Here is a 66,693-nt window from a genome sequence, read left to right on the forward strand (position 1 = left end):
CAAGCACAAGAGCTACTGCAAAGGGTTGAATCATCTGTTGGAAAAGTTGGCCTCAAAATGAATGCTTCAAAAACAAAGTTCATGTCTTTCAACCATAGTCAAGAGATATCTATGCAGACAAACAATGGCACCAAACTAGATGAGGTGAGCGACTTCAAGTATCTGGGTGCATGGATGGCTAGCACGGAAAAAGACGTAAAAACACGCAAAGCAGCTGCATGGAGAGCATGTAACAGCCTCTACAAAATCTGGAGGTCAACTCTCCCAAGGAAATTCAAGACTCGTTTATTTTCTGCTACCGTCGAATCTGTACTAACCTATGGATGTGAAGCATGGACCATGTCTCCCAAATTATGTAAAGAACTTGATGGTTGCTACACAAGAATGCTTAGAGCAGTTTACAACATCAATTGGAAGCAGCACATCACAAACAAAGAGCTGTATGGGGACCTACCAAAACTTTCACAGAAGATCAGAGAGAGGAGGACACGTTTCGCTGGGCATGCATACAGAAGCAAAAATGAGCCTGTAGCCAAGCTGATCCATTGGACACCAAAACATGGAAACAGAAAATCTGGCAGACCCCCTCTAACATACGTGGATGTATTGAAACAGGACACTGGACTGGATGTTATGGATTTGGGAACGGCCATGCAGGACAGAAGGGTTTGGCGTGCTGTTGTAGTTCGAGGACACCACTCATCTTAAGCAAGTAAGCAAGTACCAGTAACTTAATATGAACGAGTTACATCAACTTACATGTTGAGTTACAATAACTCAACTAATTGGTTCTTTGAACCTTGTTTATTTTCTAAGTTCCCTGAACTTGAATTCAGAAGTTGGCATTACTTAAAAAGTTGACGCAACGACTTACATTAACTTTTTAAGTAATGCCAACAAAGTTGATTAGTTGACGGAACTTTTTGAGCTTTTTCAGCATTTTTTAAGTTCGGATAACTAAAATGAATTTTGTTTTGGCAACTTTTACACTATTTTTGAGTTGTCCAAACTTACTCCTTTTGAATTGCGCCAACAAGGCGAACAAGTCATTTATACGAGTGTACGCTTATTCGAGCTTCACTCAAACATGAAATCGAGGTTTGGTGCAAGAAAGGAATATCTGCAATAGCTGCCCTATAGAAAACTTTTCTATATGACACCTAGCAGCTATTGCAGAGAGACCTTTCTTGCTCTAACTAAATCCCTGAAATGTACAACATTCAGTATTTAAATTATCTGTGAATAATTTGAACTTATTAGGCGCACAACTGGAGCTCTTTAATTATGCAAATCATGTAGACCTAGATCTACATTGCGCTTCTTTTTGAAGCATTATAATGTTAGCATTAAAAGTGCATGCATGTACAGGGTGTCCCAAAAAAGAGAACCCTTATTGCGCCCTCTTTTTCTCCTATTTCATTTCATTTCATTTTATTAGAAAAAGCATCGTGGCCCTAAGGCCAAATTGAGCAATTTTTACAATCATTAAAAGACATCAAAATATTACAAAATTACAAATACAAAATATATAAACAACAAATTTAAATTCAAATAATGCAAGATAAGAGATGAAAAATATTGCACAGTATATAAATGGATATTGCTACATATTAAAACATCAGCATGCAGGTGTGAGTCGGTTCCGGGAGACGGTGTGGGTGGAAAAAGGGTACACAGGTGAAGGGTGCATGAGCGCACGCATGCAGATGCACGAACAGTGGCATGCCAGCACTCATGGTCCCTTCATCTCTGAACACATACAACACCCAACCACCACAGAAAAACAGCCACTCACACCTGCACACCCCTACTCACACACACGCCACCACACACCCTAATTCACACCACAGCCACACCACACATATCACTGGACTCAAACAAACTCCAAAAACACCTGGTACTCCTCGTGCTCCCACTCACACATACAACTAAAGAGATCATATATAAATTATATAAATAATGACACCTGCATACATGTAATACATCAAAACTGTTTAAAATCACTAAAAATGGCAAGTGCAAAAGGATAACTACTGATTCAATAAATTAATAAAATATGGTACTGGACTATTAGCAAACCTGGATGTTCTGACTGGAATTTTTGATATTGCACTTGAATTGCGGAGATTTCTACCATGGGCTTCAAACCTAGTGGGGGGAATGAGATGACTAGTACGAGCATTGGTTGATAGCCCTTCAGCAAATGAATGACAGAGTAATTCTCTTCTGTTAGTTAAAAATCAAGATTGCACGAAGTAATTGCATCATCATAAGATGTATAGTTCCAACCAAGTATTGTCCTACATGCCCGTTTTTGGATTCTTTCAATATCAGCAGATTGTTTTGATGTAATACTTGAGTGCCAAACCACAGCAGCATATTCGAGAACTGGTCTAAGGTAACTTTTAAGAACAATGGTGAGCTCATCTTGAGAGAAGCCAAATTTTTTTAAAGTGCGAAGCATAAAAAGACGCCTATTGGCTCTGGTTAGCATGTCATTAACCTGGGCGTCCCATTTTAGGTCATTTTGTAACCAGAGACCGAGCACTTTCGCTTTGTCAACATAAGGAAGAGGCTCATTACCAATTCTCAAATCTGTGTGTAGTGGCTCTGATCTACCAAAATTAACAAGTAGAGCCTGGCATTTGGATGGGTTTAATTTAAGGCAATTGTTTTTGGCCCACTCAGTAAAATCATTCAAATCATCTTGAAGACAGCCTTTAACATTACGATGACGGTTCTCACCAAAGGTCATGTCATCAACGTATTTCCAGTATTGTGATTTGGCATCTGTGGCAGCATCATTAATAACAATTTGGAATTTAATAGGACCCAGTTTTGTGCCTTGAGGAACCCCCCTTTGACCGTAACATACTCAGATAAAGAATCATTGAATTTCACACACTGCTGCCTGTTGTGCAAAAAATCACAAATCCATGGCACAATGGTTCTTCTCACACCAACTTCGATCATTTTCTCAATTAACAAGGTGTGATTGATAAGATCGAACGCTTTTGAGAAATCTGTCAGAACCACTGTGCCAACGTTGTGATTTTTTTCCGCACCCTGGTGGAGAAAATGCATGAGATTAACTAAATAATGGCTGGTAGAAACTCCAGAAACATTGCCAAACTGTTTGATGTCAATAAAATTCTCAATGTCTTCCAAAATCCACTTACAAATAAACCCCTCAGCAATTTTGGAGAAAATTGAAGTGAGAGACACAGGCCTAAGTTTTTCAACATTAGGAGGGCTGGTCTTTGGAACTGGCACAATTATTGCTTTTTTCCATTGGGTGGGCACAATTCCCTCCTTATAGGAGGAATTTAAAATATCTGTAAGTGGAATACTGAGTTCATAAGCAAATTCACGCACCAATTGAGGTTTAAAACCATCGGGGCCACCAGCTTTAGATGGATTCACTTTCTTCAGTTCAGAGTAAACATCCCATGGGTAGAGATGAGGGACTGGATTTTTTGCAGGTAAATAAGCAGGAAGCTTAGCCAGGACAAGAGGCTCAATGTGGGCTGACACACTAGCGAACATGTTGTTAATAGTGTTAGCCTTACCTGTAGAGTCATCATCAGCTACTCCTGGGACACTCACTCTGAGCTCAGATTTGTTGTTATTTGTGACAATTTTTATCTGCTGGTGCCACTTACGGGGCTCGGTTTTTTGAAGAGATCTAATTCTCTGAGCATGATAAGTTAACTTAGCTTTAGTAATCTCTCTTTGAACCTTGTTACGTAATTTACGCCACTCAACAGGGTTAACCTCAAAAGCCATTTGTCGTTTCTTTATCAACTTCTTAACATATGGCGTGATCCATGGTTTATCATTATTGTGAATCTTTTTCTTTTTAATTGGGAAACACTCTTCAGAAGCAGAATCAAGCATGGCATAAAACTGATCAACTTTGCTCTGAGAACCCTCGCATTCAAGGATTTCATGCCAGTCTTGTTTCTGAATCCATGTACCAAAGCGATTAATTCCATCCTCAGTGATGGGACGACCAACATGTATTTTAACAGAGTTATTTCTATTTGAAATCACTTTCGGATTCCATAAGACACCCTTGTGATCACTGCTCCCTTTTGGAGAAATAGCAAAAGGATCACTGTACTGTTCAATGAGTTTACTGTTCGTAATCACAAGATCTAAAATTGCATTTTCACGAGTATTGAAGTTTACAATTTGAAACAAATCATTTCCCCTCATGATGGGGTAAACTTTCATGCGATTAAAGTCACCTGTTATTATAATACCAATCTCAGGATATTTTGAACGTAAAAAGTCCACACTTTGTAGTAGGTGATCAGACAGTAGTTCTTGATGCGGCGAGTCAGTTGTAATATACACAGCACACACAGCGATGGCAGAAATACCACGAGGCAGTCGTTTAGGACGCATCAATACCCATGTACATTCCAGTTGGAATTCCGGTTTCTTTTAAATTAAGAAAGGATCTTGATCTAGCTCAACATGACTCTACTGTTAATGTTATTGATCATTCTGAGTCTATTTTTATTGAAATCATGAATTCCAAGTGTAAGAATATTATTATTGGTAATGTTTATCGTGCTCATAGAACTGATGTTGATTTATTTAACTCTGATTTAAGTCATTGTCTTGATGTTATTTCGAATGAAAACAAACATTGTTATATTTCGGGTGATTTTAATTTAGACCTTTTACAGCACGAAGCTGATTCCAAAATTCAGAATTTCCTTACAAACTTTTTTCGATCATAATATGTTTCCGCTTATAGATCGCCCCACCAGGATCACGTCACATTCTGCTACAATTCTTGATAATATCTTCACTAATGTCTTTGATAAGAAAATTAAGTCTGGTATATGTGTCTCTGATATCACGGATCATTACCCTATTTTTCAATTTACTGATTCCATTTCATTGAAATATAATTTTGTTGGATCCAAACATGGTCGTTCATTTACTCAACGTAATATTCATTATTTTACAAATCACCTTGAATTAACAAATTGGAATCATGTTCTAAATGAGGAATCTGTTAGCCAAGCGTATAAGTTATTTATTGATAAACTGACTGTTTTATATAATCGTTGTTTTCCCATTAAGGCAAAACGTGTGAATCAAAGTTCTAATCGTATTCCTCATAAACCATGGATCACAACTGCTATTTTAACATCTATTAGTCGTAAGGATAAGTTATATCGTAAATTCAAATCTTGTCCAACTGATGCCAATAAGCGTTTACTTGTAAATTATAGAAATACTCTTACCAGTCTAATTCGTAATTCTAAGAAAATGTATTATTGTAATTTACTCAGTGAACAAAAGCACAATCTCAAACAAACCTGGAAGATCCTTAATGATCTTTTAGGAAGGAATCGTAAACAACCATTTCCTGATTGTTTTGATATAAACAACTCTCCAACTACCGATCCTAAAATAATTGCTGATGGGTTTAATGATTTTTTTTTTTTTTTTGGTCCTAAGTTAGCTAAAAATATTCCATCTGCACACATTCCTTTTGATCACTTTTTGAATAATGTTTCTTCGCCCCAAAATTCACTTTTTCTTACACCAACGGACACAAATGAAGTTATAAAAATCTGTGCTTCTCTTAGATCTAGTGCTAGTCCTGGCCATGATGAAATTAGACCTGATATTGTAAAATCTGTCGAACACCTGATTGCTGCTCCGGTGGTTCACATATTTAATTTGTCTATTTCAAATGGAATTTTTCCAGATGAGCTAAAGCACGCCAAAGTTGTTCCTATTTTTAAAGCTGGAGACTCCAATTTATGTAATAATTATCGCCCAATTTCTATCCTACTTGTGTTTTTAAAAAAATTTGAGCGTATAATTCATAAGAGACTTTATAATTTTCTTACATATCATTCATTACTTCATCAAAGTCAATTTGGTTTCAGAACAAATTTTTCATCCTACATGGCTGTTTTAGAGGCATACAATAAGATCGTTTCTCATCTTGATAAAGGCCACCATACATTGGGTATTTTCCTGGACCTCTCCAAGGCTTTCGATACGATCAATCACGATATTCTCATTGAGAAGCTTCACCATTATGGAGTCCGTGGAAAGGCCTTGGAGTGGTTCAGGAGCTACCTTTCAAACAGAAAACAATATGTTGTGTTCAATAATTGTAAATCTTATCAAAGTACTGTTCAATGCGGTGTTCCTCAAGGTTCGGTATTGGGTCCCCTTCTTTTTATTATTTTCTTAATGATATTGTGTATTCTTCAAAAGATTTGTCTTTTTTTTTTTATGCAGATGATACCAATGCTATTTTGTCCAATTCGGACCTCGATGAACTTATTAGTTCTGTTAACAATGAATTAATTAATATTTCTGTTTGGTTCAAAGCTAATAGGTTGTCCCTTAATGTTAAAAAACAAATTATATCATTTTTAAAACCGCCATAGTAATCGCACTTATCACAATACACGCATTTTTATTGATGGCATTGAACTTGTTAAAGTAACTCATACAAAATTTTTGGGTGTTATTCTTGATGAATCTCTTACATGGTATGCTCATAATTCTTATGTTACCAATATTGTTTCAAGGTATAGTGGAATTCTGTATCGTCTTAAGCATATTCTTTCGTGTAATACGTTATTTACCTTGTACAATACACTTGTTCTACCCCATTTATACTACTGTAATATAATTTGGGCAGATCCCAACAATTGTAATTTGAATTCTATTTTTGTTAAACAAAAGAGGATTATCAGGTTATGTACTAATTCAACATGGTTGGCCCACACATCGCCTTTATTTTCTCAGCTAAATACTTTGAATATTTTTGACATTCATAAACTCATCAAAGCTTTATTTATGTATAATTTCAGTATTAACAACATGCCGTCTAATTTTTCAAATTACTTCGTTAAAAATATGGCCATCCATAGTTATTCCACTCGTTCATCCCATTGTTTTCGTCCTGCAATATTCAAATATGATTTGGCTAGAAACACTATTAGGAGGCAGGGTCCATTGCTTTGGAATTCTATCCCCGACGTAATCAAATTGGCTTTGTCTCCTAATTCTTTTAAACGCAACTATAAAGATTACTTAATTTCTTCATACTCATAGATATATTGTATTCAGAATTGTATCATAATATTGTAAGTTGTACTTAAGTTAACATAATATACATAATTCTATCCTCTCCATTTTCCTTAAATGCCATTGCCAACGTCTTTGTCTGTCTGCACTAGTACTGTCAGTCTGCCGTTTTTCACCCCGTCTTTGTCTGTTGTTTGTAGGCGTCTTTTCGTTTTTGCACTGAGGGCAATCACGTCTTTCGAGCTTTGCTCTTGTGATTGTCCTACCATCCTTTTCTCTATATTTTGTTACCTATATGATATGATGATGGTGAAATAAACTTGAACTTGAACTTGATAATACCAATCTCAGGATATTTTGAACGTAAAAAGTCCACACTTTGTAGTAGGTGATCAGACAGTAGTTCTTGATGCGGCGAGTCAGTTGTAATATACACAGCACACACAGCGATGGCAGAAATACCACGAGGCAGTCGTTTAGGACGCATCAATACCCATGTACATTCCAGTTGGACAGGGACCACAATGTCAGCAATATAAGAAGTTGGAATGTCTTGTCTGACGTAGATAGCTACACCCCCACCGCGTTTGTGTTCGCGACTCTTGGAAAATAGGGTGTAACCTCCCAAGTCCACTTGATGATCAGGGATGGTACTCTTAAACCATGATTCACTAACCACTGCAATGTCAACATTATTAAGTTCAAAAATCACTGATGCCTCATCAAGTTTGTTAACGAGAGACCGGGCATTTGTCATGAATAAAGTTGGCAACATGGTACCACATGAATTATTATGGTGGGTGGTATTGCAAGGATCAAGAGAAATGTTGGTGAGAGTTCTTGGGCGGAAGTCGCAAGAATCGGCATTAATATCATGGTTATCATTATCACTACGGTTGGTTACCACAACGGGAATTTTTCTCCTTCTGTTTCTACCTCCTCGGTGTCCACGCTGGCGTTGTAAAATACCAAGGGATGTAATGTTATCAACAGTTTGTTTTGGAAGTCTGCTTTTCTTTCTAAGTGCAAGTAACTCCTCACGGGTGTAAGAAATTACAAAGTCAGAACTGTTAACAGGGGCTATAATATCATAGTTTGAATCAGTATTATTCTTAAGCTGAGTGTTGTGAAGGCTACCTATATCATTCTGATGCCAGTGTTCACCGATGTCATTGTGTAAGCTTAACTGATGTGAGCCTACATGTAATCTGTTGCAAGGCTGCAGAATTTTGCACCGTAATTGATGAGTATCATGTCGAGTTTCAGCTTCAAAAGCTGGAAGATTTTTGATATATTGCACAGTCAGGTACTCACATAGTTTATTATACAGATCAACTTGATTGATGTAAACAAGGCTGGTAAACAAGACAAACGAAAATAAACGAGGAAAAACGGAGAACAAAATCATGTTGCTGGCATCAGCTGAGGTGCGCCATCTATTTCAGAAACGTATTGTATTTATTATTGTGAGCAAAAAAGAGAAGCCTCATTGCGCCCTCTTTTTCTCCAATTTTTAGTTGATCAATATATTTTTGTATGTAAAGAAACCTTTAGTCGTTAGCTTTAATAGGGGCCTAAACCGAAAAAAATTTCAATTGGCTCACAACTTTTGACGATATGCTCTTTTTAAGAAATGTACCCGTTTTTCACTCTGTCCACGGAGGAGGTTTGGCTACTTCAAAATTGAAATGGAGTCATTGATAACTTTATAGAATAACTTTATTGAGGGAATGGGCTTTACCGGTGAGCTTATGGGCTATGGATTTGTTAAAGTGTCATTACTTTGTGGGTAAAATGGATGTGGGATTGGACTTATACTTGCAATTACTTTTTTCTTTTTTGTTTTATTTATTATGTTTCTTACTTTGTTGTTTCTTGCTTTCTTTTTATTTACAACAGAAGTCGTTTCTCTTCTTGGGATAAAAAGTAGCCCTGAAAGCGCTGTTTGGTTTGTCTTTCATTCTTCTGAATTGAGTTTACTGTGCTGCTCTGCCCTCTACCTTGGCGAATACAGCAGCCCTGGTCCTCATTGCATCAATTGCGCTGCGTACCATCCTTGTGCGCCGGATACAGTAGTAATACGTTTGCGAAGATTTTGGAGGCAAGCTGGTGGTCCTCGCTCATGGATTTAGATTTTGCCTCAAAGAAAGAAATCAAGTGGTGTGAGGTCTGGTGATTTAGCAGGCCACTCCACAGCATGACCCATTTCAACAACTTGTGGTTTATTAAAGCTAAATGATTAAAGGTTTCTTAACATATCAAAATATATTTGATCGACTTTTCAACAAAATTGGAGAAAAAGAGGGCGCAATGAGGGTTCTCTCTTTTGGGGGGACATCCTGTACATCAGCATGCTTACAATTCTAATTCTCTCTTAACTATCTAACATTCTGTAGTTCTGACTATAGTAGAAGAGGGCGCAATTAGGGTTCTCTCTTTTGGGGGGACATCCTGTACATCAGCATGCTTACAATTCTAATTCTCTCTTAACTATCTAACATTCTGTAGTTCTGACTATAGTAGACCCAAAATCATTTACAGCTAAATGTTCCGAAGATGACATCAAGTACATCGTAGGGTATAGACTAAGGGAGGGATCACTATTTACTCTAGCGGAACGGATAATTTTATAGAGGGACGCGGATTTTTTTTTTTTTTTGACTTGAGGGGGGACATGAAATTTTGACCTTAACATTACTTAGAGGGAGACGTGAAATTATATACCAGATATGGATGATTCAAGGGGACGTGAAATTTTTCATTCGATATGAGGGGGGATGCAAAATTTTTTTGTGGGAAAATATATGAAAATCCTCCGTTCCCCCTGGCGTAAATACCGTAGTGATCCTCCCTTTTTGAAGGAATGAATGAGACAAAAAATTCATGTTCGCAATAATCAAAAGGTAATAATATCACCATAGGCAGCATCTCAAATCACATCTATGCTCACCAAAACATACCGATTTTAACCACTTTAACATTCACACCATGATCAAAACATGACAATATGATATAGTTCCGTGAAAAGACATTATACAGTTCATTTCCCAGTTTAGAATAATTAGCCGATTCACACAGCTTTGCATCAATGTATAATGCTGCCAGAGACACATAAGTCGATTTCCCACCTATTTAAGATGATTGCATGCGTGTTCTGAGCATACATCCGTCTGGTTCCAATAACTCACCACTGCTCGTATGGTCATACGATGTTGTCCCTGCCTCCCCAGGCACAAAAATTATGGCATGAGCCATGCCCATGAACATGTACATTCCTTGCCAAGAACATAACAAGAACATGCCCTATTTTTGCAAGAACGGGCATGAATTTTCATGATTTTTTGTAGGAACACAAGAATATTCATGCCTTTGCATACTTTTTTGTGTCATGAGTTCGGTCAGAGCCTTGACATCTTCTTGATGGGTAGCTACTGCTAATGGGCATGAATCGCGGTCAATGTAAATTCTCTCTACTTCCATGCCCATAAATTCCTTATTCATGGGTAACTCATGGGCATGAACCGTGGTCAATGTCGAACTCTCTCTACTTCCATGCCCATGAATTCCTTATTCAAGGGCGGGAATTACACTTTCTTGTTCAAAATTCACCCCCTAATTTCATGCCTATGAATCCTCGATAGAGGATTTTATGGCATGTTCATGCCACATACAAAACAAATGATGTCTTGCCATGTTCTTGACTTGAACATGCTATGTTCATGGCAAGATTTGCATAGCAACCAGTAGCGAATTTTGGAAATACCCCTGGTATTTTTTTGACTGATCATTATATCATACCCTGGTTTATACAGTGGATTTTCCTGCCACCACTCCATCATTGCTGCAGCTCTATCTCGTGTTGTATATTTTCAACACTTAATTTTCGTCAAATTTATTCATTATTTCTTTGTTCTCTCGTTATTTTTATATTCATATTATTTGGCAATGATGACAAAATCAATATTAATTTGTTTTTGACCGAAATCGTACGTATTGATTGAAATCTTACAAGATATTTCATTTAGCTTTAATTTTTTTTTTATTTGTTCGGGTTTTGACAACCCTGGATAACCCAAGAAAGCCTCTATTGAAGCTTATTTCCATTGGGGTCCATTTGAACACCGGGACGGGTTGGGAACAGTCAGGGGGGTTAACACCCTACTCTTTTCGAAACTGGCTGCGAGATATATGTACAGGTATGACTCTCTGCACACGGGACCGACGGCTTAACGTCCCCTCCGAAGGAAGGAGTACTTTCATGATTCATTTACCCAATTCTAAATAATCCATGGGAGAGCGGAAGTCTGAATTTAATCTACAGAGGTTGCCAATTAATTTCAGACTTTTTTTTCCAAATCAATTCCCCAGCAAATTGCCACCGTCGGGAATTGAACCCGGGACCTCATGCACTAAAGGCAAGTAATCTAACCACTGCGCCACGCTCTCCCTTTAACAAACACAGATTGTCTCTCTGTGTCAGGTGGCGCTGTGTAGCGCTGCAGTGGTCTTCACAAGAGTACGCCATCTCACTCGATCTGATGCCAAGTGCGTTGCATTCCCTGGTTAGAAACCAGCTTCACGTCATTAGTCCAAGATGTTGGTGGACGTCCTCTTCCTCGTTTGCCTTCCATAGCCCCTTGCAAAATCTGTTTTTCTACACCTCCATGTTTCCTGACAATATGGCCAAAGTACTTCAGCTTTCTCTCCATTATGCCGCTTCTGATGGTTAGACTTGTACCAATCTTGTCGAGGATCCAGGAATTTGTTCTCCTGTGTTTCCATGTCACTCGTAGAAGCCTCCTGTAACACCACATCTCAAAAGCATCTACTCTTTTCCTATCATTCTTGGTCATAGCCCAAGACTCGCATCCATAAGTGGCAATGGAAAACACAGTTGCACGAAGTAGGCGTACCTTGAGGTCAATGGATAGGCCTCTGCTTTTCCATATGCTTGACATGCCCTGCACAGTTGTCCTTGCAATAGCCAGTCTTCTCTTAATTTCAGTTGTGCTGTCACCACTGTTGTTAATCATTGAACCCAGATATTCAAATTGCTTCACCTCTTCAATCTGCTGTCCATCTATCACAAACTCATCACTTTTTCGTTTTCTGTCTACAACCATTATTTTTGTCTTCTTTGTGTTCAGGAGAAGGTGTTTTTCTTCGCTGGCCTCTTTGATGCGCTTCAAAAGATCAATCAGCTCTACTCTGCTGCTACAAATAAGAGTAGTATCATCGGGGTACCTCAGGTTAGTAATTCTTGTACCGCCAAACTTCACTCCACCTTCAAACCCCTCCAAAGCTGTTCTCATTATGTCTTCAGAGTAGATGTTAAATAGGTTTGGTGATAGCACACAGCCCAGTCGTAGGCCTCTTCCAATCTTGAACCAATCTGTGTCTCCACTTCTTGTTCTGACTGCCGATTCTTGGTCTTCATATAAGCAGCTGATCAGATCCACAAGATGACTTGGGAAACCCATCTTTTCATAGTTTCCCACATCTGAGGGTGGCTAACACAGTCAAAAGCTTTACTGTAATCTATGAAGCACATGTAAGGAGGAAGTCTATGCTCTCTGCATTTCTCAATCACATTCCTGATATTGACAATTTGGTCCCTAGTACCCCTTCCTTCACGAAATCCTGCCTGCTCATCAGATATTTCTTGCTCCATTTTGTTCTTCATTCTCTTGATGATGATCTTCAGAAGCACTTTACTTGCATGACAAATCAGGCTGATGGTCCGGTGATTGGCACACTCTTTCAAATTTCCCTTCTTTGGCAGTGGAATAAATACTGCCCTGCACCAGTCTCTCGGCCATTTCTTCTTTTTCCAGATGATACTACATAGACGCCACATTAGGTCTACCCCTTCTTTCCCAGTTGCCTTCCACAACTCAGAAGCTACATTATCAATGCCAGGTGACTTAGCATTTTTCATTTGTTCCATGGCAAGCTCTTCCTCACTCGTTTCACACTGTACATACACCTTGTCATCTTGTGCCTCAAACAGCTGGGAACTATACTGAACCCATCGCCTTTTGATGTCTACACTTTCGGTAAGAGTGTTACCTTTCTCATCATTTATAACATCCATCCTGGGGGTCCACTTCTTGGTATGTTCTTTGGCAATACCAAAAGTTATTTTTGAGTCACCCTTACATCTTTCCATTTCCACACACTTCCTTTCGATGTAGTTTCTTTTGTCCTCCTTAACACTTTTGGAGACCTCTTTGTTTAAGCGTGCCCATTCTTCCTTTCCTCCATCTGCCTTTGCTCTCTTCCTGTCATCAGCTAGGTTTAAGGTCTGCTGAGAGATCCACAGGCTGTTTCCGTTTCATCTTTCTAGGGATGTACTTCTTTGCTGTGCTCTGGACTGCTTCTTTCATGTCTTCCCACAATTCATTTGGGGTCTGCTCCTCTTCATTAACTTTCAGTAACTCGTCAAACCTGTTCTTCATATCTACTGAATATTGAGTGGGAATGTTGTCAACATCATACCTGGTAGGTGATGCATTGCCTCTCTTAGCTCTGAGTTTTAGTTTTACTTTTGCTACAAGTAGCTGATGGTCACTACCACAGTCAGCGCCTGGTCGTGTCCTGACATTTTGGAGTGATGTTCTCCACCTCTTCCTGACCATGATGTAATCGATCTGGTTTCTTGTTCTCCTGGGCTCATCCAAGTCCACAGTCTCCGCGGATGATGCTGAAATAACGTGTTCTCAATGACTAGGTTATTAGCTTCACAAAATTCCTCCAGTCTGTCTCCACGTTCATTTCTGATCCCAAGTCCATATTGGCCTATACACCCAGTTTTCTCCTTCATTCTGCCAATCTTAGCATTCCAATCCCCCAGTACGATGAGTAAGTCTCTTCTAGGTATACTATCCATAACTCCTTGTACCATCTCATAGAGGTCTGTCATCTCGCTCTCTGATGCATCTGATGTTGGTGCATACACTTGTATGACAGATATATTTAAAGGATGTCCTTGCAGTCTTACAGTCATCACTCTTTCATTTACTGGATTATATCCCAAAACACACTTGGCTGTGGTTCTTTCTATTATGAAACCCACACCTCCTCGTTTCCTTCCAATATCTTTTCCAGAATAGATAAACATACTTCCATCATCTGTAGTGAACCTCCCTTGACCAAGCCACCACAACTCTGTTACTCCTAGGATCTTAATATTGTTTGCAACCATCTCCTTCTCCACAACTTCAATCTTTCCTCCTGACATACTGCGTACATTCCATGTAGCAATATTTATTAGCTTCCTTCAAGGGGCGCTGTTCCTTTCCTTCCTGGGACCGTCAAGAACAGGACTTCCTGTAGTAGGCTTTAATCCTGATCTGTCATCACCAACAGGTGTACTCTGAGCAGCATCTCTCTCTTCCCCAGTAGCCATTGACGTATCTTCCGGCCTGTGGGTCGCACCTTCCGATACCATCGTTTTCTTTTGACTTTGTACTCTCATGCTTACATTCAAGGCCAAATAGTACGGTGGGTGGCCAGGTCCTTCCGTACCAACAGTAGAGGGCCATTCCTGAGTTCTTACAGTACTAGCCTCCTCTTGACACAAACCATCTCCCTGGATGCCAGATGTGAGCTTTGTGTAATTGTGTTTTGTCGTTGACCATACGGGTGATTCCTCCGGCGCAACACATACATCAATGCTGTTGACCATTGACGACTATTTAAACCATAGCTAGTATTCGCTATTTACCCATAGCTGGGTTACAGAAGGTTCAACCTACAAAAGTGTCCCTTCCTTCTACCTACTCATACCACACTGGGGAGGTAACATGGTAGAGACTGGATGAGCTCCGAGTTGGAAGAGAGGAGTTCTTGAAGTCAGCTCTTGCTGTTATACTGACAGGGAGTCTCAGCGCCCCCTGAGAATCCACATCCTACACAAAGCACTATGATTGGGACAGCAAGAAAGAAAGATGAAGAGAAGAAGTAAAAGTCACAACACAAGCTGGCACCCACACTAGCTTTTATCCGACAAAAGGAAATGGATGATGTTGTCCGTCTGTGGACAACCTTTTAGTCCACAGTCCGGATTTAATTTTGACAGTATCGCCCATTTCCTGATGCCCGTGTGGGGTTGCGCCAAGCCAACTAAATTGGCTCACCTTTCCTAACCAGCTGTGTTGCGAAAGGAAGTTTTAAGGTAGAGAAGGCATAGAAAGAGTTGGCACAAGTGCCAAAATGCTGGCAAAAGGTAGTTTTAAGCTCCTCGACACTAGGATAAGGTGTCTCCCTTTAAATACAGATTATACATAACCCATATTTTTCTAACAATTATATATTTCTGTTATTATTTCACAGTTGATACCGACTACTATTTCGAAAACCTCTGTACTCTCACCCAGACAATAGGAAATAAGTCTGCTGTCATACAATCAGGTACCAATTCATTGGACATAAATTATGGAAACAATCTGAATTGTACGGTCACACTTAGCACTACTCCCGGTAGAAAAATCCTTCTTACGTGGCTCTTTTATGATGTTGAAGCAGGTGCCGATGGAGCATGTGATGATACACTTCAGATATATGACGGAGCTTCAGCTTCAGGAACAACACTTAATACTGAGTATTGTGGTTATTACCCAGTAGGGTCTCGGTACGAAACCATTGCATCGATAAGTAACAAAATTACACTTCTTCTCAATAGCGATCATAGTAATTACAACTCTGGCGGCAATTTCCATTTCATCGCAACTTCGTTCAGCACTGCAGGTAACTCTAATCAGTAAGAAACCATGCATAAAATATGTAAAATTTCAATTCATGACAATGCTATTAAGGACCAGACGTGTCAATTTATGGCTTATTAATGTCCATTAATACGGGTTCCATCGTGGGTCTGGGGTGTGTGCACATGTGATTTGCTCTGAACGGACACACACACACACACATATGAAACAGTGAATCCTACTTCAAAAATAATTAGCACTGACTATGCTGACTATATTAATCATGGCAATGTATAGAATGTGTGTCAATTTCCAATTGTCCCTGGTTATGCATGCAAAATCTGACACATGTTCGTTATAGTCCAGGACAGTGTCCCCAAGGTGGCGTGCAGGTGTGTGGGGGAGTTGTGTGGAGGTGTTCTGTGTAATGTTTTGTAGGCGTGTTTTGGAAGGGGTATGTGTCTTCTGTCTGTAGGTTGGGTGTAGCCCTACTAGTAGAGGGCCTTTTGACCGTGGTGATCCAAAACCAGGCTATATCATAAAACCTGGCTATATCCGAGAACTGCTAAACACACATACTGCTTAAAAAAATGGGTGGAGCGGTTGGTGGGTTTTAGCGGTTCTCGGATATAGTGATGTGTTTTAAAGGCCCTATAGTAGGGCTAGTTGGGTGAGCGGATGTGTGTCAACTGAGAGCGAGTCTCTGACCAAGAGAAATATTATTATAATTGAAGACTGAATTAAAAAGACTAGATTGCGTATGACGTCCTGTCAACCAGACCAAAAATGCCGTACTGCGCAGGGCTGCAATCAATCAGGCCGCGCCTTTGCACTGACGTCAGACGCAAACTAGTCTTTTTAATTCGGTCTACAATTATAATCAGTTGAATTTTATTTGTACGATATTGATCATATTGATAAAACATTGATATTCAAAGCTATTAGAGAATTAACTCGGTGGAAGACGTGAATGGCAATTGAATACTAAAATTTGTACACTCACTTTTAATATTTTTTGATATTTCAACAGCTACCTGTGCTAGTGACGAATTTCGATGTAACAACAGTCGCTGCATCTCTGAAACTTTGACTTCCAAAAAAGGTCGGGATTGTAAGGATAATTGTGGTGATGATAGTGACAGTGAAGGTGAGCATCTGGATATTCTTAATCGTGTAAAACTAAATGAATCGCTCAACCTTGCCCCTTCATTAAAATGGACACCTTTATCGAAGTATTTTGCTAGAAATATGAGATCGACTGGTAACGCATTGATTGAAGTGTAGCTTCAAAGATGAATGTCCCATCCCATAGAGTATCGGCTTGCTTTAAATTTGTGTCTGTCTGCTGTTTATAAGGCCTAATTTAAGACTTCCGCTCTCATGGTATACTTTTATTTTGGAACTGGGCAATGAACCATGAGAGGGCAGTGCGGGTCTTTGGACGGGTAGCTAAGGGGGCAGGCGGGGTCACTCAAAGTGAGAAATTTTAGACATTGCTTTGTATTATATCTTTAAAAGTAATGATGATAAATACATAAAAGTATACATTTTCACAAAGAAAATGATGCAAGGAATCCAACTAGCACGGCAGATATATATGCAAAATAATTTAGTTTTTCGGTCCACTGTAACAACTAACCCTAAATATCGAAATTGATGAAAATTGCGTATTTGTGAAAATATGGGTCAAAAAGGATCAAAATTGCCTCTTTTTTTTTCAATTTGGACCAAAATGTTGGACATTTTAGGGTATATTAATTTTTAAAACGAAAAAAACAAAACGTGTGTAGAGAAATAGGAGTCAGTTCCAAATGTAACATAGCCTGCAAGTATTAAACAATATGTGGGTCAATATAAAAAACATCTCAAAAAAAGTAACTAACCCCCTTAAATAATGACCATTATTCAAAATTCATTCATTCATTATTCAAATCTGTATTTATTTCTGCACATTTTGATACCTCATTTGTAGCAATTGACTAAATATTGACGTCACAGCGTACATTTAAATCAATGTAACCCAACATTTGAAAGTTGCAGTAAATTCTATTGATTTTGTATTCAGTGTAATGGAAGGAAATCTGTGTAATAATATCTGAGTGTTTTTGTATTGTAAAAATTTGTATGTAAGTGCAACTTACTCAACAAATCTGGACCTAACTACATTAAATTGACCGGTGTTTTATTGTTTTCTAGGCTATCGTATCAAATGAGATGTCAAAATGCGTAGAAATAAATTCTGCTTCCAACGCATTGTACAGATTTGTAATACAATAGCCACTTTTTGAATAATAGCCATTATTTAAGGGGGGGTTAGTTACTTTTTGTGAGATGTTTACATTAAAAAACTCATTAACCCTTGTATTTTTCAGGAACCTATACCGAATTCATAGGAGGTATCGCTCCGGGAATCATAGCTGCTATTGTTATCGGTTGTATCGTGGGCGGTATCCTCATTTGTGTAGGGTGTGGGTGCTTGTGTTACCATTTGTGTTGTAAGAAGTCGCAAATAGTGTAGTTAAGAACTCGTTTTTCCACCATGATCGTGCTCTTCTGCATAAAGGCACGAAATTTCTTTGGGTATATAAAATGATTTCTGAAGGGGTGTACCAAAGCATTACAACACTACAATTTTGATTTTTACACACTATAAAGAGGGGGTGATACCTATGTCATTAACGTGGTCGAATTTTCGGGCTCTTTTTCTGATTACCCATAGGGAAAGTCCATACCGAAGTTGGGGCTTTTACCCAGAAGTGCACGGTCATTTGGGTTTAATGAAACACGCTTAAATGGTTATAGCGCTGTTCAAATAGAAATGCAAAGGGCCTGTGTAAGAAAGAAGTATTTGCGGCTACACCTGTTCTATCCAAGGTCAATATTGTTTTGGCCCTTGACAACGATCTGAAATTCCAGCAACAGTCAGCCTTGGTCAACCTGAAGAACCAGTATTAGAAAACGTCTGCTCCATGGGCGCACCATTAGATATCAAATCAAGGAGGGGGGTGGGTAGTTTTTTGTCGCGTCATCTGAGCAACAAAAAAAAAGATTTGGTGTCAAGGGTGAAAAAAATTGTCACGGATAGTAAGGAAAAATTAAACTTATATTTGACTTTTCTAGCTTTAAAATTGCAAACTTTCTCGTGCTTCGCGCGAATTTATTTCATTTTTGTCATAATTAATATTTTAACTACGAACTGGTAGTATTTTGTGCGCATTTGTTCGCAAAAGGTTATTCGAAAATATTTGATCTATTCTACTTCTCTATCACATTAGTGTCACCATAATACAGTCTATGGTCTCACTAAACATGCTAAAAGTGGTCACAATAAAAGGTTACCTATAATTATTGTAATATTGTTCTATTGTTGAACTATATTAGAGAGAAGCTCCACTGAAACCACGCTATTATGCAGCTCCAAAACATGATGTCATCTCTCAGACTAACATTTCTTAAGGGACCGTTCAATATTACTACCGGATGGGTGGCAGGGAGAAAACAGGGGCGGTCATATGATCAGGCAAATAACTGACAGGTCGCATGACACTCAAACTTGGTGGGTAGGTGCGACTTGCGAGCCAAAGCAAGTTTGCATTTATTAGGTCATCCAAGGTTAATAGTTATTTAAAGTTGCTCCGATGCATTCCTGTGAGGGCAGGTGCTTCTCCACCACCACTTCAATTATAAGACCCCGATCTTCTGCATCCTAAATACGTGTTGCGTCAGTAAAAGAACCAATCATATAGGTGTTCTTCGCAGGTGTGACTACGCAATTGCTCCTGGTTAGATGATTGTTGAAGCGATGTCACTTCATGTTATCTAGCCCCTGACTCAGGCTGATGAACCACTTGGGCAGCCACCAGTCTAGCCTCTTGATTACACACATCGGCATAGCTGATCCTGGTGGTCTTTCCTCTAGGCACTGCAGAGGGTGTCACCTTCTTAGGACCAATATGCAGAAGTGAAATTGCTCTGTTATTGCTCACAGACTTCGACTGACTGGTTATGAGGCGAGGGCTTCTGAAAGTACTGATACCAGGCTGACGATCAGTTGGGTGCATCTGAAATTCTGTTGCCATTGTTGCCATCTTGGATACCTGACCTTTAACAACTGATCGTGACCTTGAATTGAGAAAAACATCAGAAATGGATTCAAAACATCCGAAAACCCCTTGATGGTGTTATACGTCATTTTGGAGTAAGAAGCAAGATGTTCGATACCTTAATTTTCTAGATTAAGTGAAATAACATCAGAAATGGATTCTAGGCACCCTAAAACACCTAAAGTCTAAACCGGTATTATACATCATCCTGGGGTAAGTGGTTCAAAAGTTGTCAAGATGGTGTCTGGTTGCCATCTTGGATACTTGGCATTTAGCACCTGACCTTGACCTTGAAATTAAAAACTTAAAGTGGTATTATACATCATTGTTGGTTTTCAAGATGGCGTCCGGCGCCCATTTTAGATTTATGCTGTAAATTACCATAGTTGCCCGAACTTGCAACTTTGGTAACCAAGCTAAAATTCTTCTAGGACCCCGTGGGATTATAAATCAGCAAAAAGAACATCTAGAAAAGAACATTTTCTAGATTCAGAAAATGACAAATGGACTTGATATACATTTTCTAATTTTCACCCAAATTCGCTCATTTTTTACCCATTTTGCATCAGAAATGAGACGTATCACGAGACATCACGAATGAGACGTAAATTACACAAATTGTATTCTGAGTTATAGTGTAAAATGTGCTTGAAGGTCGTATTCATAGGTACCTAAAGTTGGTGCTACATGTATCTCATTTTGATAGCGCCAGTCAAACAACTTTTAAACCAATCAATAATCCTATTGTTGAAGAGAATAATAAGCTTCTACCTATGTCTATAGAATTCTTAAATAGCTCTAGTCTTTGTTTGCTTTGGATAAATCCTGTTCAAGTGGGGGTTACAAAACATTGTATTTTATCTAGGTATATATAACCAACAATTAACAATGAGAGGACATTCCTGAATCTCGTTGACTTGGGGATGATTTGAAATGACCGTCAATTATGACTGTTTGATATTTATTACCAGCAATGTGGAAAAAGAGACACATGTAGAACCGAAAAAAGGAACCAAAGTTCAACAAACAATAACCCCGCTTCTGGATATCGTTTAAGTCAAATGATATACCATTTTAAAGCTTATATGATATATATTTTCTAAACACGAAATAAAACTAAATTGACCGGGCCAACTTTACGGCTCATTCGTGGTGTACGGTCACATATTGTAAGTTGTAAATAGGTTTAGTTCGCAAAAACTTGTTTTTCTCTAAATGGCATTTCTGAGTTAAGGCCTTCAGGTTCTCAATTTAATATAATATATTTAGTGTCTTAGATTAATATTCGATTATGCGTATTGACTCGCATATTTAAGATGCAAAATATTAGTCATTATAGATTATTACAAATATTAGTAAAGTATTGTGACGTACAGTATAGGTGGTATATAAAACGACAAATAAAATACTGTCATCATGTAGTCAGGTCAAAGGTTCATTATAACCCGTATGTTTATCTAAATTCATTAATATTTAAGAGCAATATTTTTACCCATTTAATATACACAAGTGGGTTCCTGCTATTTTATTTCATTTTATTTTTATTTTTATTTTTTAAGCAGAAGCTACCAAACAAGCGCAGTGATTTATAGTGCGCTACGCACAGGCACAACGTCTAAACGTTGATCCACAAGCTTCAGCACACTTTGCAGGTGCAAGTACCAGAGACTGTCAGTGACTACACTTGACTTCCTGGTGACGTCACAGGCTCGACATACACTATAGCTTTAACCCATACGTTGCCTCTAAGCCTATGTCGAAGGCGTATATTCCTGTTCCAGTTCCTTTTCATAGGAAGTTTAAGTAGAACGTGTTCTGGTATTGGATTTCCTGTTGGATGCTCCTTATCAATTGCAATATATACGCTGTAATTGTGAAGCATGTGGATATGTTTACAGGACATGAATTCAGTGTTGGTAATAAGGCGGGCCATAGGGCCAATGCCAATGCCGATGCACCGTCCTATACTGCTTCAACCGTCCCAGGTACAAACCAAATCTGTGGCACCGGGGGGTCGATGCTTTGCGTCACACGCAAAAAACGCGACGCATAAAGAGCGTGTTGCCAAATCGCGCAGTAGTTGGCGCGCCAAAGAAGAATTTATACACGCATTGCACTGAAATAAATATTCTCATACCTCCAGTTTCCGAGGTCTATTTACTTTGTACTTCTGAGTTGACGGACTATACAACCGCGTGGCCTTTTAAAATTAAAACTTTCGCTCTAATTATGGCAATACGATTTGGCCCGTGAACATTTCGGCTTATTTCCAATGATGTACATCATTAAGGGTGAGGGGGTTGAACTCTCATGTTTAAAGTATGATATTATACAGGTTGGCGTATAATCATTAAGTAAAGGGGTATTCTTCATACAGAAGCCAAAGGGGTTCAGAATTTGCCCAGATTATTAATCAATTATTTGAATATGATACAATGAGTTGGTTCGAATGTTTGACTTATAAATAGTCGCAGACAAGGATAAATCAAAAGTATTTTATTTATGTTCAACAAAATGATGCGCTGCTAGTGTACGATGTGAACATTTCCCTCAAACATTACGTACCCCCTCAATGCTGAATGTTTTCTTACGCTAATCCTATATCATTTCACCTTTCACGTTTTATAGCCATTTTATTGGTCATGCTTGCTACTTTGTATGACACGGGGGTACTCGAATTATTTTGCAACGGAGGGTGTGCGGCCTGGGCGATCTAACTGCCGAACCCTTGCCCATATAGATGATAATTTTACCCAAAATACGGGTACATTATGTTAAAGGACTTTTGGTCAACCAACTTGCACGTTTGATAGCCATTTTATTGGCCATGCTTACTACTTTGTCTGACGCGGGGGTGCTCGAATTATTTTTCGATTGGGGGTGTGCGGTCTGAGCTGCCGCACTCTTGCCCATGTCTTAGGGTACATTTATATATATTTGTACCGATTTTACATTAGTACCACCTAAATGCGCGGAGCGGCCGCAAAAACCGGATTTTAGGTTACAAAATTAGTGGATTTACCTGACTTTGTGGGCGTAGCAAGGAAGTTTGTTCAAAAGAAACACACCCATGTCTAAGGATACAAGTTCTCTAAAACAATAATACGCTCATATACCTCATTACGTGAGTATCTACCTCGGTTCCGGATGTGTGACCAGTTGGTGTGCGACTGAATTGGCGAACTTTTATTTTAATCATTCAATTATTGGCTAGCCACGAGTCAGGAGCAAAGTCAGGAGATGCGCCAAATTGCTAAGGAACTCTTTTAATTCTATAACACGCGGGTTAAGTACAAAATAACTAATTTGATAACTACGATATTGTCGGATTAGATACGAGAATTATCACGAAGTCATCATGTATTGGACCGGAGCAGTTTACTTTTTACTTTTGTTGGCTTCAGTAAGTGCAGGTAATTATACATGTTTGTATTTATTATATGGTCGCTTATAAGTTATAGGGAATAAAAACAAACTTTGTTTGAAACTACTTTTTACTCTAGGTCGGTAAACTGGCCCGGGAAATATGCTAAACTCTGGCATATGAAAGGTCAAAACCTTCAATTGATCGTCGGCTTTTCCTCCCAGCTACATACACTTTAAGAATATATCATTAGATTTATAAAATTTACTTCGAGGACTGTTATATATCAAAACTGTGAAAAATATCAACTTTTAATAATTTGTCATAAAATTTGTATTATATCATGAATTTCAAAAATGAAAATTATTTGATATCAGAAAGACATTCTTCGTATTCAGAATGCAATTCGATATGTCTGATGTGCTCTCATGTCCCACAAAAATACTGTCGAAACGCTCAAAACGTTCAATCCAGATCCCTTAAAGCCATATTATAACATTTGCTGAGGAGAACGCCCTCAAAAAAAATTTAAATTCTGGTTTTTACACGATTGTAATGTACTTTGACAGTTGGTACTGTAGTTTTGTCAAAATCCGCGATTTTGAATAAAACGATGGAACCGTCGTTTTATTATTACGATGGAAATATTAGTCGAACACGTATGCGATAACAGAGTACGTACACGGCGTGCGGGACTCACATACACACACACACATCAGATGGTCGTACCGTATTACAACCGCTGGAGTAACATGCATTGGCGCTAGTAGTAGGTATATCACCTCAAAAATAAGCGCAGCAGAAAAACGTTATTTAATGTTTCTACATGAATGAGCTTTATTAAAGCATCAAAAATAAAAAAAACGGAATTGAAATCGGTCAATGCATTGTGATGTAGTGTCAATTTTAAGATGCTCGTAAATGGAATTAAAACCTGCCACAAATGGCTATAATGACAAAATTGGCACATTTCTAGATTTTGAAGGTTTATTTGGACGCTTGCTTGAAAAAGCAGAGTTAATTTAAGTATCACAGGTTAAATGCCTATCTTTCCTAACTTCGTTAAAGAAAACAAAATTAAAAAATCTATCATTGAATAATTATAATAAATTAACCAAATATACTATTTTAGCAAATTCAGCCAATCTGCAGACAAATTAAAGGTGAAAAAATGACTAAGTTCAGCTAATTAATATGCAAAATTGATGCCAATAGAAAACCGTACATGATATCAGGGTGCGGTTTTTTTGCACACATATGTATACAAAGTTATTTCAATTGACAACAAAAAATACACAAAAAGTAATTAATTATGCAAATTAGCTAATTACAGGTAATTATGTATTCATGGTATTTTTATGTAAATTAGGCATGAGTAATTTTGGTGGTTTTTTTTTCAATATTTAATGAAAGTCTATTCATTCACCATAAATATGTCAAGTATGAACCTGTTATGATGTTGAATAAAGAAACTGCAGTTAATTACTTAAATTTAATACAAAACATACAAAGTTTGACATTTTGACGATGTCAGGAATAAAATTTTCATTTTTTTCTGTAAACATGGTATGTGTCACCATTGCTCAAAGCCAAATCCGAAAAGTAAAAATCATAATTCATTTGCAATGAGACTTTAAATGAACATTTTGTTATCTGGATTAACATGGGATGACAAATGGTAAACGGAAAAGCCATTCCCACTGTAACGCGTATACAAAAATAGTATGGCCTTGGACACACACAATGGCTTAGAGCTATTGAGGTTTGGAAAATTACTCCCTAGAAATATCTTTGATATAATGTTTTGTTTCAACTAGTTTTCTCGCATTCGTTGTCGACGGAAATAATTTACATGCTAAGACAGATTAGTATTTCAGCTAAATGGTGGTAGGTCCCTTTATTTCAATAGGCCTATATTTACTGATTTATGAGCGATCTTCAAAAATCCATAAAACCAGGCAGTAGGTCTTATTAAAGCATCAAAAATAAAAAAACGGAATTGAAATCGGTCAATGCATTGTGATGTAGTGTCAATTTTAAGATGCTCGTAAATGGAATTAAAACCTGCCACAAATGGCTATAATGACAAAATTGGCACATTTCTAGATTTTGAAGGTTTATTTGGACGCTTGCTTGAAAAAGCAGAGTTAATTTAAGTATCACAGGTTAAATGCCTATCTTTCCTAACTTCGTTAAAGAAAACAAAATTAAAAAATCTATCATTGAATAATTATAATAAATTAACCAAATATACTATTTTAGCAAATTCAGCCAATCTGCAGACAAATTAAAGGTGAAAAAATGACTAAGTTCAGCTAATTAATATGCAAAATTGATGCCAATAGAAAACCGTACATGATATCAGGGTGCGGTTTTTTGCACACATATGTATACAAAGTTATTTCAATTGACAACAAAAAATACACAAAAAGTAATTAATTATGCAAATTAGCTAATTACAGGTAATTATGTATTCATGGTATTTTTATGTAAATTAGGCATGAGTAATTTTGGTGGTTTTTTTTCAATATTTAATGAAAGTCTATTCATTCACCATAAATATGTCAAGTATGAACCTGTTATGATGTTGAATAAAGAAACTGCAGTTAATTACTTAAATTTAATACAAAACATACAAAGTTTGACATTTTGACGATGTCAGGAATAAAATTTTCATTTTTTTCTGTAAACATGGTATGTGTCACCATTGCTCAAAGCCAAATCCGAAAAGTAAAAATCATAATTCATTTGCAATGAGACTTTAAATGAACATTTTGTTATCTGGATTAACATGGGATGACAAATGGTAAACGGAAAAGCCATTCCCACTGTAACGCGTATACAAAAATAGTATGGCCTTGGACACACACAATGGCTTAGAGCTATTGAGGTTTGGAAAATTACTCCCTAGAAATATCTTTGATATAATGTTTTGTTTCAACTAGTTTTCTCGCATTCGTTGTCGACGGAAATAATTTACATGCTAAGACAGATTAGTATTTCAGCTAAATGGTGGTAGGTCCCTTTATTTCAATAGGCCTATATTTACTGATTTATGAGCGATCTTCAAAAATCCATAAAACCAGGCAGTAGTTCTTAAACAAAACAATTTTTAATTTTGGGGGACCCGATGGTAGCCTCGGGAAGGCTTCACACAAGCGCGCGCTTTTCAATTCACTGTTATGCTTGCATGCACAGTGTAGCAGAATTATTGTGCAGCCACTGTGATATACCTACTAGTAGTAAATTCCAATTTTCTTTGCTTTACCTCACTTGTTCGGCTCGAAATGAAAAGGGACATATCTGACAGTAAAAGCTAAGATTTTATGGAAAATAAATACTAATCTATTTTTACAGAAATGTCATAATATGGCTTTAAGTGAATGATTTAAATCTTGCAAGATAGTTCATTTACCTTTAAGGGCTGGGGTAGAAACGTCTGCACAGTATTTTTTGTGGGACATGAGAGCACATCAGACGTATCGAATTGATTCAGAATGCGAGGAATGTCCATCTGATATCAAATAATTTTGATTTTTTTTTTAATTCGCGATATAATACAAATTTTATGGCAAATTATTAAAAATTGATAATTTTGACAAGTAAAATTTATAAATCTAATGATATTTACTTACAGTATAAGTAGCTGGGAGGAAAAGCCGACGATCATTTGAAAAATTTGACCTTTCGTGTTGAAGATATAGAATTTTTTCCCAAAAATGTAGGTCTTTTTGGGAAAAAATGTGTATAAATTAACATATATCAATTTTTAATAATTTTCCATAAAATTTGTATCGCCAAAAAAAATCAAAATTATTTGATATCAGAAGGACATTCCTCGTATTCAGAATAAAATTCGATATGCCTGATGTGCTCTCATGTCCCACAAAAAATACTGTGCAAACGTTGCTACCAGTGCCCTTAAAACAATACAGATTGTACATAATCCACATTTTTCTAATAATTATATATTTCTGTTAATATTTCACAGCTTTTACCGACTACTATTTCGAAAACCTCTGTAATCTGACGCAGACAATAGGTAATGAGGCTGCTGTAATACAATCAGGTACCAGTTCTTCGGACAGATATTATGGAAACAATCTGAATTGTCCTGTCACGCTTAGTACTACTGCCGGTAGAAAAATCCTTCTTACGTGGCTCTATTATGATGTTAATACAGACGTTGCTGGGGCATGTGCTGATACACTTAAGATATATAACGGAGCTTCAGCTTCAGGAACAACACTTAATACTAAGTATTGCGGCTTTTACCCATCCCTTTTAATCGGTCACGGTATGAAACCATTGCATCGACAAGTAACAAAATTACACTGCTCCTCAATACCGATAATGACTTCTTTCTCAACGACTTCCAATTCATCGCAACTTCGTTCAGTACTGCAGGTAATTTCTCTAATTAGTAAGAAACCATGCATAAAATATGTAAAATTTCAATTCATGACTATGATATTAAGGACAAGGTGTGAATTTGCAGCTACTTTTATTAAACTAAAAATTTGATTTAAATGTATGGCATATTATAGTACTTTCATGTTAATATAAATGTCCTTTTACGCACGCATGTTCCCTCGTGGGTCTGGGGGTGTGCGCGCATATACTTTGCTGCGATCGGGCACACAAACATGAAACCTCACACTCCAACTGGCATTGACTGGGAATATAAGTACCCAACGTAATCAGGTAATGTGTGTCAATTTCCAAATGTCCCTGGTTTGCAGGCAAAATTTAACACAAGTTCATTTGTATAGTCCAGGACAGTGTCCTCAGGTTGGGGGCGATGGGGGTGAGGTGTTTGTGTGTGTTCTGCATGCGCGGATTTAGAGGGGGCACAGCCGGCCCGTGCCCCCCCTTTTGGCGGATCCCAAAAAATAAAAAAGAAAAATGAAAGAGAAGAGAAGGAGGGAAAGAAAAGAGGAAAAGAAAAAAAAGGGAAAAAAAAAAGAAAGAAAAAAAGAAAACGGCACAACGTAAAAAGAAAGAAAAAATCTTCGGGCCTATAGCCTAATAAATCTGTAGTGAGTATCATACACCGGGGTGGCACTCTCCAGGCGCGGATTCAGGGGGCGGTGCCCCTTCCTCCCCCCTCTCCCAAAAAAAAAAAAGAGGAAAAGAGAGAAGAGAAGAGAAAGAGGAAAAAAGGAGAAAAAGAGAAGAGAAAAGGAGAAGGGGAAAAGTTAAATTGCACGTATAATAAGTAGGCCCATGCCAAATAAACCGCACAGTAGCTCACAGTCTGGTATATCAAAAGTAGGCCCTATATAGGCCTAATATAGGCCGGATTCTTTTAGGCAGTACTTGTTGATTTCTGATGGCCCGTCGATGATGCAGGGCCCGTCACATTTTGTCACCAAAGTCAGTATTAATACGGACTCCATGCTGACTTCGATCCATGCCGAATCTCCAAGTCTTATAGTCCTATTAAAGTGTCAGTGTAACATTTTACAAATTGAGTTCGGGCCCTGTTTTGTTTTAAAAAGCAATGATATACTCTCGTATAGTGTAAAACAGATGCACCAAATGGCTTCAATTGGACCTTCATTTCACAAAATTTCCAAATTTCGGAGGGGGAACATCAGACACCCCTGCCTGTATAAACAACTGCCCGTTTTCGCTTCTGTATTTCACACCCAGCACTCTGAATTTATACAATAACAGTGAAAAAAGGTGGCTTCAATTGGCCTGTCATTTCGCAAATTTTATATTTTCGGCTTTTTCAAACTCAAATTTTACACCATAATAGTGCCAAAATGGTCCACCAAATGGCTTCAATTAGGTTTTTATTTTGCAAATGTTTCTCATTTCTGAGGGGCATCCCCTCAGACACCCCCCATGTCGCGAAACGTTATGGGTACATATAAAGCAAATTTTACAAAAGAGGTCAAAACTTGTCCACGAATGGCTTCAATTGGGCCGTCTTTTTGCAAATTTTAGGCTTTTTCAAACTAAAATTTTACACCATAATGTTGACAAAATGGTCCACCAAATGGCTTCACTTGGGTCTTCATTTTCCAAAAGTTTCTCACTTCTGAGGGGGCACATCCCCCCTCAGACACCCCCCCTGCGTCGCGCAAGCCTCAGGGATGACCGCTTCGCGGCCATTTATTTAATTTTTTTATTTTCAGGAGTGTACCCCCCTTTCTCGAAATCCTGTATCCGCCCCTGGTGTTCTGTGAGTGTTTGCGGGTGTTTTGGGGTGGGTATGTAGGGTGTATGTCTTCTGTCTGTGGGTTGGCTGAGCGGGTGTGTGTCAATTCGGAGCCAGTCTTTGACAAAGAAAACGGCTGAATTTTCTCTGTATGATATTGATTTTCAAACTTATATGTTAGAGAATTAGCTCGGGAAAGATGTTCATGGCAATATTGAATAATATAATTTGTGTAATTTTGATGATATTTCAACAGATACCTGTGCTAGTGACGAATTTCGATGTGACAACGGTCGCTGCATCTCTGAAACTTTGACCTGGGATAAATATCTGGACAGTGATGACAATTGTGGTGATGATAGTGACAGTAAAGGTGAGCATCCCAGCAAACACGAACATTTAACAGAAAATGTTTATATGAAGAGCTTGGTTCCAAAAAAGGCCAACGGCTGCTTTGTGTAAAATTCATATTCCTAAGCTTAACCTCCCATGTGCGAAGAAGAAAATAATTAATATAAAAGAATTTTTTTCCTTCCAAAAGGAGCTAAATCCATTGGCAGCCATTTTGAAACTTTACATTGGAGAATTTTTAGGGGACAAAATGAGTTACAAACATATTTATTTCAATCGCTAAATAAATGTCATTAAATTAATATACCAGAAAAATGTGACACAAGGCAGCTATTGGATTTAGCACCTTTTGGAAACAAACCCTTCATATGTCGGCTATTGTCAATAGCCTTAGTCGGAGGTCCCTCGGCCCATAGTCTCAAAACTATTAAACAGATCGGAACAAAATAGCCATGCGTGGCTGTTGAAGAACTAGTGGATTCGACCTACCATCATGGGGATTTCTGCCATGAAGATATCGGGGCAATGACACTGTGCCATGTTATATTCGTGTTCTCATCAGGGTTTACACTCGGCCCATCAATAGATAAATCGACTTGTTGATCAATAAACTAAAAAATAAGTCAGAATTAAACCAGAATTAATCTTGTATTTTTCAGGATTCACTGACATAGCTGACGCTATCGGACGAGGTTTCGCTCTGGGGATCGGAATCGTGATTGCTATTATTATCGGTTGCATCGTGGGCGGTATCCTCATTTGTGTAGGCTGTGGGTGCTTGTGTTACCATCTGTGTTGTAAGAATTCACAAATAGTGTAGTCAATAACTGCTTCCACCATGATCGTGTTTTTCTGGATAAAAGCAAGAATTTCTTTGGAAAATAATTTGTGACCGTACACCACGAATGAGCCGTAAATGTCCTCAATTGTATTCTGAGTTACAGTGTAAAATGGGCATGAAGGTCATATTCATAGGTATTTCAATTTGGTGCTACGTGTATCTCATTAAATGAGGTACACGTAGCACCAAATTGAGGTACCTATGAATACGACCTTCATGCCCATTTTACACTGTAACTCAGAATACAATTGAGGACATTTACGGCTCATTCGTGGTGTACGGTCACATTTCAGAAGGGATGTACCAAAGTATCTTAGACACACCTGATGATTGACTTTTCTAATTTGAATTTGAGTTACATTACAACTTAATTTGCAGTATTTTGATTTTCGCCCCTAGAAAGAGGGGTCGTGGCCTATGACGTCATTAACGTGGTCGATTTTTCAGGTACTCCTATAAGATTTCGATTTACCCATAGGGAAAGTCCATACCGAAGTTGGTGCTTTTATCCAGAAGTCATTTTGGTTAATGACACCCACTATAAATGGTCATACGGCTGTTCAACTAACAATGTAAAGGACCGATAAAATATTTTAAATAAAGGAAATCTCCTTTTCATCTTCATCTTTCTCCTCCGCCGCATCCTCTTCTTGTTCTTCTTTTTTCTTGAGCTTCTTCCTGTTATACTTGTTCCGCTTGCTGTTGTTGTTGTCGTCGTCGTCGTGTTTCTTTTTCTCCTCCACCTTTTTTCTTCCTCTGCTTCTTCTTCCTCTTCTTTTCTACTTCCTCTTCCTAATTCTGCCCTTTGAGTTTTACATTAATTTATTTTCCATTTTTCTTCTACAACTGCTACGTCTTAAACGACTTGTGGCTCCAGCAACTTGTTCAAAATATCGCAACTCTTGAAAACAAATAAAATCGAAATGTCATAGTTACATCAGGCAAATTGTCTACTTTCTGAAAAATAAACGAGTACAGCGACGGAACACTAATAATTTATTATTGTCATCACTTTTTAAAAATGTAAACATATCAAATTCTTAGACATAACGGTATTTGCCTTAACTGATACTTAAATACCTGTTGGTAAAATAACAAGAATTGCAACGAGCCATGTGAATCAATGCAAAATGAGGCGAATATTCATTGAGGCGATACCGTAAACGTTCACCTAATGGCACTATGGGATCCCTTGACATAACTGGAATATTAGACACAAACTAACAGTGCCCTCCAATTAAAAAAAATCCCACCAGCAAATAAGGGCCCTTAATTCTTGTTGGGATATTTAGAAGAGGGAGCTCTCTATTTGTACATGAAATTTGCCCCAAGGCAAAGGAGCCCAGGTGCGCCATTAGGCGAACGTTTACGGTATTTGAATTATAGTGACTCGAGTGACTTCACTTCACTCGAGCTAATAATATGCGATGTGATTTGACTCGACTTGAATTTTTTTACTCGCTGCAAAATAGGTTGAGAAAAAGTTTGAAATCTTAATTGCAGTCTTTGTACGGGGGCATAGCATAATAATGTTGAACTGGAATCAGTGGATCTTTGTGAGCTGAAGGTATATCGGTATCAAAATCAAGGGTCTGTTGTACGAAAATTCAGTGGTCTTTCTGTGGTAGCGTACCCGTATTAATAGTCAAGTGTGTTAAGACCCCCGGGGGTTATAGTGCTAACGAGATATTATTACACTGTTGCAACACATGTGATGTGTTATTTATTTTAGTTCAGCTACGAGCAACTCAACTGTTTGAAAAACATTCAATTAAAACTTAGGCCAAAACAAGTAGCTGTTATTGTTATTTTCAGGCACAAACAATCTCTTTAAGGGCTCTGGTAGCAACGTTTGGACAGTATATTTTGTGGGACATGAGAGCACATCAGGCATATCGAATTGCATATTGAATGCGAAGAATGTCTTTCTGATATCAAATAATTTTGAAATTAGCGATATAATACACATTTTATGTCAAAAGATTAAAAAATATATTTTTGATATTTAAAAGTCCTCGAAGTAAACTTTATAAATCTAATGATATGTATTTAAAGTGAATGTAGCTGGGATGAAAATTTTGACCTTTCGTATTGAAGATATGGATTTTCCCCAAAACACCAAAAAATGTATATCTTCAATACGAAAAGTCAAAATTTTCAATTGATCGTCAGCTTTTCATCCCAGCTACATTCGCTATACTTGCAAGGTTCTGCCATTATGCACTATGTGCGGGGAGAGCCTCGAACTGGCAGCATACATGAAAGGAAGAATTACGTAACCTTACACAGAATGTTATATGACTGGTCATTTATCATTCATACATGCTGCCAGTTCGAGGCTCTCCCCACACATAGTGCATAATGGCGGGACCATGCAAGTAGCGAATACACTTTAAGTAAATAGCATTAGATTTATAAAGTTTACTTTGAGAACTGTTAAATATTAAAAAATTAAAAAATATCAAATTTTAATAATTTGTCATAAATTGATATTATATCGCGAATTTCAAAAATCATAATAATTTGATATCAGAAGGACATTCCTCGTATTCAGAATGCAATTCAATATGTCTGGTGTACTCTCAGCTCCCACAAACATATTGTGCACACGTTAGATATCAGATTCCTTAAGGGGGTACTACACCCCTACCCAATTCTGTGCCTATTTTTGCATTTATCTCAAAAAATTATAGCGCATTGGGGACAAGTAGATATGTATATTATAGGGGCAAGGACTACAACTACTACCCTTGAAACTTTATTTCAGCACAGACAACAGTTGTGGAGTTACAGTCAAAAATGAGGGAAACCAATATTTGATCAATAAGTCAATAACCAATTGCTTTGAGTTGCTGAATTTTCAGTACAGTAGTTGTAGTCCTTGCCCCTATAATATACATATCTTACCTATCACCAATGTGCTATAATTTTTGAGAAAAATGCAAAAATAGGAACAAAATTGGCCAGGGGTGTCGTACCCCCTTAAAGAATCTCCGGCAATCACAACATTATGCCTTTTATGGTAGAAAAATAGTTATCAAGCACGAATCACATGGTTTGATTTAAATCAAACTCATATTGACCGTAAAAACGAATAAAAACAGTCGGCTCTCAACACGCGATATTCAAAATTCCCGCGCCGAAATTGTCTAAGTGCAATGACGTAATGGTTATTTGTGCTCCATTCATTGTATTACCGGGAAGTCATTGCACTCGACAATTTCGGCGCCCGGGAATTTTGAATATCGCGTGTTGAGAGGCTGATGTTCTTATTCGTTTTTATGGTCACTATGAGTTTGTTTTAAATGAAACCATGTAATTCGTGCTTGATAATTATTTTTCTAACATATAAGGCATAATGTTGTGATTGCCGGAGACCCCCTTTAATACTTATGTATTTTGCTCATGATATTTTTGTAAACGCAATGTTGCTTTGGCGAATTGCGTCCTAAGAAACTTTTGTATGTATGTATGTATGTATGTATGTTTTTGCCTTTGAACTTGGTATAGACATGCTTTTGAGATGGTTAAAAGAACCATTTGATGAGCAACATTTGCCAATCCCCGTCCAGGCCTATGTTGACGATATTGCCGTATGTACACGTGATCCTCGGCAAATTGTTGATATGGGAATGAAAGTTGAAACATTTTGCAATTGGGCCAAACTTGACATCAAGGCTCAAAAATCGGCTCTTTTGTACGAACGTAGATCAGGCACCAATTGGTATAAGCGTGGTCAAGCTGATCAAACCATCATCAATTTGCAAGGTAACCCAGTGGAAAAATATCAACGTGATAAGTCATATGAGTACCTTGGTTATTCAATCAATATGACGGGTGATTGGACTCATCAAGTGTCAGAATTATTACAAAATTCAAAAATTTATTGCAAAAACTCGACATTGCTCCGCTTGCAATCTGCTTTAAACTTGAAGCAATCAATACATTATGCATTCCAACAGTTGAAGGATTTTTCAGCATTCTGCCTATACCATTTAAAACTTTGACGGCAATGGAGGATTTAATAATCAAGTATGCCAGATCATGGTTAGGCCAACATACTAATTCTAACCGCAAGTATGTTTTTGTCCCAAAATCATCTGGAGGCCTTGGAATCCGAAAACCATCTAGTATTTATTTCGCTAAAAAGGTGGCGTCATATGTACAGATGTTGAATTCAGATGATGATGTGGTCCGGAAGACTGCTGAAAAGTCCCTCAAACTGCACATGCAAAAAAGAAAAGTTAAAGAAACTAATGATGAAGGTAAAAATTTTGCTGGGTATGAAGCTGATGAAAATGGTATCATCATAAAAATATTCAGACTTGCTTGAGCAAGTCAGCCTGGAATTGAGTTAAACGAGATCTGCTCAAAATTAGCCATCGAGTTGGTTAAATCAAACAACGAAAACTTTGCGTATGCCATAAAGGCAGGTGAAACTGTTATAGTTTGTCACAAAGTAATTTATCATTTTATCATAAAGAAACTGACTGAAACTGAACTAAGCAACTGGAAAAATCTTGAATCACAGGGAAGACTTGCGGACCTCGAGAAAGCAGATTATGCATGTTCGATGGAGCATTTAAAGAATGGTGATTTAAGTGTCGACCTGATTAAGTTTATCACCAAAGCTAGACTCCAAATCGCTGAATCAAATTCATTGCTCCATGTAATGTTTCCTCAGGTTAGCAAGTCGTGCCCTCTTTGCAGAAATCCATATGATACAATTTCACATGTAGCAAACGGCTGCATGCAATTTCGTTACAATTACATTTCAAGACATAACCGGATCATGAATATCCTTGAAAAGGAAATTAAAAAATACAACAGGTGTGATATCTACCGTGAAAAGATCATCTCAGGTGCCCTGATCACGAATGACGATGATGAAATTGAATTCGCAAACATCTTTCAGGACATTCAAGCAAGAAAACCAGACCTATTTCTCATTGATCACGAAAACATGAAGTGTTTCATCTTGGAAGTAACTTGTCCTTTCGATGCTTTCATTGGGGAAAGTTACAACACAAAGTTCCAAAAGTATACTCCTCTTTGTAACTTGCTCACATTGTGCGGATTTGATTGCAAACTCCTTGTCTTCGTGATTGGGTCACTCGGCCATATTCATCACCGTTTCCGAAGTGGGTTGAAGAAACTTGGCTTCCCCAAACGTGTTGCCAAGGCTGTTGCCAAGTATGCTTCTGTCAGTTCCATGATTGGAACCAACATCATTTGGAGACTGCGATACAGGCTCACCAAAATCAATTGATTCTTCCTGTTCAATTTCATGTTGTTTGTAATTTATTCATGTAATGATTTATAATGCCGCTTTGGTGGCCCAAATGTATTTGTTCATTATTGAATAAAAAATTCGTATATGTATGTATGTATGTAATACAAAATCAATAAAAAAATAAACCCTCAAATATGCTGCACAAACTTTTAACTTACAATTTGAAATATTAACAATATTAAAAAGAATAAAAATAGCATTTGGTATTTTGGTTTTCAGGCCACAAACAAGAAAAAACATTTAGGGGTTGTCTAACGCTATATATTACAAACATAACATAACATAACATAACATAACATAACATAACATAACATAACATAACATAACATAACATAACATAACATAACATAACATAATAGGCAATTATTGAGCGCCGCACAAAGAACGGAGCGCTTTACAAGAAAATATATACAGGTACATGAACCAGAGACATAAACTAATACAAAAATACAAAGCATAATATATGTCATGACAATTGGATAAGAGCATGAAAAAACTACTTGAACAAGTATATTTTCAGATTTGTTTTGAAAAGCTGGAGTGTACCAGCTTCTCTGATGTCATGAGGCAGAGAATTCCATATCCGGGGTGCACATGATTCAAATAGCTGAGAGTTGTTCACTGTTGAACAAGTATTTTGGTAAAACGTATACCCACCATTTTGTACGTCTTTCATATAATCTCAAAACTTTTCAGAATACGATAATTTTTAATTCTTGATAGTTATTAATGACATTATGACACGTAATGGTAAAAAAAACGTTTTGTCAGCAGCGGCAACTTTAAACATCAAAATAATAATGCATGCCATATTTATGATATACTAAGTGGTTATTGGTACAATAGTGGTTTTTATGTACATCTACATGATAACTGGTTTGTTGTCATTTAAAAGAAGAACGTTTTACTAAATAAAGGCCATAGCTTATTACTAGGTGTAATAACAAACAATTTGAATGTTGCAAAATATTTCGTTCGTGGGTTGATACTTACATGGTTAAAACTAACATATTGCCAATGTCGACGACCTATTATCTTGCCCGGCTCAAGGAAGTGGTTGTGGATGATCTTGAACTCGTTGTTCAAGATCATTTACAGCAGCTTCCGTGAAAACTTGTGTACATGATGTTCATAATACCGTAGTAGTGTTTTAAATGGTGCACCAAAAAGTTCAAATGAGACCTACTTCCACCAAATCCGGGTAAAGCCGCCAAGGCTTTATTTAATCTAGTCTAATAAACACGCCACAAATCGATACAAAACAAAGGAATTTTAAAGCTAAAGATGTAAAAAAAATAAGGACAAAATATTGAGTAATCATAATTAAGTGTTAGATCATTTTAAAGCTAACAATCTGAGCATTTCAAATTATATCTCCAAATCATAATTCTCACGCTTTATCCGGGTAAAATTTCTCAACTTAAAGAGACGAACCCCTCAGACACCCCCTGTGTTAGATTCATCCTAAAGACTGGTAGTTGCAAATCACAAATCTCAGAAGATATTGAAAAGGCTAAAAAATCTCAACATACAAGTTCATTTATGTCCAGCCCCAAAGATGGTTTTTGTCCGTTTTCCCATGTTTCCCCAGAACCCGTATTTTACATGTTTCCCACCAAAGAGCCGCTTTGTTTCCCCACATATTTTGTTTTCCAAAGGCCCTTTTTGTGGAAACATTCCTACTATTGCAATATAATATGTCCCCAAATATCCAATTTTTCGAACCTGACCCTGAAAAACCATAATTTGTGCCCAGCTCCAACAAAACCCGGAACAAGTCGCCAAACTTGTTTTTGAAATATAGGCCTTTAAAGATGACATTCCCATTAAAAAAATTTTGGAATTCTTTATTTCATGGTATTTGACTGTGGGACTATGTGGACTTTCAAATCATTGAAAGTTTTTATTTAAAAAAAAATGTTATCAATAAATAACCGTTGAACTATGATAATCCCTATTCAATCCTGTGTAAGGCTGGAAACTAATTGACCCATTAGAATAGGAATTTTGCAAAAATATCAAGTAATGTATCATTTACAAAATTATCCATATCTTGAAAAGTATTGATGAATTTCTAAGCTTATTGTCTAGTGTTTACATTTTTATTCAAATCATCAAAAATGCGCCTTGTTCCTGGTTTTGTCAGAGCGGATCACATTTTAGCATCTTCCCTCGATCCGAGTTTTCAGCACCTGCTCCGAAAGACCCCATTGTTAGGATCTTACCTCAAAAAACCTCAATTTGTAGCATATGCCAGCGAAGGACCCCAACGTTTTTAGTTTTTTCTTACCGAAAGACCGATATTTTTCACACAATTTTGCCTCCAAAAGACCCCCACGTTGTCGCTACACATTGTACTGCCCCCCCCCCCCCGAAAATACTAATATGAAACTCATAGTGCATTTAGTGCTTATCCCGAGCACTTATACAGATGTTAAAATGTAGGTACCTGATAATAGGGCTATGTTAGATGTGGAGCTACCGTTAGATATGTGGATGTGGAGCTACACTCAGCTATGTGGATGCTATGTGAGAGGATATGGTCTATGTCTATGATCAAGGATACAGGAAAGTATCAAGTCATCGACTTCTTATCAAAAAAAACATGCATCAAAACACGATAAATGTGATTAACCTAAGGCTGATACCAAAATCATTTCCTATCCTTTAACGTTAAATTTACATTTTAGTAAACAGAAAGTCAAATTCAGCACCTGCATAGATTATTATAAAAATAATTTATATTCCTGATTGCCGTGATCCTCATCTTTGTCTATTCATACAACTTATTTTTAGTATTTTCATCTCTATACTATAATATTCCCGTCATATCCTTGATCTTAATCGAGTTTTTATAGACCATCAATGATAATAACAGCCTTAATCTTTATCTTTTCATATGATAATACAATTCGCTTCTTTAAAATGTCATTTCGTGATCCACATTATCATCTCCCCACTGTTCTGAAAAAAAGTTGAGATTTTTATACCACTGGAAACCTCTGGCTACATAATATTTATGTACAAAAGAATTCTTGCAGATTACCCCTGAACAGCGACATTCGGAATTTCAGCCAACACTCGCGCCTCCTTACCAGTTCCGGCCATGATATTATTCCGAGAGCCTATCACCCATGCACATTCGATTCGGAACATTTTCTGAAAAGATTTGTAATGTAAAGCTCCTTTTCTATTGTGTGTGGTTTTTTTGTTGTTGTTTTTTTGGGGGGTTTGGGGTTTTTTTTCAAAACAACTCGGACGTCAAAATATTTCGTGTTGGAGCTATTTTTACCGGGACTATGAAGGGTTACACCAAATGCAGATACACCTCCATACAACCACAAACTTTCACGTTGAATAGTAATTTTATTGGCCATGCTTGCTACTTTGTATGACGCGGGGTACTCCAATTGTTTTCGAGGGGCGCAAAAACAGGATTTTAGGTTACTAAATTAGTGAATTTACCTAGTTTTGTGGGCGTACGCGGAAGTTTTACAAAATTAAAAACATGTCATGGGATTTTTCTTCAAAGCACACCCATGTCTAAATATACAAGTTCTCTAAAACAAACATACGCCCTATATGCTTCATATTACGTGACACAACGACACCACCAGGTTAATAATTAATTTTTGTATGGGCTGAATCGAACCAATAGAAGCTAATAGAAATACAGCCTAATGCGGAACACGTGGAAATTTAAACGCACCATCAAGCACCAGTTTACAACTCAGCTAGATTTATACTCCGTCGCCGAGCCACGAGCGATTGGTAGCTCGCTTTTCTCAACGCAACAATAATGAGTCCTATCTCATTGGCTGAAAAACAATCGCTATCACTCAGTGATGTAGTATAAACTCACCTATAGGGATGTCATTCCTATTCTATTTAACAGAGTCAAAATCATATTGTTGATGGGAACAAATGACGCTCACTGTCTCTAGAATTGGCAGCCTCAGTGACAATAAAAGCACATTCCTATTACATGATTAGACCACATAATTACGTCGTACATACATACAATACACACAATAGGCTACATACAAGAACCTTTAAATGAGTTGCAAACGAGATGATTTGAAATAACAAATAACACTTGAGATAATTTTATTCCTAGCTATAATTGGAAAAAGAAAAACACGTAGCAGCGTAGTGAGTCTGTGCGCAGAACATAAAAAATGAGTCCTTCAAGCAGATGAGGAGCTGCCGCGCATGCGAAGTGGGGAGGGAAGAAACGTACCAGACGGATTTTTTTCATACAATCCCTCGGCATATCTCTCAAAACAACCAAACACAGGTCGGAACAAAATGGCCATGCGTCAGCTGATGCGTAGCTGTTGAAGAACTAGTGGATTCGCCATACCATCATGGGAATTTCTGCCATGAAGATATCGGGGCGATGACACTGTGCATGAGCATCCACCGGGTTCCGGATGGGTTCCGGATGTGTAACCAGTTAGTGTGCGACTGAATTGGCACACTTTTATTTTGATCATTCAATTATTGGCTAGCCACGAGCCAGGAACAAAGTCAGGATATGCACCAAATTGCTAAGGAAGTATTTTCTCTATAGCAAGCAGGTTACGTACAAAGAACTAATTTTGATAACTACGATATTGTTGGATTAGCTACCAGGATATCACAAACGGTCATCATGTATAATTGGACCGGAGCAGTTTACTTGTTACTGTGTTTGGCTTTAGTAAGAGCAAGTAAGTATACATGTTTGTATTTCTTGTGTGGTCGCAAATAAAGAATAAAACAAAACAAGAACTTTATTTGAAACTGCTTTTAACTCTAGGTCGGTAAACTGGAAATATGGTAGGATTCAAATTATGTGCATAAATATTGCTAAAATATATCTGGTGGATAAACGGGCCACTGGCAGCAGCAAAGTTGCCAGCATTTTTCAGCTGTTTTACCAAAGAATGCTTTTGGGATTTTACGGGGTTTTTTCTGTTTTAAATTCTGGCTATTTGTATACCAATTATATATTATTATGTAGCTGTTACAAACATATTTTTTACGATATTGGGACTATATATTTGTGTGATTTGATAGTTTGTACTGCTGATACCCATTTTTAAATTTAATTTTTATTGTATATATTTTTATTGTATATATGTGACCTGTCATGGCGAATGAGCCGTAAATACCTCCCCCGGTCAAAATTGTTTTATTTCGTGTTTAGCAAATATATATCATTTAAGCTTTAAAATGGTATATTATTTGACTTCAAACGATATCCAGTAGCGGGGTTATGGTTTGTTGAACTTTGCTCCTTCAGTAAAAAGGTACATTATTTTGGTGCTACAATATATCTCTTTTTCTACATTGCTGGTATTAAATATCAAATGGTCATAATTGGCGGTCACTTCAAATCATCCCCAAGTCAACGAGGTTCAGAAATGTCCTCTCATTGTTAATTGTTGGTTAACCCACCACTTGAACAGGATTTAGCCAAAGCAAACAAAGCCTAAAGCTATTTACTATAAGTATAAGCTTATTATCCTCTCCCGGGTATCCTCTTCAACAATAGCATTAAAGATTGGTATTTGACTGGACTGAAATGAGACACTTGTAGGACAATTATTAGGTACATTATGAATACAAGCTTTATGCACATTTTGGACTGTAACTCTGAATACAATTAGGGAATTTACGGCTCATTCGAGCTGTACGGTCACATATTGTATTTCTGACTATTTCGTCACTTAATTTTCGTCAAATTCATTCATTATTCCATATTTCTTCTTCTATTTTAATATTCCGATTATTTTTTAGTAATGATGACAAAATTAATAAATAAACGTAGAATATACACTACACACATTTCTTTAACAATTATATTTTCTGTTATTTTTTCACAGGTTCAACCGACTACTATTTCGAAAACCTCTGTAATCGCACGGAGACAATGATAGGCAAAGCGTCTGTCATAGAATCAGGTACCAGTTTCTCGAACACATATTATGGAGAGAATCTGAATTGTGAGGTTACACTTAGTACTACTGCCGGTAGAAAAATCCTTCTTACGTGGCTCTCTTATGATGTTGAGCCAGGCGTTGGTGGGCCTTATGGACCATGTGATGATACACTTATGATATATAACGGACCTTCAGCTTCAGGAGCAACACTTAATACCGAGAATTGCGGCACTTACCTGTCCTCCGTAGATGGGTTTCGGTACGAAACCATTGCATCAACAAGTAACAAAATTACACTTCTTCTCACCAGCAATGATTTCAGCTTTTTAAACGACTTCAAATTTATCGCAACTTCGTTCAGCACTGCAGGTAAGAAACCATAAAATATGTAATTGCAATCAATGAAAAGATAAAGGGCCAGGCGTGAAATTACACTCATAGAAATGACTTGTTCGCCTTGTTGGCGCAATTCAAAAGGAGTTATTTTGGACAACTCAAAAATAGTGTAAAAGTTGCTAAAACAAAATTCATTTTAGTTATCCGAACTTTAAAAATCCTGAAAAGGCTCATAAAGTTTCGTCAACTAATCAACTTTGTTGGCATTACTTAAAAAGTTGACGTAAGTCGTTGCGTCAACTTTTTAAGTAATGCCAACTTCTGAATTCAAGTTCAGGGAACTTAGAAAAATAAACAAGGTTCAAAGAACCAATTAGTTGAGTTATTGTAACTCAACATGTAAGAGAGAGAGAGACTTATTGTTTTGAGTTATTCCAATATGGTACTTTGTTACTTAATTCACGTAATTGGATCATTTTCTGCACAATTATTCAAATATTTATTTTTGTAATCAGTGCAAAATTGTGTATACTATAGCACACCTCTAGAAAATTATGCTACCCTAGGCTAGTTTTATTTTCTGAGTTGTAACAACTCAATAAAATAAGTGCAAATGAGTGCGACCAACATAATGATATCGAGTCAGCGTTACTCAAAATTGTACGCGTTGGCATTACTCGGAAAGTTGACGCAACGACTCACGTCAACTTACTGAGTAATGTCAACAAACAATTTCTATGAGTGTACAGCTAATTTTATTAAACTTAAATGTTAATATTAAAGTCCTTTTACGCACGCATGTTCCCGCGAAATAATTCGCTACGAACGGGAACATAAACATGAAACCTCACACTCCAACTGACATTGACTGGGAACACGTAATGTTACCGAACCAAAATTCGTTCGTATGCATGATATAGTTCAGGACAGAGTCCCCAGTTGAGGCGTGGTGTGTGGAGGGTGTTCTGTGGAATTTTTGTGGGGTTTGTTGGGGTGTGTGTATGTGGTGTGTGTCTTCTGTGTTGGGGTAAGCGGGATTGTATGTCAACAGTCAGCGAGTCTTTGACAAAAGAAATATAATTAATTGGCTGCAACCGCTGCATATTATTTGTATGATAATTATAGATAAGGCATTGATTTTCAAAGCTATGTAGGCCTTTATTAGAAAAGTAACTCGGGGGAATATGTTCATGACAATTGAATAATATAATTTGTTCATGACAATTGAATAATATAATTTGTTCATGACAATTGAATAATATAATTTGTTCATGACAATTGAATAATATAATTTGTACATTTTTAATGATATTTCAACAGATACCTGTGCTAGTGACGAATTTCGATGTGACAACGGTCGCTGCATCTCTGAAACTTTGACGTACGATACATATCTGGATTATGATGATAATTGTGGTGACAATAGTGACAGTGAAGGTGAGCATTGCATAATGATTTTAAAACTAAGGAATCTCTCAACCTAGCCCTACATCTAGTACTTTGCTAGAAATATCAGATCGACTGGGACAGACGAGCTAACGTCATGATTTTTCCCGAAACAAATAATACGACAAAAATGATTCGTGAAACCAAAGAATATACTAATATCATTAGTCGTATTGTATTATAGCCTATGTGTGATGGTCAGTGGCGTAACTACGGGGGACGGGGGGGGGGGGGTAACGTGCCCCGGGCGCCGCGATTAGGGGGGGCGCCAAATTGGCCAATTCAGCATCGATTCTTCGCCCCTTCAAGCGATGAAAGTCAAAATTTCAGCACAAAATCATTTGAAAGAACATTTTAAGACCAATATTCAACTTCTAGTAACCAAAATTATCAGTGGTAGACCTTATTTGTCCAAAATTTCGGGCGCTACGCGCACAGTTTTAGCAACAGAATAAGTTCCGCATTGTACAAATGTGCACGAAGTGCGCGAAAATATGCGATATTGAAGCTTAACTGGTGATGGTGGAAAGGTTAAATAAAGTCGCTAAAATGCCAAAATATGAGGTTACTTTGGTCAGAAACCCACATACAGGCGTCAACATTGGGGAATGATTGTATGGACCATCTACCCTATGAAATATTGGGGGCCACCAAAACCCACACCCCGGGATCTACGCCTATGGTTCGAACGCGGTATAGGCCTATATTAATTTGCATTGTATATGATATGCCGGTTATTTGTATATAATAGGCAGGATAAAATGATATGAATGGGGGGTGTCTGGAAGTTGGAAATATTTTAATCAGGAGCGTAGGCTCGAGTTAGTCGCCCCTCCCACCATCACTAAAGTCCACTTTGCGAGCGTAGCGAGCGAAAAGAGAGAGGTTTTTTATGCTTTTTCAGTAAAAAATGTCAAAATTTGCCCATTCCTCTTTTTCTCTCCCCTCCCTTTTTTCTCTCCTTCTTCTCTTTCTCTTTTCCTTCATTTTACCTCTTTTTTTGCAAATCATAGGGGGACAATTGCCCCATGCCCCCCTGTGGCGCCGCCCCTGCAATCCCAATAACTCAAATTGTTGATCAATACCGTAAAACCTCGTCTACAAGCATAATGAGTGCTTCTGATGAAAGCTACATCCTGGCGCCATTATGGAGTTAGAGCAAATAAATTACGGATCCAAGCATATACAAACAAGTATTATTTTAAGACGAATCTATTGTATTGGTATGTTTACGCTTGTTTCGAATTAATTTAGCTTTCATAAAAAAACACTATATATGCTTGTAAAATTAAACTTATTAATCCTTATTCTTGTATTTTTCAGGATTCACCGATGTTGTCAAAGATGTTCTTGCTTTGGGGTTGGGAATCGTGATTGCTATTATTATCGGTTGCATCGTGGGCGGTATCCTCATTTGTGTAGGGTGTGGGTGCTTGTGTTACCATTGCTGTTGTAAGAATTCGCAAATAGTGTAGTCAATAACTCGTTTCCCCCCATGATCGTGCTCTTCTGGTTGAAAGCAAAAAAATCTTTGGTTATATAAAATATATTCAGAAGGGGTGTACCAAATTATCTTAGACACACCTTATGATTGATTCTTTAAAATTCCTTATGACCAGAGGAAGTATTTGAGTTCATTACAACCTATTTTGATTTTTTGTACCCTAGAAAGAGGGGCGTGTCCTATGACGTCATTAATATTGTCGAATTTTTTTCTCCCCATAAGGAAGTCCAAACCGAAGTCAATGGTGCTTTTATCCAGAATTGCACGGTCATTTGGGTTACTGAAACCCACTATAAAATACTACTATTATTTCTTAAACGACTGGTGGCTCCAGCAACGTGTTAAAATTTTTACATCGACATGGCAAGTTGTCTACTTTCTGAAAACTAAAGTATACAGCGACTGAACACTTACATTGTCATCACTTTTTAAAAACGTAAATATGACAAATTCGTAGACATCGCGGCATTTGCCTAAACTGATACTTAATACATGTTGGTAAAATGACAAGAATTGCAACGAGCCATGACTTGTGACTCGATGTAAAATGAGGCGAATATTCATTAAGTCGATATTTAAATGGCAACGACTCGAGTGAATTCACTTGACTCGAGCTAAAATATATATTATACGACTCGACTAGAGTTTTGTTAACTCGCTGCAAAATAGGTTGAGAAAAGTGTTAAAATCGTAACCACAGTGTATGTACCGGGGCACGTCATGATTGTTTGATGGGTATGCTCCTGCGGAACTGGAATTAGTGGATCTTTGTGAGCTGATGGTATCAAAATCAAGGGTCTGTTGTACTAAAATTCCGAGGTCTTTTGGAGCTGTTCGGTCCAAAAACAGGGGTCTTTCTGGGGTAGCATACCCGTATTAATAGTCAAGTGCTAAGTCCCCCGGAGGGGGGTGTAGTGCTAAATAAAACCCCCATTTATTTTAGTTCAGCTATTAGAAAACATTCCATTACAACAGACTAAAACAGGAATCTGTTATTGTTATTTTAAGGTACAAACATTTTCAATCTCTTTAATACAAAATCAATAAAAATAAACCCTCAATGCTGCAACAAACTTATAATTTACAATTTGAGGCATATCTAAGAATAAGTCCAAAAATAAAAATAATAAAGGCCGACTTCAGGAAAACAATTTAGGGGGGGTTGCCTAACGCTTTATATATTACCCAACAGCAGAGTTGTTCAATATTCAACAAGCATTTGGTAAAGGTTACCCATTGTGTGCTTTTTCATATAGGCCTAATCTCAAAACTTTTCAGAATATGATAATGTTTGCTTTTTGACAGTAATAATATTAATGACATTTGTATGACAGTATTAATTTTGTGAATAATCGTTGTGGTGTTTTTACTTCAAAAAGTTTTATCACACATGGTAGAAAATGTTTTACCCGCTGTGGCAACATTGAACGTCAAAATAATAACAATTCCCTGAACAAATCTGTTGACGGTATTTAATCAATTGCAATTGTATACCCAAAACAAAAACAAATATATCAAAATTAAAACAAGCAACCAATAGCTGTACATTTGAGCTTTGGTTTAAGACCTTATTTGTTGAAATTGGTTGAGAAATAAAGAATCGGTGATCTAAAACCTAAGGAAGAAACCAAATCAAAGGTTTTGTGTTCTAATCAATGAAAGCACGACACTATACTAGTTTAAACGTGCTAATCAATGGAAACACTAGTCCTCTTGTTCGAGAACGCTTTGGGTACAACTCAATAGGGTTGCAATGGAGCAAATTGTAACTTTTGAATTTGCATCTTCCTTGGGTTTTTGAATCGTCGTGTCTTTATTTCTTTAACGATTTCAACGAATGAGGCCTTAAATTCGAGCTAAACGATGCAGCTATTGGTTGTTGTGCCAATTATGGCATATCTGTATTTGTTCAGGATATACAGGTGGTGAACATAATTGGTACCTTAATTATTTGCTTAGAAGTATTGAATTAATGCTAGATGTAGGGTAGCTTAGGATAACACTAAGTGACTATTGGTACAATAGTGGTTTTTATGTACATCTACATAATAACTGGTTTGTTGTAATTTAAAAGAAGAATGTTTTATAAATAAAAAAAATAAACGGTATATAGCTTATTACTAGGTGTAATAATAAACAATTTGAATGCTGCAAATGTTTTCGTTCGTTGGCTGATACTTTCCGTACATGGTTAAAAATTAACAATTTTCCAATATCGACGACCTATTATCTTGCCCGGCTCAAGGAATTGATTGTGGATGATCTTGAACTCGTTGTTCAAGATCATTTACAGCAACTTCCGCGAAAGCCTCTGTACATGATATTCACAATATCGTAGTAGTGTTTAAATGGTGCCCCAAAAAGTTCAAATGAGATACACAAATCGATACAAAACAAATTACGGACAAAATATTGAGAATCGTGACAATCTGGGCATTTCAAAATTATATCTCCAAATCATGCTTGAATGGGTTGGGAGATGTGCAGAGGTGGTTGAGAATCTTAAAAAGATGGCTAAGGGCAGCAATGTCACAACATTTAGACAGGCTTGGGAGATTGCATTTACAGAGAAGGTCTGTATGAGAGAGATTTCAGGATTGGAAAACGACTCTGCAAGAAAATCTCTGATTAGACTCAAGCCTGTTGGTTAAAGTGACATTTAATGGATGGAAGGTGATGCTGCCATATTCCAGAATTGGTTGGACAATGGCGAAGTAGAGCAAACGCCGGATAGTCGGGGAGGCACAATTGAATGCTCTCATGAATGTAACCTATGGTTTTTCTGGCTTTCTTAAAGATGAAATCGACATGCTCATTCCAAGATAAGATGTCAGAGATATGAATACCAAGGAACTTAAAAGAGGAAACTCTTTCAATCACCTGGTTATTCATATAAAGATTCATGTTAGAAATGGGTCTTTCTTGGTGGAAATAACCATGAGCCTAGTCTTGCTAGCATTTCGGAGAAGCTTGAAAGCTGGTGATGTCACTTTCGTTGCTGATAGGTTTGTAGAGGGTGGTGTCATCGACGTAAAGTACCAGAGAACTGTTTAGAGCAAATGAAGACAAACAAAGATCATTAATGTAAATAAGAAAGAGTAGAGGCCCCAAGACGGAGCCCTGGGGAACACCAGGCAGAACAGGAGTAGGGTCAGAAGAAACGCCATGGACAGAAACAGACTGGGTTCTGCCGGAAAGGTATGACCTAAGCCAGCATAGAAGAGGGCCAGTGATACCAACAGAACGAAGTTTGAGCAACAAAGGATTCATGGGGGGGGGGGGGCAAAAACCTTACCAAGGTCGAATAATGCAACAGCCACACTCTCCCGATTTTCAAGATGCACTTACCAATCATAAAACAGGAAGCCCCACTTGGGCAGTTCGAGACAGAAGAACTGACTTACATCTGTTTATTTGATGACAGACATAACAGAATTTACATGACTTACCTTGGTTAATTTACTAAGGAACTTGAACCAAAAGTGGGGCTTCCTTAAAGGGCCGCAAGGAGAACATCCGCTGTTGAGGATTTGGGAAGAAATCCAAATTGCCGGTTGGTCATGACTTTGTTGAGATTAAGATGAGAGAGAATGCTTATGAATAACTTTCTCAAGAGTCTTGCAGACATTAGGTTGCAGAGAGATGGGACGGTAATTGATAACAGAGTGACGATCACCAGACTTGAAAATGGATATGACACGGGAAAGTTTCCATGCACTGGTTGTAACACCTGTAGAGATGGAGAGATATAAAATCTTGCACAAGATGGGTGACACGGAAACAGCGATGTTCTTAAGCATCACTGCAGTTATCAATGTTATAATGAGGAGCAGCAAAGTCTGAGGCAGTATCCGTATTAAAGCACTCAGAAAAGAAAAGGCTGAAAGAGGAGTAGAGGTGCAGGTTCCCTTGTAATTGATGGTATCGGTAATGGAGGATTGGCCAGACCGAGACTTGACATAGCCCCATAGCTTTATATTTGGTATAAATGTCGGCTTTAGATGTTTTCTTCCACTTATTAAACATGGCATGTTTTTTTCTTAATCAGATACCTGAGGTCAAAATTTAGCCATGCAGGATCCTTAGACTTACAACGGATAAACTTTTGAGGAATACATTCAGACATGGGTTCCATGAAAAATTTGAAAAAATTATCCCAAGCAGTGTCAACATTGACACTGTCATCAAATCTATACATAGCAAACTTGCTGTTGACAGCATCCCAGTTGGCTTTGCTATATAACCATTAATGGGTCTGCCCACAGCAGGTTTAGGATCTGATAAAGTGGCAGGCACCAAGGGGGAAAAGGTTGTTAACATCACACACTATTAAGCCGTAATCGTTGGTGTAAATATGGTCAATCAAAGATTGGCCAGTGGTGGGTTCAGACGTTAGAGACATGCTGAAATAACTCATGGCAGGATTTTAAATCCATTATTTCATTGGTCAGGTAGTGGGATGGGTCTAATAAATAAACATTGAAGTCAATATCCTTTCATTTGATTTGATTTGAGTTCCCCATTTGTGGAATAACTAAAACAATTACACACAATAATTGGTCGTACATTTATATGGCAGAGTTGGTCCATTGTCGCAAAATGTTTCGATTTTGTAAAAACCTTTCGACTTATTAAAAAAGTCGTAGGGGATACTTAAAACATGTGAGCCCTTTATTTTGAACTTTTGGTGTCTTTCTAGAGCTATTTCGGCTCGCTCTCCTCCTCTTATCAATGGCGCAGCCAGGATTTTTGTGTGTGTGTTGGGGGAAGCCAAATTTTCGTCCCCATTTGTCATTTTGTCCCATTTTCTTAGTACTCTTAATTTTCGTCCCCATTTTATCCCTGAAAAAAATTAGTGAGGAGGGCGGAAATTCCCCTACGCTCCTGGTCCCTTATGGCTTATAGGCATCCTTCATTGGATGTAAAGATTCCATCAATCGCGGGGAAACTGAATTGAACATATCCCTTAGAAATGGCCAGCCTCAATAGCTTAACTACCCCCTCTATGCTCAACGTTTTTTAGGTCTTGTATCCTCTATTTTAATCCAAAAATTTCAAAATAATAATTGAGGTCTCCTGGATACCACGTGCACAGTATTAATGATATTGAGTCGCCATTATATTGATTATGCTTGGCTTGTTGCTATTAGCAATATCGAATGCGTTACTAAGACAATCAATTTTGTATGACGACCAGTTGATGTGCGACTTAATGGGCACATTCTAAATCATTCAATTAGTAGCAACGCCACGAGTCAGGGGCAAAATCAAGATATGCAGCAAATTACTAAGGAACCCTTTCAAATTCTATAACACACGAATTAAGTACAAAAGAACTAATTTTGATAACTACGATTTTGTCGGATTTCGATACCGGGATTATAAGTCATCATGTATTGGACCGGAGCAGTTTACTTTTTACTGTGGTTGGCTTCAGTAAGTGCAAGTAAGTATACATGTTTGTATTCTTTAAGTGGTCGCTAATAAAGAATAAAACAAGAACAAATTTGGTATGAAACTACTTTGTACTCTATGTCGGTAAACTGTCCCCGAAAATATGGTAGGATTCAAGCTTTTACCAACAGATAAATCGAAATTCTGTGTCTTGATTGTTAAAACATACATGTTAGAAAAACGGGGCCAAAGACAACAAAGTTGCTAGCATTTTCCGCCTTTCACCCAATAAACGCTTTTCATTTCAATTTCGCATTTCACTCAAATGTGTCCGTAAAAAGGACACATATTGGGGATTTGTTGGCAACAAGCGAGTTTGTCGTGTTTAAATGTGGCTGTTTTACAGGCATATTTTAAATTTTACCCTAAAAACCTACAAATTAATGGAAATGCAAGTTAATATACTTAAGTCTCTGGGTTTATAGGATGAACAAATTTTAATCTTTCCTCAGAGCAGCCAGCGCACATAAACATTGAAAACCCCAGTGCATCTGGCCGGATTCCAACCGGCGACCTTCGTAATACTAGCACGACGCTCTAGCCAACTGAGCCACAGAGGCACGCTGGAGAAGAGCAGAAGGTATAATTATAGGTATTATGTTTTGGGGGAAAGATTAAAATATGGTCATCCTATCAACCCAGAGAATTAAGTATAATATCGTAACTTTCATACCTATGTGACTTTATGTATTTGTTATAAATATGCCGTTCTGAATGCGACGAACATCATTCGAACCTAAGATTTATATCTTCCGCTCTTCTCCAGCGTGTCTTGGTATCTCAGTTTGCCAGATTTTTTGAAAATTAATGGAAAGTTTCAACGGTTTAAATTACTTTTTAGGCATTATTATTCAAAACGAAATTCCTGTCAAACATCCTTGAAATTCGAGTTACAAATCCGGCAAATGCTGTTAGATTAAAAAAAAATTAAAAAACGAAAACAAAATAACCGCACATTTTTGAACATGTCAGTTCTGTACCTGCATACATTTCGTCAACATGTTTTCATTTCACGTCAAATTCATACTTTATTCCTTTGTTCTCCTTTTACGTAATTTTCTGTTAGCTCTATAATATCGCCTTCGCTAAGAAAAATGTTAAATCCTACTTAAAATATAACACAAAGACTTGTGTGTTTTAATTCATAAGATTGAAAATGAGTGCTGCTCAGCAGTTGACACTCTTGATCATTATCATGATTATACATAATGTTCAAACCTCTTTGGATTGAGATTAAGTACGAGCTATAGCTCTTGGAGAAGACAGACCCAGAGACAGGTAGCTGCAAACTTATAGATGAAATTGGTTAAAAATTTTTGGAATCAATCAAATTCGTTGTGTTAACCAGGTAAACAGAGCGACATTGACATAATGTCATAATTCAGACATTAAGTCCCTGTAGAACTCCAAGTCAAACAGACAAAATTGCCAGTGAAAATTCTTTCACTCGTTATTTCGGCTGAAAATGGACATAAACCTTGTTATTTCGGCATTTTGAGCACACAATAACAAAATTAAGATTTGATGTAAATCAATGATTTAAACATGCAAGCTATTAGCTGATTTACTTTCCAAAATATATACAAACCCAGACTATACACATACAATCCACATTTTTCTAATAATTATTTCTGCTATTCTTTCACAGGTTCAACTACCGACTTCTATTTCGATAACCTCTGTAATCCCGCGACAGAGACAGCTATAGGTATAGAGACTGTTATAGAATCAGGTACCAGTACCTGGGCCACATTTTATGGAGAAAATATGAATTGTGAGGTTACACTTAGTACTATTCCCGGTAGAAAAATCCTTCTAACGTGGCTCTCTTATGATGTTGAAGAAACTACTGGATCATGTGATGATACACTTAAGATATACGACGGCGCTTCAACTTCAGGAACCAAACGTAATACTAAGAATTGTGGTTATCATCCATTGTCTACAGAGGGGTCTCGGTACGAAACCATTACATCGACAAGTGACAAGATTACACTTCTTCTAAATAGCGATAGTAATGACGGTTTTAGTGACTTCAAATTCATCGCAACTTCGTTCAGCACTGCAGGTAACATGCTCTATGAGAATACATGCATGCGTAAAATATATAAAATTTCTATTAAGTTGAGCAACTATTTTACTGTTGCGATTTGGTAGTTCACAGCATCTTGCGAATGGTAGTGAGCTATGGCAAAAATGTCATTGATCATTTCATAGCGAGTGTGTAAAAGAATTCAAATATCACAGATATACTCTAGTAGGTCCTGTAATTCTTGAGTTATGTTGTAGAAACAACAACACTTTTGTAAAATGTACATACGTTATATACAACAATAAATCAAGCCAAGTTTTTAGTATATGATTTCTATATCTAGAATGAACTTTTGCAAAACATGAAAGTGTTATTTTTCAATAATATATTGATTTGCATAATTAAAATCAAAATTATACAATTTCAACAGCTACCTGTGCTAGTGACGAATTTCGATGTGACAACGGTCGCTGCATCTCTGAAACTTTGACGTACGATACATATTCGGATTGGGAAGACAATTGTGGTGATGGGAGTGACAACGATCTTTGGGGTAAGCGTATGGACATACACTGCACACAAAAAGTATCCGAACACTTTATAGCATTATATTAAAGACACTAAACCTGATTTACCAAATAAAGTAATCAATAGATGGAGAATTTTGTTCTGCGTATTCTGATACCTCATTCCACATTATGTGAGTTGTTTGAATAAAAAAAGAGCACTTAAAAAGTGACAAAATTAACATACTTTTCTCTTGAAACACGTTAATTGGGCTTCTCCATTTAAAATCCACACTACCCCTGTGGAAGATGTTGGAAATATCTTCCACAGGGGGAGTATGAATTTCAAATGGAATGAACACATTATTAGCTCCATTTGAAACTCATCCTCCCTCAGTGCTTCAGGTTGAATCTTTCTCAGAAGGTGCATGGAATCGTGACTTCTCTCTAGTCCGAAGGGTCGCTAGTCCGAAGACTCTCTAGTCCGAATATAGAATAAGCGTTAGGGTTAGGGCTTATGGTTTTGGTTATGGTTATGGTTATGGTTATGGTTATGGTTATGGTTATGGTTATGGTTATGGTTATGGTTATGGTTATGGTTATGATTATAGTTAGGGTTAGGGTTAGGGTTTTGGGTTAAGGTTTAGGGTTTAGGGTTTAGGGTTAGGGTTAACGAGCCTTATTCTATATTCGGACTAGAGAAGCCGATATTCGGACTAGCGATTCCATTTCAAATTCATTCTCCCACTGTGGAAGATTCCAAAATGTTCCACAGGGGTAGTGTGGATTTTAAATGGAATAGTCCGTTATGAGCACAGCGAGTGAGTATTGATCTGTCATGCTATAAGTAGGGATGACCAATTTACCATCAACTTGATTAGAACACTCCCATAGACATGCAGTGAGCTCAACTGTGCACTGCTTGCACAGACATTTCTAAATTGAGCTCATTCTTTTATTTTTCATTATTTTTCTGTAAAAATTGGAGATGTTAATGCCAATTATGTTTTGTAACTATCCTGCAAATTACAGCATCATAACTTATTTGGTTTTTCTGTAAGTGTGAGTCAAAATTGGTCCATCGCCACAGTGCGCTTAATTGCCAGTGGCCCAGTGCAGCACTGCTCAGAATGGCACAAAATATTCAGATGAATAAGATCAGGTGAACACCTTAACCTACTGAGCTGTAATTTGGCAGAGTTGTCGTTATCACCTCTATCATACCCTCTGTAAAAAGGTTTAAAAAATGGACAAGTAGATCTCGAGTTAAAAATTAAATACCAGCTTCCCTTTGGAATTTCCAAACACCTTTCGAATCATGTTAAATAGACACCTTTCTGAACATAAATGTGAAGTTTCGTGCTCATTTGTTGTATTATTCACCTGATCTCAACCCTTAACATTTTCTTATATTTATACCATCTACACTGACTTGCTGCTATACACGCACAGGAGCTGTACTTTTAAAATACGCGCCTAATCAATAATGAGTCTTTCACTCCATTGTTAAAGTACTGTGCTCCCTGTAGCTAGCATATGGGGTGACCAGGCCCTGGAGTGTGATGGTTTTGTAGCACATGACAGTATTCATTCAAGCCTATCAAGGTCAGTTATTAGCCACTTGCTGAATGGCTGGGCATTATCAGCTATCAAAGAGATACCTTATGCTGCTGCCAATCACAATAGAGGTTAAACATTTTGTTAAAACCCCAGAAGTGATATCAGGACAAAGCTGTGCATGTTGGTACTTGATTGTTTGGATTCCTATGTTGAAAAACCCTTGTAGTACATTAGTATTTTTCTTATGTGTAGTGTATATTGTTGTGGAAAAAAAAGTTCACCTGGACTTTTGATTTTGTGCCACTTTGGCCATTATGGATGATTTTTGGCAAATGTTTTCTAAAAGCATGATTTCAGTGCCTCGGTTTGAAGAAATACTTAATGCTATTGACTAGTAAAGTGCCATTTCATAAGAAACCCTTTGATACTTTCACAATATGCTTGTTTCATGTTTGCATATATATTAAAATAAAGAAATATAAAAAGGTAAATATATGCTTATACCAATTTTGCTCACATTGCTATATTTAGACTTTGTCAATTTATTTCGTTCCAATTACCGGTCAGAATGGGAAACTTTGAAAATTCATAATTCGAAAAGTTTTTGACCGATTTTGACCATTTAACCGCCAAAATACTTCTGTTGATGAGTTGTTTCCAGAAAACAATCTTTTGTAGCAATAGGGGCAACATGAAATTATGATGGTCATCCCTACTATAAGGCCAAAAAAAAATTGTTGTGTTGCCCTCAAGTGGAAAAATGGGAAATTTGAGTAGGACGGTCGGATTTTTTTTTTTTTTTTTTTTTTAACTTTCAGTTTTTAAAAATCCCCTCAAATATTAAATAATGCTTGTTCAATTAGGGGACATTTGTCAATTTTGACTTCTGGATACCTGTTAGACAACAATTAAAGACTAGTCTTACAATAAAATATTAATTTTAAGTGAAAAACATTGAGTTTTTGAACAAATCTGTAAAAATCATCATTCAAAAAACAAAACAAAATGCGACCCTGATTTTTCAGGATTTAGGGTAGGACGGTTGAGGGCAACACAACAATTTTTTTTTGGCCTAATGAGCCCGTTAGAATAGCCGGTATAGGAATCAAGCAGGTTTAATATAATAATACAGGTAGGATTCACCCTGAAGGAGGAAAAAATCCAAATTTGTCGATTTTGAAATGCTCTCTTTTTCCATTCAATTCGATATAACTTGGGGAAACTTGCAAAAGTCGTATCGTGCCAAAACAAAAGTATCCATCTAATGATTACTTTATATGGTACCTTAGGTTAAGTGTCAAGGTATTGCTTTTTTATGTAAAACTAAAAAAACTCTCGACCCCCTTCGGATACTTTTTTTGTGCGCAGTATATTTATGGGCATATTCTTAATCATGTAAAACTAAAGTACCCCCGAGCCCATCCCACCCCCACCCCCACCCCCGAAATAGGTAGGTCAAGATAATGAAGAGATTGTTTCCAAAAGACATTAAGTCCAATGGCTACCTTGTGTCACATTTTTCTGGTATATTTTTACATTTTTAAAGTTTAAATGACATTTAACAATTGGAATGGATATTTTTATAACTCAATATCATTTTATCCCCTAAAATTATCCAATATCAGGATTTTACAAAAAATCCAACCTTATCTCCACCCTCCCCCTGTCCTCCTGCACTCGCCTTATTCTATTTAATCTTGTGTTTTCAGGTGATTTAGCCGATACTGTTGGAGGAATTCTCGCTTTGGGGTTAGGAATCATGATAGCTGTTATTGTCGGTTCTATCGTGGGCGGTATCCTCATTTGTGTATGCTGTGGGTGCTTGTGTTATCATTTATGTTGCAAGAAACAACAAGCCAACCAAGTCACCGTCGTTCACGCCGCTCCGCCACCTCAAAATGGTCATGTAACGGCAGTACAAATGAATAATAATATGCAAATGAACAATATGGGAGGACCAGTATAAGTACACTGCTATATCACAAGGATGGCAATCTCTCAGGTCTCTTTTTCTTCTCTCTCCTTCTACTCCTCCTCCTCCTCCTCTTCATCTTCATCTTCATCTTTCCCCACGGTTGTTTGTTGGTATGTAGAACTGTATTAATTTTTAGGTAGACACAATGACATTAAAACATCAGAAAAATGAGCAACAAATAGCACGGGAATTTTTTTTAAAGAATTATCATGAAATGAAAGGAGTAACTCAAATTTTTGGGCTAAATTAAACTTTTAATATATCTAAATAGCGCCCTCAGTTTACATACAAATATACAATTTATAGAATGAAAATTACCACAAAAAAGTAGAAAAAGAATAATATTTGATAAAGAAAGGAAAATCTATGTTGAAAATAGCTACAAAAATTTTCCATTTTCCTCTGCTACTTGTTGAGCGTTGATAGCTGCTAGTCCAGTCTATAATTAAATAATATTTTTGTTAGAAAAATTACTAAATGATTAAACTGTGGGCCCCTTTTTTCGCCTCTTCTTCCTCCTCCTTCTCATCTTACCCATCTTCCTCTTCCTCCTACTCCTCCTTCTCACCTTCATCATCTTTCCCATCTTCCTACTCCTACTCCTCCTCCTCCTCCTTATCTTCCTCCTCCTCATCTTCCTCTTCCTGCTCCTACTTCTCTTGGTCTTCGTGACTACACTTTGTTATTGTTCTTGTTCTTCTTTTCCTACCTGTTCCTGTTCTTGTTGCGCGTTGTTCTTCCTTTTCTTCTTTTTCTTTTTAAACATGTTTCCTTCTTCTTTTTCCTCCTTTCTATCCTTATGCTACTCTTATTCTTTGTCTTTTGTCTTCTTTTTTCCAGTTTCCTCTGCTACTACTACTATTTCTACAACTACTACTATTCGATTGAGCGCTTGATATCACTTGGTAAACATTTTTTAATGTGCACATGTCAAATTATTAAACATGGCTGATCCCTAAACAACTGATGGTATTAAAACTGACAACATCGCAACATGACAGGTGACTCGGCGTAAAATGAGATAATTATGCATCAAGTCGAACTCATTGAATTGTACACAGTGCCTCGAGTGATTCGACCTGATTCGAGCCAAATATTTGGCCAAAATGTCTTTAGTCAAATTTTGGTTACTCCTGCAAATTGTGAATAATTGTGAATTAGTTTTACAGCGCATTCGTGTGTAACATCATTATATTGACATCTACACACACAATGACATATGTTCCTGTGTTGTATTCGTATTACGCGGGCTTTGGATGTCAACATGTTCCCATTATGCACTGCGTATTTTGCCCTCTCTCCCAGCAAATGCTGGAGGCGCATTGTATTGTGAAATCGACCAAATTGCCTTGGGATTTGGCGTTGTGTTTTTTAATGTCAATGAAGAATAGGTAAACGTGCTCATTTTGGTAAATGTTGCTAGCTTTTTACAAGTGTACTGTACGTTTTAACATAATTGATATTAAAACATTTATGATGGTTTTTATTACCAGTTTTACCACACATGGTAAAAATATTGAAATTCAGTGTTTTGACCAGATGTACATTAATTCATAAGCAATGAACTGTCACGTGCGCAGTCATCGATTCCATTATTAGAAATAGTCCTTCGTGGTTTAATAAGTCCAATCGCCATTGTAACTTCCGGTTATTTTGGGACATTTTGACCTCTAACATATCGGGGAAATTGCTGTAATTATTTATAATAAAAATATTCAAATAATTAATTTATTCAATAATAAAGTTTTTTGGGTTTGTTTTCATTCTTGTAAAACATTTTAGATTATATTTTGTACGCACAAAAACCATTTTTCCTGAATTTTCCCAATAGGTCAGAGGGCAAACTGTCCCAAAACTGCAAAAAGTGTCCCACAATGCATTGCAAACTTCCAATGCCGATTGGGCTTATTACTTCTGATGTTTGTCAGCTGCGGAAGATGTTAGAAATATCGTCTACAAGGGTGTCAGAATTTTAAGTGGAATAAACACACCAGGCTCCATGGAGCTTGAATTCATGCACCCTCTGAGAAAGTTTCAAATAAGAATTGATTAATGTGCTAATTCCATTTGAAATTGATACTCTACTGAGTTTCCACAGGGGGAGCGTGGACATTAAATGGATCAGCCCAATAAAACGCGCGCCATATTGTGCCTATTTATTATTATTCAGATGTGTGTGATATTTATATTTGAAATAGAAATCACTTTTTAGTTTTTTAGAGTAAATTACTACTGGTTACCATACAAACAGACTTAACAGAATTGCGCTTTAATAAATGAGTAGTTTTTTAGTAAAACAAGAAAAGAATTCTACCAGTTCGTGCGATTCATTATCAATGAGACATTTTTGTATCCGGGTAGGTCATTTTTTTTTTTAGTGGGTCGCTTTGCTCCCCGCGGAACTGGAAATGGTACATCTTTGGGAGTAGAACGGCGTATCGGTAAACATTACATCGGTAAAAGGGGCCAAGGGGTGGGGGTGGTTATGATCTGTCAAAATTTCGAATACAAATGTTTAACTAAACAAAATGAACAGCTTTTGATTGTAGTGGTTCTATAAGATAATTTAAATATTACACAAGTGATTGCTGCATGGCGACACGATTAGGAATCGCACGCTAGATATTTAATTATCGATTTGTTATAAATAAAGCTAGCTAGTCGACCAAATATTAATAACTTGCTTTATAGTCTTCACATCCATTGCCACAACTGTACATGTACAAGGCCACACAAATATTGTTGATTGCCCACCAGTGAAATTTGTAAGGTGTGTCGATCTGTCGATTAGTCGGCACATTTTTTTTATTTTTGCTTCAAATTATACAGAACTGAAGGGCTCTTTTTGGCTGACTAACATCTGAGAGTCCTGAACTTTAAAACAGCAGATATGTGGACTATTCTCAGCGATTTACTGTCATGCTTCTTTTGTATTAAAGGAGTATTTCGTGATCCTAGCATCCTCTTTTTATGACATTTTTCAGTAGATATCCACGAAAAAGCTTATTCCGAAAATTTCAGTTGATTCCGATTTTGCGTTTGAGAGTTATGAATGATTATGTGTATTTCACTGCTCCATAGACAATGTGTTGTAATTTCGTTCTGGTATACCAGAACGAAATTAAAATTTCACGATATCTTTGCTAAACGAATTAATCTGCAAGAAATATTTTGCAAATAAACATTATGTAGCCAGAGGTTTCCAGTGATATAAAAAATCTCAACTTTTTTTGGGAAAAATGGGGGATGATGCTGTGGATCACGAAATGCCCTTTTAACAAATCAGGCAGGCTAATTAGATGTCCCAGTTAAATATTTACCGGAGAATATGTAAAACATTTAAAAAAAAACCCAAAAATATCATTTATTTAACATTTCACATTTTGAAGAATTTGTTTTTTAAACCGCTGACCCTGGTTTTGCTGAATTTAAGGTCAGTCGCTGGAGGGCAAGTCAACATTTTTTCGGGGGGGAGGGGGGGAGGGCTTATAGTCTATAGTCATAGTACAGCAGATGATCAAAATATTCATTGATGTTACAATATCAGGATTTACTAGTGTTGTATTTGTTCAGTAGTTTGGGTGGGGTGTGTGATGGATGTGAATGGGGTGTGTGGGAGTGTGTGAGCGTGCGCGTGAGCGGGAGTGCATTGCAAACGATGATATTAAGAAGTTATTATGTCAGGGAGAAAGAAATATGATTATAATTTAGGTGCAAATGTTTCCAAAGATATTTTGTTAAATTGAATCATTTTATTGTTCATGTGTTTATAAGAAATGTATCAATACACAGCAAATACAAAATTACTGAATGTTGAGTAAAATGGGAAGCGAGCAACAAAATGAGGGAATAGAAATCAATGTTGATTAAATTACACTCAAATTGAGTACAAATTTGATCATTATTATGTTTTATGGATCCAAGTTGTGATAATATTAGATCCAAAACATAATAATGATAAAATTGGATGCTTTACGCCCAATGTCTCGCTATGATTTGTAAAATAGTGGACACGACTACGTCTCGTCCAATATTTTAAAACTCATAGCTCGACCAATAAATGTGCTCAATCGATCCAATTTTATATCAATATTGAGTTTCATTTGACAAATTTTGTTGCTTTGTTCACTTTTTACTCAACATTGAGTAATTTTTACTATTTTATATTTAGAGTGTACAGTTAATATTTGAAGGAAGAGTTCCGATGCAAAAAACCGGTATCCATTTTTCTCAATTTGAGGCCATTTTTAAAGTAAATAATAAGAAAATAAATTATGTGCTGCTTTTGATCATAGTACCATAGTACGTTTTTTCTTAAAGTAAGGTGTCAATTTTATAGCTAGCATTAACTGAAAATGGCGTTTAACGGTTTTTGCATCGTAAATAACGTCTAAATTAAAACTAGATTATGTTAAATAGATAAGAACATAAGTTGATAAGAATCCAGCAAACATACATTTTTGAACTTTATAAATGTGTTATAAACGTGTTTTGCTTATGGCAAAAACGTAAAATTACTTCATTTAGTACGCCACTTTAATTTATCAATCACTAAACGAAACCACTTGTGTTTTGGTTTCTTTAACACTTTTTCTTTAACATATCTTCTCCCCTAAAACATGCAATCAAATCTGGGACTTTACAGTATAGATAAACCAAACCAAAAACCATAAGCATTGTTAAACAAATCCTGACATTTGAAACGGTCTATTGTTTTATTCATCAAAATACAAGCAATAACTATGTAATAATTAATATATAGAAATCTTTAATTTAACACTTTGTATATAATGAATATGAGATTTTATAAACACATTGCAGTGCTATTAAAAGAACACACTTTTGTGAAAAAAAAAACCATGTAAGCTTTTAATCATTGTGAATCTTGTAATCTAGTATATATTTATTATTTATTTTAAATAATTAATTTTTTATTTTTTTAATTTTTTTAATTATTTATTTATTTATTTTTTTTTTTTTTATTTATTTATTTATTTATTTATTTATTTATTTATTTATTTATTTATTTATTTATTTATAATACTTGTCATCCTTTCACACAAAGAGCATCAATATCTACCAAAACGCGTTTCAAAACGTAAAAGAGGCACCAAAGTTTTCAAAAAATACTTTCCTTGTCACCATTGTTTAAACTTGGTCCCACTTAGGAAAGTCGTATCAACCGTCAACAAGAACGGGTTTGATTATACTTAACATTTGGTTAACTCGAATTTATTAACCATTTATTAACAGTCTGATAAATTTATCTTTCATTAATTGAAAGTTATAATTCAACATATTCAACAGTTTATGCATTTATATTATGTGTCCATCAGATGCAAGTAAATGAATGTGTCCAATTACACATTACTAAAATCGGGATTAGCCAAAATCCTCTGAAATAAACATCTCAAAAAAAGTAACTAACCCCCTTAAACATGTTGAATAATGACCATTATTAAAAAAACGGGTGATTGTATTACAAATCTGTAAAATGCGCTGGAAGCAGAATTCATTATGCACATTTTGATACCTCATTTGTAGCAATTGACTAAATATTGACGTCACAGCGTACATTTAAATCAACGTAGCCCAAGATTTGAAAGTTGCAGTAAATTCTATTGATTTTGCATTCAGTGTAATGGAAAGAAATCTGTGTAATGATATCTGAGTGTTTTTGTATTGTAAAAATTTGTATGTAAGTGCAACTTTCAAATCTGGACCTCACTACATTAAATTGACTGGTGTTTTATTGTTTTCTGGGCTATCATATCAAATGAGGTGTCAAAATACGCAGAAATAAATTCTGCTTCCAACGCATTTTACAGATTTGAAAAACAATAGCCCCTTTTGAATAACGGCCATTATTTAAGGGGGTTAGTTACTTTTTTGAGATGTTTACTGTTATGTTTCGATATAGCGTTATGTGCAGTACCTGTCAGTACCTAGTACATATTGTACCGATGGAATATCACAATTGGGAACTCTAAACAAATCGATTCACTTCAACCATGGTCATGCAATGCTCTTCCGAGAACACTGCAAAAAAACCCAAAAAATCCAAAATAAATATATGCGTACCAAGTTTTAAAAATGGGGAAAAGACAAAAAGGAAAGCAATATTTTTCCTTTGGCGCCTCTTTTACGTTTTGAAGGGTTATTTTGCCGAGATATTATGTTGAATTCAATATGTAAGTGTACTTTCATTGTGACAGGTAGAAACCCTTTTTTACTATTAATTTAATAATTTACTTGTGATAGATATGCATCTATCATTAATAACACAATTATTCTCAAAAATCGACTATGGCATAGTCTATAGTGGGGTTGTAACATTGGTCAGCAACCCTTATCATTGCGGACCAAAAATATTTTAAGTGCGTCTCGATAATTAATGAATTTTAGCCGTTGCTAACAACAAACTTCTCTACTTCTGTATATTAAAATATTACCCAACAAAAAATATTAATTTAGCTATTAGTAGCTGGTCATAATGGACTTGCTCAACGAAGCGCAATCATGGTAGTGTTTCCATTTCCAATCAATATACCAGCATTAATTACAAAACGTGAATATTCTGTGTGAATTATGGCATAAATTATGCGTACATGATTTTACAAATAATGCAAAATAAACACATTAGTGTCAATCGAGTATTTGCATTGGTCTTTTTAATGCAAAGCAAGTACATTATATTAGTACCAACGGGGGATGTTGTTTTAGTGCAATTTTAAGAGAACGAGTCATTCGTATTAATTGTCGAAAGCCCATTATCATTATGAGGCACCTAATGGAAATTAACTACACCAGGCACAAAAATAAACTTGCTTTTTCATTTGACACCCTGTTCGTGAAAATCGAGCAAGAATTGACCAAGATATGCGCATCCAAACCCTCAAACCCCAAAATCAAAAGTTGCAATTTTAACGATTCAATTGTACATGTTACATTGTGTGCTTTATTGACTGGCCCGTGGGAACACAACAATGCGTTCCCATTAAAAATCGTTGAAATTGCAACTTTTGATTTTGGGGTTTGAGGGTTTGAAGATGCATATCTTGGTCAATTCTTGTTCGATTTTCACAAACAGGGTGTCAAATGAAAAAATCAAAATCCAATGAAAAAAATGTATATTTCAGAATAATCCAAAATTATCTGGTTGTTGAACAGCAAGGATGACTATAACTGACAAGTTTCTTTTTGTGCCTCTTGTAGACCTGGCTATATAGATATAATCGAACTTTATACAGTTTTAAAACAGTCCTTTTTAACAAGGTTTCAATAATAATTTCAAGGTTTCAATAATAATTTCAAGGTTTCAACAATAATTTAAAACGTTTAAATGTTGGGTTATATGTGACGTGTCATGTCAAAAGGAGACACTTTTGGGCAGGATCGTAAATGGAGAAATAGCCAAAAATCTGTCTGGGGATGATTTTTTCACAATTTGGGTTTGTTGCAAATTTGTAATGTTATTAATGTTTAAAATATTGTCTGAGAGTTTCAGACTGGAATATAACTAGCATCTTGTATTTTTTGAGACATTTTTCAAGGTAATTCCTACTCTTAACATTGTCAATAATATTTTTAAAGGCCAATATCTCAATTTCCACTTTTATAATACTATAACTTACAAACTCAATATCTTCGCTTAGGAATGTCCGATTTCATTAGGGAAAATGGCGTTGTGGAGCAAAATATCTCTTTATTTTAAATATGTAAAAACCTCAAAATTGATAACCTGCCCAAAAGTGTCTCCTTTTGACATGACACGTCACATATAAAGGGTATAAAAAAGGTTTAATAACATTCAGAAATCATTTTAGAAAATTTCATTCAATATATTCTAACATAGTGTTGACAAAATATTGTGCAAAAATGTTTGGCAAAAATATTGTGCAATAAACATTTTGATAGCATTTTTAAATATTTTTGTTGTGTTTTTCATATAACACGTTTTAAAATGATTCCGTGACCTATATACAACCAAACATTTAGATGTTATTAAAACGTTTAGACCAAAAGAAAATTCATCTATAACACGTTTTAAAAACACTTTTATATTTGCTAGGACACTGATATATAATTCATAACAAAATTAACTATTTAATGAAAAGTATAGTATCATGGGACAATACTCATGATACTTTAACATGAAAAACATATAAGATAAAAACCACTCCTTAGGATCTAAATTACTACAATATTTATATAGTGGATACGCAACCAAATGTTCTTATTGCTGATCAGTTTCTCTGAAGTATTATCCAAACGCATGTTCCATGATGACCACCGCAGGCCTGCGTAATCCACTGCGTACAAAATCCTTGCACAGATGACAACTTCCAAACCGGTGCTGCTTTCACCATTCACTCACTTCACTCTTCAGAAACAGTTATACGTCCACACTGTTCCACTTATAATTGACATTGAAAAAAAATCATGTTTACATTTCAATAATGCAGTAACAACATATGGGGAATTCACATGCCTTTAATTATAGACATATTGTAGATTGCAACACTATCTGGGGATGTTTCTAAGATTCCCCAAACGATGTCATCTGCATTTACATTATCATTTAGTAAGATGGGTTTTTTCATGGTTCAATATAGTGATCATAATTATTATTTTATCTGGGAAATCCCAAGATAATAATAGATCTGACTGACTTTGTTGTTGTGATTACATGAGAGGGAATTCCCTTCTCTGAGAGGGAATTCCCTTTTGTCATTAAACATGTTAAATAGTTTTAAATGCAAATAAAGTAAATGATCAAAAGTACTCAGGGTACATCACAACATGAATAAGTAATATCTCCAGAAGGCACAGAGGTTATCAGACAATGAGTTTGGGAACTTTTTGGCAATGAATGTCAGTCAATTAGAAATCAGTCCCGGAAACCAATCCTCACTGCGTGAGGAAAAAATAGGGCCCTGAATTTCCATCTACCCGTTTCCTGATATATATATCTCTCTATGTCAGGTGGCGGTGTGTAGCCATCTCATTCGATCTGATGCCAAGTGCGTTGCACCTTGCATTCCTTGGTTAGAAACCAGCTACACGTCATTAGTCCAAGATGTTGGTGAACGTCCTCTTCCTCGTCGGCCTTCCATAGCCCCTTGCAAAATCTGTTTTTCTGCACCTCCATGTTTCCTGACATATGGCCGAAGTACTTCAACTTTCTCTCCATTATGCCGCTTCTGTTGGTAAGACTTGTACCAATCTTGTCGAGGATCCAGGAATTTGTTCTCCTGTCTTTCCATGTCACTTGTAGAAGCCTCCTGTAACACCGCATCTCAAAAGCATCTACACTTTATATACTGCGCCAAAAAAGTATCCTTACACTTGGAAAAAATCCTAATTTTAAAACTAAACCATATTAGGCAAATTTATTTTTTAAATTATGCATTATCTAATCTTGCACATTATGACACCCCATTGAATCCAGTGTGACCTCAAGAAGTAAAGTTACAAGCATTTGATTAGACGAAGATCCAGTTTTAAAAGTGACAAATTGCCCTATTCAAAAATTCACGGACAAGACTTTTGGTTTCAGAGGGGTGGATGGCTAATTTATGCGCGCCTTTTTTAGATTTTAAATTCAAAAGAAAAGGAACAAAAGAAAACTGAAACTGAAAAATAAAGCTTGGGAAAAGTTCAGAGAAGAAACATGAAATAAAATCTTACTGCTTGACTGAAGAAACTGTGTTGTCTCTTTTTGTTGCGCTTGTTGGAATCCTTTCACCTTCTATAGGCCAATTTGTCACTTTTAAAACTGGACCTTCGTCTAATTAAATGCTTGTAACTTCACTTCTTGAGGTCACATTGGATTCAATGGGATGTCATAATGTGCAGAATTAGATAGTGCAAAAAACAAAACAACAAATTTACCCAAGTATGGTATTGTTTTAAAATTAGAATTTTTCCCAAGTGTAAGGATACTTTATATATTAAGCTAATGGATATTCACGAATTTGAATACTTAAAATTCGATGAGTACCTTAAACATACAAGACCTACAAATATATTGAGGCCTACTACCACCCC

General features: G+C 36.7%; 2 protein-coding genes across 2 annotated transcripts; one reads left to right on the forward strand and one right to left on the reverse strand.

Annotated features, from left to right (window-relative positions):
- Nucleotides 1-1,196: 1,196 nt before the first annotated feature.
- On the reverse strand, nt 1,197-7,852 carry LOC140172587 (uncharacterized). The gene is made up of 4 exons (XM_072195727.1): nt 7,420-7,852; nt 3,180-4,091; nt 2,584-2,790; nt 1,197-1,204 (listed from the first exon to the last, which is right to left on the reverse strand). The coding sequence occupies exons 1-4, from the start codon at nt 7,850-7,852 to the stop codon at nt 1,197-1,199; spliced, it is 1,560 nt and encodes a 519-aa protein (XP_072051828.1).
- LOC140172588 (uncharacterized) lies at nt 7,851-56,808 on the forward strand. The gene is made up of 16 exons (XM_072195728.1): nt 7,851-7,972; nt 14,810-14,877; nt 15,412-15,825; nt 16,813-16,929; nt 18,155-18,299; nt 27,649-27,656; nt 29,675-29,791; nt 30,429-30,532; nt 40,477-40,615; nt 41,774-42,199; nt 43,487-43,603; nt 44,936-45,086; nt 46,451-46,509; nt 52,219-52,638; nt 53,033-53,155; nt 56,378-56,808. Exons 1-16 carry the CDS (start codon nt 7,851-7,853, stop codon nt 56,632-56,634), a joined length of 2,787 nt encoding a protein of 928 aa, XP_072051829.1. The 3' UTR covers nt 56,635-56,808.
- The last annotated feature ends 9,885 nt before the right edge of the window (nt 56,809-66,693 follow it).

The sequence above is a fragment of the Amphiura filiformis genome, chromosome 16 (genome assembly GCF_039555335.1).
Source record: "Amphiura filiformis chromosome 16, Afil_fr2py, whole genome shotgun sequence".
Taxonomy (NCBI): domain Eukaryota; kingdom Metazoa; phylum Echinodermata; class Ophiuroidea; order Amphilepidida; family Amphiuridae; genus Amphiura; species Amphiura filiformis.

Excerpts from the sequence above, each read along its gene's own strand:
- LOC140172588 (XM_072195728.1), top strand. The coding sequence starts at position 7,851 with ATGGTACCACATGAATTATTATGGTGGGTGGTATTGCAAGGATCAAGA. Across the intron at positions 29,792-30,428 it reads TGATGATAGTGACAGTAAAG|GATTCACTGACATAGCTGAC; the intron begins GTGAGCATCCCA and ends TGTATTTTTCAG. Across the intron at positions 53,156-56,377 it reads GAGTGACAACGATCTTTGGG|GTGATTTAGCCGATACTGTT; the intron begins GTAAGCGTATGG and ends TTGTGTTTTCAG.
- LOC140172587 (XM_072195727.1), bottom strand. The coding sequence starts at position 7,852 with ATGTTGCCAACTTTATTCATGACAAATGCCCGGTCTCTCGTTAACAAA. Across the intron at positions 4,092-7,419 it reads TTCAAAATATCCTGAGATTG|GGAGCAGTGATCACAAGGGT; the intron begins GTATTATCAAGT and ends TTTCTCCAAAAG. Across the intron at positions 2,791-3,179 it reads AATTGCTGAGGGGTTTATTT|ATGCCAAATCACAATACTGG; the intron begins GTAAGTGGATTT and ends ATGCTGCCACAG.